Source organism: Ambystoma mexicanum, chromosome 2q (assembly GCF_040938575.1).
Source record: "Ambystoma mexicanum isolate Mex_15411 chromosome 2q, UKY_AmexF1_1, whole genome shotgun sequence".
NCBI lineage: Eukaryota > Metazoa > Chordata > Amphibia > Caudata > Ambystomatidae > Ambystoma > Ambystoma mexicanum.
In genome coordinates this window covers 132419441-132491529 of record NC_090924.1, presented here as the reverse complement: position 1 = coordinate 132491529, position 72089 = coordinate 132419441, and the positions used below count along the sequence as shown (strand labels likewise).

Sequence of the window (72089 nt, the reverse complement as noted above, 5' to 3'; positions counted from 1 at the left end):
TCCAGTCCAATATGATGCAACCAGATTTTGACTTCTCATAATCAGTTAATTATGCGTTAATGTGCAATATAATGCAACAATATATACAAAAGAGAATAGAGTTGAGTCTCGTGAAATACGGGACAATCCAACATATTTCAGGTGAGTCATAGAAACAGAAAACAGGCAGAGGAAAAAGCAGCTACTGCAGTTTCATTTGATCATATTTGGTCTGCCAGCACAGGTGCACAAAGTATAACATAATTAGCAGATCCATATCCAGATAAAATATAATGGCACACGTGTGCAAACAACAGTAATATCAACAATTATATATCCACAGCAGTACAAAGGAGTAACTAGTTGTTATACAATTTCCGATGCGCACAACAGAAATTATAGCAGCAGGTACATATTGTAAAGTAATGTGATGGCACAAGTGTGCAAAGAGCAATATTGGCAACAGATGCATGACGACAGTAAAATAAATTGATTGTCATAAAGAATTGCCAATGTGCAAGATAGCAAATTTAAGCAGAACCCTTATCCTAAAGCACAAATGTGCAAAAGCAAAGAAAAGCAGCACTTTTTAATGAAAAGTTTGCATGTTAACCTACCAAGTATATACAAACTTGCAAAATAGCAATCTTAGCAGTAAGTTTTAAACGGTAAGTACCATCATGTGCAAATATGCAATGCAGAAGCTCAATGAGGGTTATTATTGAAATATAAACCTGAAACGAGAATAAAAACGTCACCTTTCTAATTATGCAAGAATGTGCAAAGTAGCAATCCAAGCATGGAATATTAATGGTAAGTACCGTAATGTGCAAATACACAATATAGCAGCTTAATGGAGATAAAATACCAAATATATGTGGACAAAGTTCTCAAAATAAAGTACCACTCAAAGAGATGTACCTTGGGGGTGCTGTTGCGCACACGGACTGATGGAGCATCCCGTTTGAGCTCTGCTGGCGAGCTGAGGTCCGGAGGCAAAAGCTAGTTAATTACAGCCCGGTTCTCTACCATATTAACACATGTGATAGGTGACATTGTCACCCGCCTGCCCACCAAGTTTGAAGAAATTTGGCGCAGCAAAACCCGAGAAACACTGTGTTCTGAACGGCCCCGTGGGCCCTCCTGAGGCACCTTGTGAAGCCACGTGAATCCGAGGCAGTGCTGCTTGGTGTGGCGGATTGGGAGATCAGCCGGCTTTCTCCCGGATTTAGCAAGCATGCAGAAGAGAAGCCTGGGGGACAACTGTGAGTAGCTGCCAGCGCCTGGGACACGTACAACCCATGGGGCATGCGGGCGCTCCAGTAGGAGCTCCGTCAAGTGCCCGCACATGCTCTAATGCTGAGAGGGGCCCGGCGGCCGAGTACGCGACCTGCAACAAACGCCTGGCTGAGGCTGGCCCCCTTCCCACTAACCCGCTCCTTACCCAGACTGACACGCCGGTCCCATAGTGCGGATGGCAGGTGGAGCATGGGATCTGATGGCACCAGGTCCCCTTACAGAGTAGACAACCCAGAATAGCGCTGCCGGAGGGGTACGTGGGACGCGGGCAGCCTCCTCACTCAACAACCAAAAGGCAAGCCTTTAATTCACAGCAGCCCAATCCATTTGCGGACTCACGAACGAACTATAAACCCAATGGGGTGCCACGACCTGCCTCCCCCATGTTCGAGCAGACTTGGGGAGGGTGCGTGCTACCTCACCCACACGGATCACCCTGCATGGCCCAACTTAACCCGGCAGTACGTAGCAGACAGATCCTCCACCAGGGCACGGCACGATTGTTCTAGACACCGGCCCCCGCCGGCCGCTGTGGGATTAGATATCCCCACAGCCAATTCAATCCAGAGACATATCCTCAGCTGCATCTAACCGGGGGGATTGAGACAAAGGTATTGGAGGCCTAAATCGACCACGGCTCCCACCCTATACAGTGGTCATCGCAGCCTGTTAAATATACAATATTACATGAATGCAGTAACTGCCTACAGCCTGCATGCACCCGGGTTACAGAGTGCCAGCGGCAGATCCACATGGAACCCCTCCTGTACTGTTAAAAACAAGGAGAGGAAGCCTGAGCTGAGTGCTGCAGCCTGACTCAGCTTGTGACACGCTGTGGCCAGAGCCTGCTGTGGTACCCAAGCTAGGAGGAGGCTGAGGGATAAGATCTTCAAAGAACTGTGGTGTGTGCACGTTAATACCGCAGATCTTAAAGAGCGCCGTTCAGACAAGGACACAGACACCTTGGCCACGAGGCACAACACAAGGGTGCAGCGGTTTGCTCCCATGTGAGGGAGCCCAGCACACAAAAGAAGACTGTACTTAAAATTGTGAAACTGCTGCGAGACAAGGCAAACGCCATTCAGAGGAGGCGATAGTTACACTTTTGGGACAGACCACAGAAACTTGTTGCACGACTCTAGAGACATATTGTTCAATACTAATCATGCCAATATTTCAGACTCCTAGCCCTGAGTGAAGTGCCGCGACCAAAGCCACCACCGGGACCACCCTCCTGTCTATATCGCAGTTAGACCACAGTGAAACAGAGAATACAGCTACACAATTCCACATCACCGCATTATGATATGATATGATAGGTTATTTATAATGCACTTAATACCCAGAGGTTTCTAAGCGCAGACCTGGGGATCGAACCTGAGTTGCTCCGTGTCATCTTGCTTCCAAGGTGAGCACGTTGCTGCTGAGCTATCCTCCCGAGACAATTGCCTACCACTCATGCCCTGCAGTGCAGTGGGAGGATAAACAATGCCAAGGGGGCACAGCCCAAAAAAGGGAAAGGCACTATTGAGAAGTGCACAACACCAATGCCCAAAGATAGTGACGGACGAACTTCTGGCCTCGGATTAACCATGCAGAATGCAACAGGGGCCATGCCTGCTACTATGGACCCTCAGGCAGTCTTTGCCTCGATGCAGCAGGGCATTGCGGCCTTGAACGCTAGGCTAGACGATATTAATGAAAATGTGACCACAATAAGGAACCAGCTTGAGAAAGCCACATGTCGCATCACAGAGGCGGAGACCCGGATCAGCACTATGGAGGACACCCTTCAAGCACTACAAAACACCATGACAGAAAAGGCTAAAGATCTGGGAACAGTGAAACTCAAGTTCAAGGACTTGGAAGCTAGATCTCAAAGCAATAACCTGCGCATAGTGGGTGTGCCAGAGGATGCACTGAAAGGCCAGATGGAAATAGTGGTGGAGGAACTCCTCAAGGATTTGCTAGGTGACCCTGGCTGGACCTCAATGTTTGTTACCGAAAGAGGGCACAGATCTGTCGCACCTTGTCCCAAACCGGGCGTCTACCCTAGACCCATTATAGCCAGACTGATGAATTATAGGGACAGGGACCTGGTGCTTCGAGCAGCAAGAGACAAGCAGGAACTGAGGCTGGGCCCCGGCATCATTCGGATATTCCGAGACTATACACTTGCAGTACACCAGGAGCGACGCTCATTCACAGGGGTTAAGAAGATGCTTCGCGAAAGAGGAGTGCCCTATGCAATGTTATACCCTGCCAGGCTCTGCCTACAACATAACAACAAGACATATTTCTTCACTTTTCCTGAGGAAGCTGTCTCTTTTGTCGAAGCTAGCATCCTGATGCCATCCACCACAGCCGAGACGAGATGACTCAAACACCTGATTCAATAATGCATTTAAGAATGTTATATATATGGCTGCAGTGACAGATATCCATGATCTGTATAATATACATATATATTTGTTGCCTGCGATGCATCGTCACAATACAGAATGCCACTGTTCATAATATGTACAGGAAACAAATATGTGGGAAACCCATGGGCAGTTAAGTTACTCTCCTAGGCCTCGGCAACCGTGGAAGCACCCCCTAATGCGGTTGCATGGCTTTATTAAGTGGGAAAGGGTTTGGGTGGTCAGGAAATGCATAGTCAGAGTTCGGGGGTCTATGAGGGAGGGGGTGGGGAACACAGAGTGGGTTGGGTGTTAAAGTTAAAAATGCACATACAAGCACAAGATGGTCACATGGAAATAACACAGGACGCTTGATCACTATGGGTTCCATTAAAAACTGCACAGAGTATGACTGAGGGAGACCCGAAGGAACTTAAATAATAAGTTGGAATGTAAGGGGCCTTGGACAGCCAGTGAAAACACAGAAAATAATGGCGTACATTAAGAGATCAGGTGCAAAGATTACATTCATCCAAGAGACGCATCTACTGGGTCACCAGGCAGACAGGATAGCACCCGGCTTGGGCAGTCACCGCTTTTACATGTCCTACTCAAGCAGAACATGGGGGGTACTCACGTTACTACATAAAACATTACCGCACCTAACAGCAGAGTGTGATTCAGAATGGAGATACGTGATCGTGCACGGGAAATTGTCTGAGATGGAGGTACTCCTCATTAATCTCTGCGGCCCAAACACAGATGAGCCCCAGTACTACACCGAGATCTTTCAGAAGTACACCCAATATCCCCCTGCTCACATAATTATGGATGGGGACTTCAACACGATACTAAATACCCAACTGGATCGCACATCTAACAGCCCCAGAACACTCACCCAAGCTGCACGCATGATACATACCCACATGACAGACCTGGCTATGCGTGCAGTCTGGCGATCCCTACACGGTGAGAAGCAGTCGTATACTTTCTACTCATTGGTGCACGATATGCATTCCTGGATCGATATGTGGCTGGCATCTGAAGGAGTCCCGGGTGGGCATCGAGGCGATGATACTGCCTAGAGCATTGTCAGACCACTCTCCGGTGGTGTTGGCCCTACACATTCCCAAGATCAGTCCAAGAAGACCCCTTGGAGATTTTAAACCGAGGCTCTACTGGACCATGTTTATAAGACCAACCTAACCCAGCACATCGACGAATATTTCAAAAAGAACAAGGGCACGGTAGAGAGCTAACCGATTCTATGGCAGGCCTTTAAGGCATACATTAGGGGAGTCGCCATGTCAATGGAGATGGGGGTGCTCAAAGACATTCGCAGAGAGCTGGGGAGGCTTGAGGGAAAAATAGCTCAACTATAAGAACAATACGCCACGGACCCAATGGCCCAGACATAACTAAATATTAGGACACAATTGGAGAAGTACGAAGAAGCAGCAGAACGGGAAATCTGTTACTTTGACCGGCCGACGGCCGCTAGATGATATGGAGAGTTAGAACGCCGGGCAACCTCCTAGCTAGGATGGTGAGAGGGGAATGGGGTAACTCTAACATCCCATATATAACACATCCAGATGGGGTGGTAGTCACTGACCAGGAAGAAATAAGGAAAGTCTTTTATGATTTTTACACATCCTTATACTCCCCTCAAAGCGTTGCCACAGAAGAGGAAACAGACAGATACCTGGCACGAATATCCACCACTCTACTGTGGCCAGAGATGAGGGAGGCAATAGAAAATACATTGACCCAGCTATAGATAGCCAAAGCCATCAAATCCCTACCAAACGGAAAGGCACCTGGGTCTGACAGACTTGGGTCCGAATTTTATTAAGAATTTGCTACGATCCTCATACCCCGACTCCTAGCGGTTTGAACTGAGGCCCAGGAAACCGGTGCACTGCCCGAAACAACGCGAGAAGCAATTATCACCATACTGTCAATACCCGGGAAAAAACCTGAGGAATGTGGCTCCTATGGGCCTCTTTCACTGAAAAATACGGATGCAAAGATATTCGCCAAGATCTTAGCCACACGATTGAACCCTCTAATGCCACACATGATCCATCAGGACCAGGCCGGCTTAGTACTAGGCAGATCCACGGCGACTAAGATCCATCGCTGTTTTAATATTCTTGCGACGATACCTCAAGATGCTCAGGGGGTGGCACTGGCACTAGACATAAAGAAAGGCCTTTGACACGGTCTACTGGCCTTTTCTTTTTAGGGCTGAGATGGGTCGGTATACTGTACATGAAACCTTATGCCAGAATCTGTGTTAACAGGATTCTATCGACAATTATGGAGCTGGCGGGTGGCACCAGACAGGGCTGCCCGCTGGACCCTTTACTATTTGCACTGGTCATAGAGCCCCTCACAGATCACCTGAGAGCTCAAAGTGGTATGATGGGAATCCCGATAGCTGGCAGGATTGAGATCATTACGCCAAACGCGGACGACATAATGTTGTATTTAAAAAAAACACATCGACCCTTGGCAGGGCGCTGCGACTGGTCAGGGAATTTGGGGAATATTCTGGGCTGAAGCTGAACGCGACTAAATCTGAAATCTTCCCACTCACAGATGCCATTCATAAACCTGCAGAGTTACACGGGCTACTGTGTGCCCCCACACAGGTGAAATACCTGGGCGTAGAAATAGCGCGTATCACGTTTGTTCCCTAAACTATGCAACAATTATAGATGCAGTATGTGCTAAACTTGAACGGTGGAGGTCACTCCCTATCTTGCTCATGGGAAGACTAGCCCTGATCAAGATGATCATTTTGCCCAAATTGTTTTATTTGTTCACCACTGTTCCCGTATGGCTAAGTAGAAAATGTTTCAACAGAATTCAAGGGGTATGCACAGCATTTGTCTGGAATGGGCAACCCAGAGTGAGTTGGCGTAGGCTTACTCGAACATACCCCCTGGGTGACCTTTCCGTTCCAGATTTTGAATTATATTATCTTGCAGCACAGGCATACTACACCATATACTGGATAGAAGGGAACCCCCAGGCACCACATTCGGCAATTGAAACACATACATTGGGCCCATTGAACCTTCCATATAGAGTGGCTGCAGCCAATGTCAGACACAATAACACGATTGACCCGACTTTGGTAACATGCTCTGCCTGGACCAGAATGATCAGTATCCCCGGACATGAGGTCTTATATCATCCAAACATCCCCCTATGGGAATCTTACTACCTCCCCTTCACCCAAGATAAGATCCTTGCCACACATTGGAGAGACAAGGGAGTGCTCCAGTTTGGGGATCTATTCCTCAATAAACTGTTCATCAGCTGGGAGGGGATAGCCGAGGTCATAGGGGGCAACCCTCTACAGAAGCTACAGTACCTAAGGCTGTGGTCAGCCATGGCAGAAGTATGGGATAGGTTCTTCGCTGAACCACAAATACATCTGGGCTTGGGATATATGTTCACTGCTAACATAACCAAAACCTCTATTTCCACACTATAAAAAATTGCAAAATCTACCAAAGTGACAATGCCCCTAGACGATAAAGGGAAGTGGGAGGTTGACCTGGGCTATGCTACCGCCGACCAGCAATGGGAGAAACTTTGTGCACTGACAAGAAATGTCTCATATAACTTGCGCTATCGCCTAATACACTATAAAGTCCTGCACAGAGCTTATTACACCTGGGCTAGGATAGAGGCCATATACCCCACAGCTGAAGGGAAATGTCCTAGATGCGGAAGTGAGGACGCTGGCATGTTCCACATGTTGTGGTCTTGCACCCGGTTGTACAAATATTGGGCAGACGTGTGCGGAGCACTTGACGCAATGGCAGATCAGCCCATGGGTGGGATCCTGGTATATGCATGCTGGGAACAGTGAGTAAAATGAACGCTACTTGGCGCAAGCTGCTCAATCTCAGTTTGATAGTAGCCAAACGGGCAATTTGATGTGGTGGAAATGCTCAGAACCACCCACTGTAAAGGATTGGGAAAGGGACAGGACATGGGCTAATGACTGTGAAGAGGTATATGCTGGCTTATTATCCGGCTATAACCGTACTAGAGACATATGGGGCAGATACAAACAATATCTGGCTGGCAGATGTGTAGGAAATGTTGACTCAGAAATACTGCAATAATGCATCTAAGTGTTCCTGCTTGCTGTGTAGCAAACGATAATGACATAGCTAATTGATTGTCAAGTTATAGGGCCTCATTACACGGACGGCGGTAAGGATTAACGGTCACCGTTAATGGCAACGGTGACCGTTAACCCTTACCGCCGTACTACAAGGTCCCTTAGCGGGTTGGTGCTTTAACGCCTGCTTTTTGCAGGCGTTAAAAACCAACCCGCTAAGGGACCTCAGAGCTAATTACGGCACCGTAGGTGAAAGCGGAGCTCTCCATCCTGCGTCTGTGCAGGGGCGCCGAAGCCAGTTACTTCACTGGTTAATTGTCCAGCCTCTTGGTTGCAGAGGATGAAGATTTGGAGCTAGGCCATCGTTAGCAGCACGAACGGCGGTTGCTTGAATATGGAGGTCCGGAGAGCGATGGAATGGCGAAGGTATTGCAGGCAAGTAAGTAGAAAATGTCAATTCGAAGTTAAAAGCACTTCTTAATGTCTCTTCTCTTTTTTCAGGTTGCAGAAGCAGCTGGGTAGAAAAATAGATGTCGAGGAATGCGCCGAGGAGTGAGAAAGATGAGAGCTGCCCAAAACACGTGCGTATAGATGGAGTTTTGTATTTCTTAATGATGTCCTTTTGTTTTGCAGATGCGAGTAGCAGCGTCGGCGGAGGCGAGAAGAATGCAGCGCAGGTAAGGAAAGTTTCACGGTGGTTTACTAACCAATGTCCTTGCTTCCACAGGGTGCCGAAAAATGGAAAGCTGCAGCCCGTGGCTTGAGATGCACCGATGGACTGGGTAAGTGCTGCGCTGGTTTTTATCTCGTGCTAACCTGGTGTTCTTTTCCCTTCTCAGATGCTGCAGAAGACGAAGATGGTATTTCAGAAGGTAAGATTACGGATTTCTCTTCCCTGGATGCAGAAGTTGAAGATTCTCTGGAGCTGACACGGTGAGCGTCCTGCTGCTATTGCAGAATAACGCGAAGCACGTTGCTCTGATCGGGCGTGGTTTAAATAGTCCTACTGGAGTGCTTAGGTGTCTCCTTCCACAGCAGCCTCGCCCAGGTAAGAAGTCCCAGCTTCCAGAATAGTTGCAGTATCCAGTCCCAGGGAGTGGTGCTGGCCACACCCAGAAGGTAAAGTAGTTCCAGCCATGGATGGATGAGGATTTCATCCTGCAGGTGAGTGAGCAGCATGGTCTGCAGCCGGTAGGTCCACCCAAGCACCATTCCTTACATCATGAGCCCGGCACGTCCTGTGTCGGGACTGGGTCCCCTTATGAGCCTGGCGCCACTGGCGCCAGGACAAGGTCCATAAGTACCCTATGGGAGCCGATGGGTGCCTGGAAATGAAGTTGTGACCCAGCTTCCGAGGCAGTTGGGCTAAACCTGACTCCTTGGAGGCTGCGGTCATGACAGGAACCACCTTTCAGTTACAAAAATATAACAAAAAAAATCTTATAGACTCCATGTAGTTTACATTTCTCAGTAAAGTAAATAGACTCAATAAGATGTTCCAACAATTTCACTAGCATTTTGTGTTACGCTAATGGGAATAATGTGGCGTCTATCCCCTGTTCAAGCGATGCGAGGGCAGATAACGAGGGCTCCGGACCATTATCCCCCGTTCCAGCCCATGCAATGGGGAATGAAGGTCATTCCTCCACGATTTGCGAAAGCGGTAACACGTGGTGGAATAAAAAAAAAGATTTTTCTTCCTACACCAGGATGCACAGTCACCAAAGGTTTATCACTATTTTTTGTACCTACATTATGACACAAAATAAAACACAGACTAATTTGCAAAACCATGCTTTCAGGTCCCTGCTAATGCTCCTTACACGAATTTGCAGGAAATCCGCCTATGTTTTGTTTTCTCAAAAGTGTCAAAATATACGAACATGCAATAGTCATATAACTTAGCCCTCCCTTTACAAAATACATTCAGACTTTCCACAAACATTCAAAGTTGGGTCTCTAATCTTTCTGAAAAGGTTTGTCTACATTCCTCAAACAGCAACAAAGTTATAAGCCATCTAAAGATGTTGAGACCCCCTTCTAATTTAGCCCCCTCTTGACAAAACGTCCTGCTGTAGGAAGGAAAATCTTTTTCCAAGATGGCCACCATGGAAATAGAAGGTGGGGCTCCATACAGAGCCCCCCTTCCCTTTCCATGACAGCCTGCAGAAGACAAAGAGAGAACCCTATCACCATATTGCCACATTTTTCCCCCTTTCAAATCTATCCCAATTTTAAAAAAAACTGTACCACATAGCCCGTCCCTAGTGGACATGGCCACTTTATCACCATTGGTCATCCCTCGTGGGGATGGCCAGAAGCCAAATTGCCCGGGTCATGACCTTATGACATGACCCGGAAAATCTGGCACTACCCATGGCCACAGGCTATACCTCATTCGTCAAAGGTATATCGCTATTTTTGGTACCTGCATTATGACACTTGTAAAACAATAAAACACTGACAGATTTGAAAAATCACACTTTCGGGTCCTTGCCAATGCTCCTTACATGAATTTGCTTGAAATCCGCCCATGTTTTATTTTTTTCAAAAGTGTGAAAATGTAAGTGCCTAAAATAAGCATATAATTTACCACCCACCTGAGAAAATCCATTCACACTTTGCACAAACATTCAAGGTTGGGTCTCTAATCTTTCTGAAAATGTGTGCCTACCTTTATCAAATGGCAACAAAGTTAAAAAGTTAAAAGCATCTAAAAATGTTGAGCCCACCCCTCTAATTTAGCCCTGTCTTGACAAAACTCTACCAAACCTTGCAAAAACATTTAAATGTAGATCTAAAATCTCTTTGTGCATATTCGTCAAATGGCACCACATTTATAACCCTTTACAATATTTTGAGACCCCCTCTAATTTTGCCCCCTCCTCACAAAATCCCACCAAACTTTGCAAAAAAATGCATATCTAGATCTAAAAACTGTTTGCTAACTTTTGTGCACATTTGTCAAATGTCACCGCATTTATAAGCCTTTACAATATTTTGGGATCACCCCTCTAATTTTGTTCCCTCTTGACAAAAAAGAACCACACTTTCCAAACCCAATCAGAATCATGTCTAGAATGAAGTTTCATAATTTCATGCAGTTTCATTGAGTGGCGCCAAAGTTATAAGCCATCCAAAAACTGCTGTTCACCAACCCTGTAATACACAAATAAGCATAGATGCCTCCAAAGATCTAAGATGTACGCGGACATCGGGGAAGAAAATGCCAATTTTTTGGGGTCTTTTTAAGGCCGTATCTCATTCCTTCCTTCTCACCCCTTACCACCCAAGAGATTATTTGGACAAGTGCAATGTTGTGTTTTTAATATATTTTTACTGCGAGGTTTGCGGACAACGGCATGTGTCCGCGAATCCAACAAGGTCGACGTGTCAAAAAAATATAACAATCCTCAGATTTTGTATTGACCAAGCAGCCGGTGTGCCGGTGTCCGCGGACCCCACATCAGCTTCAAAACCAATCGGAAGCCCGTCCGCGGATCGAACAGGGAACTGAGTTCACAGACTGAACCCAAATAGCACACATTTTTGTTTACCTACTTTTCGGTCATTTTAAAAAAGAACTACTGGACGGATTCACAACAAATTTACAAAGCATGCTTTGGGACTAAGCCGCCACTCCTGCCGCACATTTGTTGAAAACCGTCCAGTGGTTTGCACTGCAGACGTGAGCACATTTATTTTTCCATTGCATCTATGGGAAAACCCACACATTTTGGGACACCCCACTGTAACTTTGCCCCCCCCTTGATGAAACCTCACTGAATTTGGAGTATCAATCTGTCAGGGCCATCTATTTTTGGTTAAGTTGCTCAACCTCACAAAGCTTTGCAAAAATAGTATATGGCCCTGTCAAATTGATTCTGCAAAGTTTGGTAAGGTTTCGTGCAGTTATAGGGAACGTTCCAAAATGTGTCGATTTTTCCATAGACGATATGGAAAAAATGTTTGATCACACCTACAGCCCAAACCGCTGGATGAATTTTCACCAAATTTGTGGTAGAAGTGGTGGCTTGGTACTAAAAACGTAAATTTGGTGTAAATCCGTCCAGTATTTATTGTTAAAACGACCAAAAAGTAGTAAAAAAAGAATTGCGATATTTGGTTTTCGGTCCGCAAACTCACTTCCCTGTTTGCTCCGCGAACGGGCATCCGATTGGTCCAGGGTGTTGCGTGAGGTCTGCGGACATTGGACGCGCCTGCTGATTGAATGGTGAAAAGCGTGAGGTGCCTCATATTTTTGGAAACGCCCACCATGTTGGATCCAGATAGCGCAGTTGGGGAAAACTCTGAAAAGCAGATTTTGGGTTATTTGGTCATGTAAAGAGGGGCTTGGAAGGGTGTGTGAGTGGAGAAAAGATAATATGGGGATATTTTTGTAGGTGGGAAAAGGTTGGGCAGATGTTGTAGCTGTCCGCGGAAAACACAGTAGTTTACCGACAGTGCCGTAAAGGGGCAGCTTGGGAAAGACATGTGGGGTTATTTGTTGGCTGAAAGAGGGCGTATAGAAATGGTAGGGAGGTGGAATGAAGCTAATGTGGTGCAGTTTTTCTAGATGAAAAAAAGGGGTTGGAAATGCCGCCAAGTATGCAGTCAATTTCGATGTCCATGGGCATCATTTCGATTGCTGGGGTTCAGGGTGAGTTTTATTACTTGATGGTGTAGGGTACGACTTCTTGCATAGTTAATTGCATTGTGGTGGTTGAGGTCAGTGGTCATTTTTGGGGGTGCATGGCCACAGGCCATGGCCTCAAGAATATGCCAACTGGCCACAACCACCACAGTAGTAATATGTGCTTAGTAATAATAGGTATGATACCACTTTCTTCTGGATATACCAAGTTGTCAAGGCTGTTGGAAAAAATGGAGGCACTATAGTGATCTTGGAAAAGATATATTTTAATTCATTCTTGACATCATAAGTCATATAACCATGACAGGAGTGTAAGAACTCCTGAAAACAAAACGTCATGCATTCCACCCTTGCCTGGGCTTCATCAGGCTGATATCGATTAAGAATTCACAAGCATTTCATCTTTAAAAAACATTGTGATGTCTGGGTGCATCATAGAAAATCAAACATAGCAAGAAGACTGTTTCCACTTACTGGTATAGACTCTAACAGATGTACACGGTGAGTGCCATTATGAACTAGTTTTGCTAACTCAGTTGTGCTACCAAGTACAAAAACTAGCAATCCATATAAGAAGAAATCCAGTCCAATATGATGCAACCAGATTTTGACTTCTCATAATCAGTTAATTATGCGTTAATGTGCAATATAATGCAACAATATATACAAAAGAGAATAGAGTTGAGTCTCGTGAAATACGGGACAATCCAACATATTTCAGGTGAGTCTTAGAAACAGAAAACAGGCAGAGGAAAAAGCAGCTACTGCAGTTTCATTTGATCATATTTGGTCTGCCAGCACAGGTGCACAAAGTATAACATAATTAGCAGATCCATATCCAGATAAAATATAATGGCACACGTGTGCAAACAACAGTAATATCAACAATTATATATCCACAGCAGTACAAAGGAGTAACTAGTTGTTATACAATTTCCGATGCGCACAACAGAAATTATAGCAGCAGGTACATATTGTAAAGTAATGTGATGGCACAAGTGTGCAAAGAGCAATATTGGCAACAGATGCATGACGACAGTAAAATAAATTGATTGTCATAAAGAATTGCCAATGTGCAAGATAGCAAATTTAAGCAGAACCCTTATCCTAAAGCACAAATGTGCAAAAGCAAAGAAAAGCAGCACTTTTTAATGAAAAGTTTGCATGTTAACCTACCAAGTATATACAAACTTGCAAAATAGCAATCTTAGCAGTAAGTTTTAAACGGTAAGTACCATCATGTGCAAATATGCAATGCAGAAGCTCAATGAGGGTTATTATTGAAATATAAACCTGAAACGAGAATAAAAACGTCACCTTTCTAATTATGCAAGAATGTGCAAAGTAGCAATCCAAGCATGGAATATTAATGGTAAGTACCGTAATGTGCAAATACACAATATAGCAGCTTAATGGAGATAAAATACCAAATATATGTGGACAAAGTTCTCAAAATAAAGTACCACTCAAAGAGATGTACCTTGGGGGTGCTGTTGCGCACACGGACTGATGGAGCATCCCGTTTGAGCTCTGCTGGCGAGCTGAGGTCCGGAGGCAAAAGCTAGTTAATTACAGCCCGGTTCTCTACCATATTAACACATGTGATAGGTGACATTGTCACCCGCCTGCCCACCAAGTTTGAAGAAATTTGGCGCAGCAAAACCCGAGAAACACTGTGTTCTGAACGGCCCCGTGGGCCCTCCTGAGGCACCTTGTGAAGCCACGTGAATCCGAGGCAGTGCTGCTTGGTGTGGCGGATTGGGAGATCAGCCGGCTTTCTCCCGGATTTAGCAAGCATGCAGAAGAGAAGCCTGGGGGACAACTGTGAGTAGCTGCCAGCGCCTGGGACACGTACAACCCATGGGGCATGCGGGCGCTCCAGTAGGAGCTCCGTCAAGTGCCCGCACATGCTCTAATGCTGAGAGGGGCCCGGCGGCCGAGTACGCGACCTGCAACAAACGCCTGGCTGAGGCTGGCCCCCTTCCCACTAACCCGCTCCTTACCCAGACTGACACGCCGGTCCCATAGTGCGGATGGCAGGTGGAGCATGGGATCTGATGGCACCAGGTCCCCTTACAGAGTAGACAACCCAGAATAGCGCTGCCGGAGGGGTACGTGGGACGCGGGCAGCCTCCTCACTCAACAACCAAAAGGCAAGCCTTTAATTCACAGCAGCCCAATCCATTTGCGGACTCACGAACGAACTATAAACCCAATGGGGTGCCACGACCTGCCTCCCCCATGTTCGAGCAGACTTGGGGAGGGTGCGTGCTACCTCACCCACACGGATCACCCTGCATGGCCCAACTTAACCCGGCAGTACGTAGCAGACAGATCCTCCACCAGGGCACGGCACGATTGTTCTAGACACCGGCCCCCGCCGGCCGCTGTGGGATTAGATATCCCCACAGCCAATTCAATCCAGAGACATATCCTCAGCTGCATCTAACCGGGGGGATTGAGACAAAGGTATTGGAGGCCTAAATCGACCACGGCTCCCACCCTATACAGTGGTCATCGCAGCCTGTTAAATATACAATATTACATGAATGCAGTAACTGCCTACAGCCTGCATGCACCCGGGTTACAGAGTGCCAGCGGCAGATCCACATGGAACCCCTCCTGTACTGTTAAAAACAAGGAGAGGAAGCCTGAGCTGAGTGCTGCAGCCTGACTCAGCTTGTGACACGCTGTGGCCAGAGCCTGCTGTGGTACCCAAGCTAGGAGGAGGCTGAGGGATAAGATCTTCAAAGAACTGTGGTGTGTGCACGTTAATACCGCAGATCTTAAAGAGCGCCGTTCAGACAAGGACACAGACACCTTGGCCACGAGGCACAACACAAGGGTGCAGCGGTTTGCTCCCATGTGAGGGAGCCCAGCACACAAAAGAAGACTGTACTTAAAATTGTGAAACTGCTGCGAGACAAGGCAAACGCCATTCAGAGGAGGCGATAGTTACACTTTTGGGACAGACCACAGAAACTTGTTGCACGACTCTAGAGACATATTGTTCAATACTAATCATGCCAATATTTCAGACTCCTAGCCCTGAGTGAAGTGCCGCGACCAAAGCCACCACCGGGACCACCCTCCTGTCTATATCGCAGTTAGACCACAGTGAAACAGAGAATACAGCTACACAATTCCACATCACCGCATTATGATATGATATGATAGGTTATTTATAATGCACTTAATACCCAGAGGTTTCTAAGCGCAGACCTGGGGATCGAACCTGAGTTGCTCCGTGTCATCTTGCTTCCAAGGTGAGCACGTTGCTGCTGAGCTATCCTCCCGAGACAATTGCCTACCACTCATGCCCTGCAGTGCAGTGGGAGGATAAACAATGCCAAGGGGGCACAGCCCAAAAAAGGGAAAGGCACTATTGAGAAGTGCACAACACCAATGCCCAAAGATAGTGACGGACGAACCTCTGGCCTCGGATTAACCATGCAGAATGCAACAGGGGCCATGCCTGCTACTATGGACCCTCAGGCAGTCTTTGCCTCGATGCAGCAGGGCATTGCGGCCTTGAACGCTAGGCTAGACGATATTAATGAAAATGTGACCACAATAAGGAACCAGCTTGAGAAAGCCACATGTCGCATCACAGAGGCGGAGACCCGGATCAGCACTATGGAGGACACCCTTCAAGCACTACAAAACACCATGACAGAAAAGGCTAAAGATCTGGGAACAGTGAAACTCAAGTTCAAGGACTTGGAAGCTAGATCTCAAAGCAATAACCTGCGCATAGTGGGTGTGCCAGAGGATGCACTGAAAGGCCAGATGGAAATAGTGGTGGAGGAACTCCTCAAGGATTTGCTAGGTGACCCTGGCTGGACCTCAATGTTTGTTACCGAAAGAGGGCACAGATCTGTCGCACCTTGTCCCAAACCGGGCGTCTACCCTAGACCCATTATAGCCAGACTGATGAATTATAGGGACAGGGACCTGGTGCTTCGAGCAGCAAGAGACAAGCAGGAACTGAGGCTGGGCCCCGGCATCATTCGGATATTCCGAGACTATACACTTGCAGTACACCAGGAGCGACGCTCATTCACAGGGGTTAAGAAGATGCTTCGCGAAAGAGGAGTGCCCTATGCAATGTTATACCCTGCCAGGCTCTGCCTACAACATAACAACAAGACATATTTCTTCACTTTTCCTGAGGAAGCTGTCTCTTTTGTCGAAGCTAGCATCCTGATGCCATCCACCACAGCCGAGACGAGATGACTCAAACACCTGATTCAATAATGCATTTAAGAATGTTATATATATGGCTGCAGTGACAGATATCCATGATCTGTATAATATACATATATATTTGTTGCCTGCGATGCATCGTCACAATACAGAATGCCACTGTTCATAATATGTACAGGAAACAAATATGTGGGAAACCCATGGGCAGTTAAGTTACTCTCCTAGGCCTCGGCAACCGTGGAAGCACCCCCTAATGCGGTTGCATGGCTTTATTAAGTGGGAAAGGGTTTGGGTGGTCAGGAAATGCATAGTCAGAGTTCGGGGGTCTATGAGGGAGGGGGTGGGGAACACAGAGTGGGTTGGGTGTTAAAGTTAAAAATGCACATACAAGCACAAGATGGTCACATGGAAATAACACAGGACGCTTGATCACTATGGGTTCCATTAAAAACTGCACAGAGTATGACTGAGGGAGACCCGAAGGAACTTAAATAATAAGTTGGAATGTAAGGGGCCTTGGACAGCCAGTGAAAACACAGAAAATAATGGCGTACATTAAGAGATCAGGTGCAAAGATTACATTCATCCAAGAGACGCATCTACTGGGTCACCAGGCAGACAGGATAGCACCCGGCTTGGGCAGTCACCGCTTTTACATGTCCTACTCAAGCAGAACATGGGGGGTACTCACGTTACTACATAAAACATTACCGCACCTAACAGCAGAGTGTGATTCAGAATGGAGATACGTGATCGTGCACGGGAAATTGTCTGAGATGGAGGTACTCCTCATTAATCTCTGCGGCCCAAACACAGATGAGCCCCAGTACTACACCGAGATCTTTCAGAAGTACACCCAATATCCCCCTGCTCACATAATTATGGATGGGGACTTCAACACGATACTAAATACCCAACTGGATCGCACATCTAACAGCCCCAGAACACTCACCCAAGCTGCACGCATGATACATACCCACATGACAGACCTGGCTATGCGTGCAGTCTGGCGATCCCTACACGGTGAGAAGCAGTCGTATACTTTCTACTCATTGGTGCACGATATGCATTCCTGGATCGATATGTGGCTGGCATCTGAAGGAGTCCCGGGTGGGCATCGAGGCGATGATACTGCCTAGAGCATTGTCAGACCACTCTCCGGTGGTGTTGGCCCTACACATTCCCAAGATCAGTCCAAGAAGACCCCTTGGAGATTTTAAACCGAGGCTCTACTGGACCATGTTTATAAGACCAACCTAACCCAGCACATCGACGAATATTTCAAAAAGAACAAGGGCACGGTAGAGAGCTAACCGATTCTATGGCAGGCCTTTAAGGCATACATTAGGGGAGTCGCCATGTCAATGGAGATGGGGGTGCTCAAAGACATTCGCAGAGAGCTGGGGAGGCTTGAGGGAAAAATAGCTCAACTATAAGAACAATACGCCACGGACCCAATGGCCCAGACATAACTAAATATTAGGACACAATTGGAGAAGTACGAAGAAGCAGCAGAACGGGAAATCTGTTACTTTGACCGGCCGACGGCCGCTAGATGATATGGAGAGTTAGAACGCCGGGCAACCTCCTAGCTAGGATGGTGAGAGGGGAATGGGGTAACTCTAACATCCCATATATAACACATCCAGATGGGGTGGTAGTCACTGACCAGGAAGAAATAAGGAAAGTCTTTTATGATTTTTACACATCCTTATACTCCCCTCAAAGCGTTGCCACAGAAGAGGAAACAGACAGATACCTGGCACGAATATCCACCACTCTACTGTGGCCAGAGATGAGGGAGGCAATAGAAAATACATTGACCCAGCTATAGATAGCCAAAGCCATCAAATCCCTACCAAACGGAAAGGCACCTGGGTCTGACAGACTTGGGTCCGAATTTTATTAAGAATTTGCTACGATCCTCATACCCCGACTCCTAGCGGTTTGAACTGAGGCCCAGGAAACCGGTGCACTGCCCGAAACAACGCGAGAAGCAATTATCACCATACTGTCAATACCCGGGAAAAAACCTGAGGAATGTGGCTCCTATGGGCCTCTTTCACTGAAAAATACGGATGCAAAGATATTCGCCAAGATCTTAGCCACACGATTGAACCCTCTAATGCCACACATGATCCATCAGGACCAGGCCGGCTTAGTACTAGGCAGATCCACGGCGACTAAGATCCATCGCTGTTTTAATATTCTTGCGACGATACCTCAAGATGCTCAGGGGGTGGCACTGGCACTAGACATAAAGAAAGGCCTTTGACACGGTCTACTGGCCTTTTCTTTTTAGGGCTGAGATGGGTCGGTATACTGTACATGAAACCTTATGCCAGAATCTGTGTTAACAGGATTCTATCGACAATTATGGAGCTGGCGGGTGGCACCAGACAGGGCTGCCCGCTGGACCCTTTACTATTTGCACTGGTCATAGAGCCCCTCACAGATCACCTGAGAGCTCAAAGTGGTATGATGGGAATCCCGATAGCTGGCAGGATTGAGATCATTACGCCAAACGCGGACGACATAATGTTGTATTTAAAAAAAACACATCGACCCTTGGCAGGGCGCTGCGACTGGTCAGGGAATTTGGGGAATATTCTGGGCTGAAGCTGAACGCGACTAAATCTGAAATCTTCCCACTCACAGATGCCATTCATAAACCTGCAGAGTTACACGGGCTACTGTGTGCCCCCACACAGGTGAAATACCTGGGCGTAGAAATAGCGCGTATCACGTTTGTTCCCTAAACTATGCAACAATTATAGATGCAGTATGTGCTAAACTTGAACGGTGGAGGTCACTCCCTATCTTGCTCATGGGAAGACTAGCCCTGATCAAGATGATCATTTTGCCCAAATTGTTTTATTTGTTCACCACTGTTCCCGTATGGCTAAGTAGAAAATGTTTCAACAGAATTCAAGGGGTATGCACAGCATTTGTCTGGAATGGGCAACCCAGAGTGAGTTGGCGTAGGCTTACTCGAACATACCCCCTGGGTGACCTTTCCGTTCCAGATTTTGAATTATATTATCTTGCAGCACAGGCATACTACACCATATACTGGATAGAAGGGAACCCCCAGGCACCACATTCGGCAATTGAAACACATACATTGGGCCCATTGAACCTTCCATATAGAGTGGCTGCAGCCAATGTCAGACACAATAACACGATTGACCCGACTTTGGTAACATGCTCTGCCTGGACCAGAATGATCAGTATCCCCGGACATGAGGTCTTATATCATCCAAACATCCCCCTATGGGAATCTTACTACCTCCCCTTCACCCAAGATAAGATCCTTGCCACACATTGGAGAGACAAGGGAGTGCTCCAGTTTGGGGATCTATTCCTCAATAAACTGTTCATCAGCTGGGAGGGGATAGCCGAGGTCATAGGGGGCAACCCTCTACAGAAGCTACAGTACCTAAGGCTGTGGTCAGCCATGGCAGAAGTATGGGATAGGTTCTTCGCTGAACCACAAATACATCTGGGCTTGGGATATATGTTCACTGCTAACATAACCAAAACCTCTATTTCCACACTATAAAAAATTGCAAAATCTACCAAAGTGACAATGCCCCTAGACGATAAAGGGAAGTGGGAGGTTGACCTGGGCTATGCTACCGCCGACCAGCAATGGGAGAAACTTTGTGCACTGACAAGAAATGTCTCATATAACTTGCGCTATCGCCTAATACACTATAAAGTCCTGCACAGAGCTTATTACACCTGGGCTAGGATAGAGGCCATATACCCCACAGCTGAAGGGAAATGTCCTAGATGCGGAAGTGAGGACGCTGGCATGTTCCACATGTTGTGGTCTTGCACCCGGTTGTACAAATATTGGGCAGACGTGTGCGGAGCACTTGACGCAATGGCAGATCAGCCCATGGGTGGGATCCTGGTATATGCATGCTGGGAACAGTGAGTAAAATGAACGCTACTTGGCGCAAGCTGCTCAATCTCAGTTTGATAGTAGCCAAACGGGCAATTTGATGTGGTGGAAATGCTCAGAACCACCCACTGTAAAGGATTGGGAAAGGGACAGGACATGGGCTAATGACTGTGAAGAGGTATATGCTGGCTTATTATCCGGCTATAACCGTACTAGAGACATATGGGGCAGATACAAACAATATCTGGCTGGCAGATGTGTAGGAAATGTTGACTCAGAAATACTGCAATAATGCATCTAAGTGTTCCTGCTTGCTGTGTAGCAAACGATAATGACATAGCTAATTGATTGTCAAGTTATAGGGCCTCATTACACGGACGGCGGTAAGGATTAACGGTCACCGTTAATGGCAACGGTGACCGTTAACCCTTACCGCCGTACTACAAGGTCCCTTAGCGGGTTGGTGCTTTAACGCCTGCTTTTTGCAGGCGTTAAAAACCAACCCGCTAAGGGACCTCAGAGCTAATTACGGCACCGCAAAATTGCGGTGCCGTAATTAGCGCCTTCCCCATTCCCATAGAGCCCTATGGGGCAGAAATGGGAATGGGGAAGGGCAATGGCGGAAGGGGGATTTACCGCCCCACCGACCTTGGAATGGGGCGGTAAATCCCCTTACCGCCAAGGCGGTGCCGGTAATTTACCGGCATGGTCCAGGGTGCTAATAGCACCCTGGATCACCGCCTTCCGTGTAATGAGGCCCATAATGTTATATCTGTTTAAGTTAAAATAAAGGTTTAAAAAAAAGAGATGTACTTTGATGCTTCCAATCACATAAGGGAGCTTGTTGGAGATATAAGCTATTAGAAGATTATAACCCTGCCCTATTTGAATCTTAGGAGACCATGGGCCTCATTACGACCCTGGCGGATGGACCATGGTGCTAATAGCACCATGGTCCATGTCGGTAACTCTCCGACTCCGCCATGGCGGAATGGGGAATTACCACCCCATTCCGAGGTTGGCGGAGTGGTAATTCCCCCTTCCGCCATGGCCCTTCCCCATTCCCATTTTTGCCCCATAGGGCATAATGGGAATGGGGAAGGTGCTAAGTACGGTGCCGCAAATTGCGGCACCATACTTAGCACCAAGGTCCCTTTGCGGCATGGTTTTTAACGCCTGCAAAAAGTAGGCGTTAAAATCACCATCCCGCAAAGGGACCTTGTAATCAGGCGTTAAGGGTCGGCGCCGTTTACGGCGCCGTAAAACCCTTAACGCCTGACTCGTAATGAGGTCCCATCTATTGTTGAAGTGCTAATGCTCTTGAATTGTACAAAATAAAAAAACTAATTAGACACAATAATCCAACTCATAGTATAGACATTTCAGCAAAGGATGCAACAATTTAAATACACACAATAGTCCTGATGATAATGGAAACATTGTGGAAACATTAACATTGAATAGTTCATAAAAATACATGTTGTTCATTGTCCACATTATAACCATTGGGCTGCAATGTATCGAAGAGAATAATGAGTTTACATTCTAGCTGAGGTAACTTCAACTCTCTATTGCCTTTTCTCATATCTTCCGATACATGAGCCAATCTAAAATATGTCATTTTGGGTCACTGTTGTGTTTCTCTAGAAAACCTTTGACTAAAGCATAAGCTTTGTCCTTGTTCTTTATAGCCCAATACTGTTTTAATATCCTAATTTTCAAGCTAGAAATGGTTGATTCGATGTATGCCTGTTTACAGGGACAGAATATTAGATATACAACACATTTGGTCAAACATGTGATTTCATGCTTAATTTTCCATTCAATTTTTTCATTATATTCCAATTCAGAAGTGCAAATAGATCATTTGCATTTGCCACACCTATAAAAGCCATGTGGTCCATATTGTCGTGCAAGCCAATTAGGTTAATTCTGCTGTGGATCTTGAGCATACTAGAATTATGAATTTTGAATTATTTATAATGCGCACACAACAAACTTAATCGAATCCTGGTGCAGATGAAACAATAGACTGATTGGAGTAGAAAATTCAGCCAAGCTGTTAGTGCCAATGAAATTCACTGCGGAAGCAGATGAGAGCAACACTATATACAAATAAATAGGTCTTTAGACCTGCTCTCAAAGTTCATAGGGAATTTTCCCCCCTTCTTAGATTCAGTGGAAGGCTTTTCCACAGTCTTGGACGAGCCACTGAAAAACTGCAATCTCCTCTTGAGACGCAGTTTGTCCTGGGAATGGTAAGCAATAATGGGTCTTCTGACCTTAAAGCCTGAGTAGGGTGATAACGCTTCAATGTATTCATTAAGTAGATTGGTGCCAACCCGTTGATACATTTGAACACCAGACACCCTATCTTAAACTTTATGCAGTGCTCCACCGCTTGCCAATGTAGAGAACGAGAGAGGCCTGATGTTGAGGTGTTTTTTGGTGCACCAAATACCATTCTTACTTCAGCATTTTGAGCCTTGTGTAAGCGGTGAATCGGTTTGGCCGGGGCTCTAGCCAAAAGTCCATTACAAAAATCTTGTTTAGAATTGACCAGAGCTCCCACGAACAAAGCAAGCTCAGTGACTGGTACATAGGGCAATGCATTACATAAGAGGCAAATATTATAGAACACTGACTGTACCTTTGCTGAAACTTGACCACTGCAACCCAAATCACTCTGCCAAATGCAGCCGAGATTGGTAACCTTGGTAGAATAGCATAGTTGAAGCTGGACCCCAGGAACTGGGGTGACAGAGGGCTGCTTTTCCCTTCAAGCTGGTGTTTGGGTCCAAATAGGATAACCTCTGTTTTTTAGGGTTAAATTGCTAACAATTTCTTTTAATTGAAATTTCCTCTAGGCACTTGACCACCGTAGCAAGGGCATCTTCCACATCATCAAGCCTGATATGGAACTGTGTGTCATTAGCGTATGAGTGGAACCTGAGATGGTATTTCTCCAGAATATCCATAAGTGAACAGAGATAAATACTGAATAGGAGAGGGGAAAGTGCGGATCCCTGTGGGACGCCACAACACTGAAGGAGGATTTCAGACAAGAATCCTCCCACCTGTACACGTTGTTTGCGCCTGTGAGGAATAAGGTAAACCAGTCTAAGGCACAAGAAACTACATTCAGAAGGTTTTTTATATGGTCTAACAGAGTGGCATGGTCCACCGTTTCAAAAACGATGGACAGGTCAAGCATCACAGGCAGGGAGAGCTTAACTGCTTCCTCCGCCTGTAATCTCGTCCCATACCACCATCAGTGCCATCTCTCTCCCATGGTTGGGGCGAAATCCGGACTGCAGTGGGTAGAGAAGACCATTCTCTTCGATATTCTTCTGAAGCTGACTTGTAGCCACCTTTTCCAAAACTTTTCCCGGTCTGGGAAGGCCAGCAATTGGATGATAGTTATTGTAGTCCTCTGGGTCGAGGCTAGCCTTTTTCAATAACGGTGAGACAACTGACAGTTTCAGAGAGTCAGGAATTACACCCTGAATGAACTATGTGTTTAGAAACTTGGTCATCATAAATGGGATAACTTCTAAGGAGAGTCGCTTAGCAGCTAAGGCAGGGATTTGAAAAAGAGAGCCATTTGTAGGTTTTTATTGTGACAGGAGGCTGCAGATATCGTCCTATACTACCTGTTTAAAACTAAATTGAGCTATCTCAGTCGTTACACTTTCTGATGCTCTAATAATGTCTTTACTTACATTTACAGCATCCAAATGAGATATAGAGTTTGGTTCTCTGCAGAGCCTAATATAATTTTGGATATTCAGAATGTAATCTCTAAAAAAACATATTCAGCCCATTGGCATAGTTTGCAGATGACGTCTTTGCAGGAATGTTTATGTTGGGATTAACAAAGTTGGCAATGGTTTTAAATAACTCTTGTGGCCGATTTGCAGCTGCTGTAATTATTTTAGTCAGAAAATATATTTTATACAAATGCTACCCATTACTGTTGGAATAAGGCATCTCACTCAAGTGTCGAAACACATTTACTCAGTGCGTTACCCAATTCCAGTATGGGTATACTGTCCAAATCATTTTTTCGGGCAAGTTTAATCCCCCCAGATACTGGGGTAGTAGTTTCATGTTTAATTGCCTTAATAAGGAACAGCCTAAGATAGTGGTCTGACCACCCAATGGGGAATGAACCAATGATTCTAACCCCCTTCCCTCTGGCCAGAACTACATCAAGACAATGACCTGGTTATATGAAGGTGCTTGGGCAAGTGTTGACACCTCATGTTGAGACAACAATTCAAGTAATTTTTTAGAATATGCCTTGAAGGGATCCGCCAGCCAGATGTTTAGGTCGCCAATAAACAGTAGTTCCTTGTATTTAGTTCCTATTGTGATGAGGAAATCATCTAGCCCCTCTAGAAATAGCCCCGCCGGCCCAGGGGGCCTATAGATTAGTATAATCCTTACTGAATACTTTGGAGACACAGTAAAAGTCATTACACCTATCTCAGAGGTAATATCCCAATGTATGGGTTTAAAGTGGTCAAATCTTAACTGGGATCGATATATAACTGTTATTCCACCTCCTACTTTGCCCTGCCTGTTAATATATTGAATTGAGTAGCCTTCAGGGATTAGACAGTTAAACATAGAGTGAAAGGTGCCTGTTAGACAGGTCTCAGTCATAAACAGAACATCCAATTTATGGAACTCAATTAAGAGGCTAATCTCCATAGCATGGGCAACTGCTGACCTGGTGTTTAGCAACCCAGCAGTAATCGAAGTCTGGAAATTGGGGTGCAATTCAATATGATCACTACCCGATATAAATCTTTCGATTTCCAGGTCATTAATTTTTAGCAATGTATGGAGGGAGAAGGGCCCCTTATTAATATTTATACTCAGCATGGACTCCCTGCTATTTTGGATTTGTGTCATGTTCTTAAATGGTTTAATAATGATATTAACTAGCTAAATCACCACAGTATAAACTGACAAGGATTACCTTTGGGGTCAGAGCTGTGGAGGGATGAAAAAGGGCAGTGCGGTGCGCCGACCGCTGCAAACCAGCCGAACAGGCCAGACAGGATTCGTGTCAGCACTTTGTACTGGCATGGGCCAGTTATGGTCTGTGTCACGTGTGCCACGTGTTAGCAGAGGGTGCCGCGAATGGGGAGGATGATGGACAATGAAGTTCAAAACTTTGTTGTCGAGCACCACACAGTGCAGGGGTTTCAACAGTGAGTAATCAAGTGGTCTAATAGTGATCAATGTAAATCAATGCTAAAAAACGTATCAAACACAGTGACTTCAAGTCAATTAAAACAATTCAGTTTTAGTTAGAACAATAATACAAGCCATTCGGCATAGGAAAATATTCAATAACACTGAAATATGCTAAAACAGTAACTAAGCTATCTTCATATGAGTTACACTGGCAGTATCTCAGCGTATAACTGCTTAATAACAAAATAAAGCAGGACGCTGGAGCCGCCATATTCTTAATATTCATACCTTTGGAAAAGGTCACCAATGGGTGAGACCCCACCACATTCACAATATCTTTGTCGAACTGTAATATGGGCCAATGTTTCCGAAAGTATCGTTTTGACTTTGGCAGCTTGTGTGGTATATTTCGTAATGAACCTGATATGACCATGTTTATAATTTTTAGGTGGCTTATTGCTCTTTATATTTTAAAGCAGGTCAGCACGACTACATTGTAGTGCTTTATCAAAAGCCTAAGTAACTGCTAGTTTAGAATAGCCTTTGCTATTGGAACGTGTGCTAATTTTTCAAGATTCTTGAAGAAAATCCATTTCTCTAGAGCAATTTCATGTCTCTCTAATGAACTCTCTAAAGGGTATATATACTGTTTATGAGAGATTTGGGATAAAAGCTGTTCCAATGGAGTAAACTGTTCACAATGGTGGACTTTATGAATAGGCAACTTTCTAGTTGTCCTTCTAGAATTTCAATGCAAACATCAAGGAATTCTAATTTGTTTGAACTCATAGTGAAAGTCAATTCCAAATTCAGGTCATTGCAGTTCAAGATAGAAACATATTCGAGCATTTTCGCTGCAGCTCCTCACCAAATTAAAAACAGATCATCAATGTGTCTGAACCAAACAATAACATCATCCATATATACATCAAGTTTCAAGGACCAAGTTGTACATTCCTCCCACCAACCTAAATACAGATTTGCATAAGTTGGGGCCACACATGAGCCCATGGAGGTACATCTTTTCTGTCTGTACAGCTTATCCTCAAAAAGAAACATGTTGGTGTTTAAACAAAACATGAGAAGCTCAATAATTACTTCATTCTGTTGTTGCCTGAGTCCCCGCCGCGTAGTTAATACTAATGTAAAGTGAAACCACATCCAGGGACTCAACACTGTAATGGGATTCCCAATTGAAAACCTCCCAGTTTGTTTAGAAGGTCAGCGGTGTCTCAAGATATGAGTTCAAATCAAGAACAAACTGAAATATTATCTGAACAAGGTGCTTGGAAGCTGTATATTGCGGAGCAGATATAAAATAGCTGTCACTGGAAAGTCACATTTCAAAAAGGAGATTTCTTCATCATCAAAATATACCCAGTTCAGACCACTGTGTTAATTTGAGATTTAACTGATTGTGAGCATGTAATAATGTTTCATGAGTGATCACCTCATAACATTCAGTATCTCCTAAATATCTCTGTGCTTCTTTCAGATAGGAAGGCGTTTTCCACACCACAATGCCCCCTCCCTTGTCGGCCTGTCTAATAACTATGTTGGTGTCATTTTGTAAGCTGGCCAGGGACTGGGAATGGCTCAAATTGGATTTCTGGACAGTATTTTAAGACCAGCTATTCAATAGTATCTATGGCACTCAGTGCCAAAGCTGGACAAACATAATGGGCAGATAGTTTAACACCACTGAGCTGATCTCTCAAATTCGTACCACTTTGCACGGTTTCTCGGCAAACAAGGGAGGAAACATCATTTTCACCGAGAGGGATGATTTCTCTTTCATCCCTGTTTTCGTTATTTACCCTTGTTGTCACTTTGGTGTTATAAAAGTTGGCGAGTTTCAATGTATGTATACATTTGAACATATCAATACGTGTGTCCACATAATTAAAGGTACTCACCGGAAAGAAGGAAAGGACCAATTTTAACACTGATTCCTCATCCCCTGTGAGGACTCTGAAATGTTACGAAATGCTAAATTACATTGCTCAGCCTTCCCCTTCCTCTCCCTCTTTGCCGTCGTCCAGAGCGTTTGGCTCAAAAATTCACTACATTTGTTCCTTGATCTCTGACCCCTCCTTGTGCATTTCCTTCTCTTGTTCTTCCTCGACTTGGGTTCCATTGTTTTCCCCTTCTGTCCAATTTTCTCGCCAAATGTAACAGTCTGAAGTCCTCTAAAAAAATCCTCCTGGTGCTGGTGCTTGCTTCTTGATCCGAAGAATCAATTTCGCAACTCGAGGTCACCACCACTAATGTAGTAACATATGTATAGTAATTATAGGTAATGTAGTGGGAGTACAAAGTGTATGTAATATGGCAGAATGGTGTCATTGAACTGTATATGCTACTTATGATTGTAGTACAATTGAGGATAGTGCTTACAGAATATATATTTGATTATAATTGCTATGGTTACTTAGTTTTATAGTGTTATAAAGCTGCAATCACTGGTTTATTTTCTGTGGAAAAAACAGTACAGTTTGTTAAGCACGATAGTTTAAAAGCTGTTTTTGTATACAATTTTACATATACATTTTTTAGACCCTTATAAACAGTACATTTTAAGTACTGTATTTGGTACAACATTAGTGTAGGACACACTGCTGTTGTTTTGACATTAAATAATCATTGGGTCATTGGGAAACAAAATATGTACTGATTAAAAACATCTGATTACAGTTATGTGAGTATAGGGTGATAGTATGTTGTGATTAAGGGAATGCTTGAAGTAGTTAGATACCTGTTGGTGTATTCTAACTATATTAGAGGTTAGAAGATGTATCGTCATATACGAATTGAGATGGCATATTTGACATGTTTTGGAATCAAGGTGATTTTTCAAGTAGTTAGATACCTGTTGGCATATTCTAACTAGATTGACTTTCAAAAGTACTATTGTAGCATTATGGATGTAGTTAGATACCTGCTGGCGTATTCTAACAGTTTTTTGTGCTGTAGTTTAGTGACAAAATTTGGGGTGGAGGAAGATTACATAGGCATTTGTTAAATTTGCTGGTAACCTATACTTATGGAGTAATAGTGGTATTGTTACATTCAAACCAACCACTTCTTTTTTTTATATATGCATTGTAGTGCCCTGAAGTGGTTGTGGCACCAGTGTGGTATACTATACCTACAGTTGTGAAGGTTTGCTTTGCAAGAGATACTTGGCCAAGTGTGAAGCCAAGGAGCTTACATTTATTTTTGGTACCATCTGTATTTTACCTTAGAAGCATTAGTATCACATATTGGCTATGTTGGTTTATTTATATGTTGGAACAATTGTTGGAGTTGCAAAAAGGGCATAATATGCCATAATTTGCATTATGCAGAAGCTGGTGAAATAGAATGGATTCAGAATTTGGTATCGGTACATATACAAATCGGTCATTAGGGATGTGGTCTTGTGAAACATGGTTGCATAGAGTGGATGCAAGTTTGCACGATATTAAATCTGAAAGATTTCATTTATAGGGATTTTTTTACCTTTCAGTACTTGTAGTAAGTACATTAGGAATTCTTGTGGATTTTCCTGTGTGTGTATGGTAAATTCTACCATTCCTGCACAGCATTCCAATTGTTGTGTTGTACCTGAGGCACTGTAAATGTTGTCAGGATTATTTGTGGCATTTTTGTGAAGGGGCATTTGCAAACACAACTGGTCCGAGTCGTTTAAGTAAATGTTGTGAACAATTGGTGGCAATTGAAAGAGAAGATTCATTGTTACGTTAGCATAACAATTTACTCCATTTGTGTTACTGAATTTAAATGGAGCATGGAGTTCTATTTAAGGATCGCAAAACACAGATACTGTCAATACGTTGCATGAAAAGGTACTTTATAAATGAAAACAATGGCGTGCATTCTACAAGGTAGTGAACATTTAAAAAATGTTATTATTGCCTTCATTCCAGAAATGTATGTCTGTATCTGTTATACAGGTGGTGCAGGTTTGTGGCATATTTTGCGTTTACATGGTGGATTAATGGAAGACTGAGATTTTAAGTCCGAAGAGTAATACCTGCCTGTTTGGTTCGAGTCATTCGTGATTAATTCCCCAGTGACAGCAGAGCAGACAATACCATGGATTGATGTAGCCAGTACATCAACCGCAGCAGTATCATTTGTAGTGTCAGTGATATCCACCTTACCAAACTAAATATAAATATAAAAAATAATTCAAGGTAAACAGTTGTGAGAATGTTTTGTAAGTGCAGTACACGTCTAAACATCTAAGAGTAGTGTTACATATTCGTGTGCAATAACACATGCGTTGGGCTATGACGCTCGCCTTATCCTCATATACCCCCGTCCGGTATGAGTGGCAGTTGGCACCTGTGATCGTGTGCGCGCAAGGGGGCTGAGTGGATGGGGAAGCGCGAGGTGCAGAGCACCATGTGCACCTCAAAGACATCTCACGCACTGTGACTTTTGTCAACATGGCCACCGCCGTCCCAGTGTCTCCAGACTCCCCTTTGAAGACCATGTTCCTTCATTGAACATATGCATATGTCCCTTGAACATTGCTCCGGGCCTATCACGCTCCCCATCCTCATCCGCACCCCTTACTTTTACCTAGAATCTCAGTGTTTGTAGAACTCTGGTACTTTCTAGGCTGTACTATTGCAACAGCCTCTTCTTTAATCTACCCACTTTCTCTCTCATGCCCTCCAGCTAATTTGAAATAAGGCTGCAAGACTTATCCTTGGCCTCAAGACCAGGGGCCGTATATCTCACCGTGTCTCTTCAAACTTTACTTGGCACCTCTAGCGCACCTAATCTCTACATTCTTTTCTAACTTTCAGTGTTATGCGGATGACAGTGAGCTGTACTTCAAACTCTGTGCTGCCTCCTCTCCTCTCTCGCTTATTCCTGACTATGTATCTGCGATTCAGGAATGGTGTGCCTCCAACAATGTCTGCCTTAATGCCAGTAAGACTGAGATCATTCTTCTTGGACCCCTGCTACCGCGTTCCCTCTTTCACTCTGGCTACTCTCCTTGTGTCCTGTATCTGCTCCTTCCAAGGGAGAAAAAAAACTTGGTGTCATTTTAGACTCCACCGTCTCCTTCTGCCCTCACATTATGGACGTCTCTGAGAAGTCCCACTACCAGCTGCACCTACTGACAGCTATTCTTCCTTTTGTCTCTTTCCCCCAGAAGCTCACTGTCTCAAGAGCCGTAGTTCTCTCTAGGCTGGACAATTGTAACAGCCTCTTTGTAAATCTTCCTGCCTCTACTCTTCGCCCTTTGCAAGTTATCCAGAACAGGACTGCAACACTTGTCCATGGCATTAAGGCAAGGGATCATATATCTCCAGTCATGAAATATCTACTCTGGCTCCAATTGGTAGCTGCAAGGATCAAGTTCAAGACCCTCTGCATTTTCCACAAGGTTTTCTGGGGCCAGGGACAACACTACATGCAACTTTATCTTCCTAAGCATTTTTCTTCTTTAGCCCTCTGCTCATCCACATCAAACTTTCTGAGGGTTAGCCGCTTATTCAGGTAGAGAGTGGGGGGTACATTTCTCTCCTCAGCTGGTGCCTCCCTCCGGAACAGCTTCCCTGCCTCCCTCAAACTTGAGCAGGAACACCTCAGGTTCCAGATGCAATTGAAGACTTTCCTTAATCCTTCTGCTTTCTCTCTCTCTCTCCCCTGCTGATGTTCTTGTTCTACTGCACTAACTGGTTACCTGTCCACCCTCTAAACTTTATGAGGACTAGTTTAACTCATGACCATTAGCCCCATGCAATGCCTCCAGGCCCACCGTACACTATGGACTTTATCTGCAACCCTTTTCTGCCATGCCTATTTGCATTTACTTAGAGCCGGCCACCCATCGTCACTTACTGGAGGTGGCTTATTGCACTCTCCCCTTAAATCCCCCTGGCACGTCTCCTCTCGTTTCCCTTTGCACTTACACAACCTGAATGCCAAAAGGTCTAGTAAGATTGTTTATTCTGTTTCCCTTTTTTTTCCCTTCCTTGTCTTGTTGGGCCTAGAAGCACCTGTGTAAAGGCACACTATAAATTACTTATCATATCATTGTTGTTCTGTTCCCTGTCCATTCCGCCCTTTTTTGGTGTTATGGCAACGTGGCATTTTTTATTTTGGTGTAGGCGCTTGACAAACAACCAAGAAATAAATGAATAAAGTAAATGAAGTCTGGACACCCTGGAAAGTAGGTATCATAATAAGTGGCTGCAGATTACAATAGACCAAAGCTTTATTTGCCACAGTGTTAGCCAACATTGAAATAATGGGAAAAGGAATTTGTATTGCGAATGTGCATTATGAACATGCGCCTGTGGCCTTTTCAAATTCACATCTTACTGTGGAGGGCAATGAGGGGTGCTTGCTTGAATGCAGAAACGTATATGATTGCGGGGATAGATGTACACAGATGCTAGTAAGCCTGTACTCCACTGATCGTGTCTCTACACTTTTTTTACGTGATCACTGTACCTCTGTTTCCGTCATTATTATCCCTTCAGGTCCCAGCAATTATGCCAGACAAACTCTAATGCCTTTGTGGTTGCTTCAAGGATCAAATTCAAAACTCTTGCATTATCCACCAGGCTGTCTGGGGTATGGGAACACACTACCTGCAGCTGTCTCTGACAAACTACTCTTCTTCACAATACTTTTGATCCCTTTGCTCCAACGCTCTGTTGGGAAAATGCCTCTCCTAGCAGAGAGCACAAGGCAGATCACTATTGATGTATAGGGAACTCTGTGCCTGTGTGGACCGCACTTGAGGTCATCTTTGAAAGAAAACGGAAATGTATTGGAAACAGGCGCATTGATACCATTAAAATTAAAGTAAATATTGTGATATGTGGTTTACTTCAAATATTTCTTTGTATTTCAGTACACTTATTGCCACTAATATTGTTCACTTTTGTGGCATGAGTTATCAAAAACAAAACCGACTCAGGCATGCTGTGAACACTAGATGAAGGTTCTTATTGTTTTGTGTCCTTGAAAACACCGCACTAAGAATTTGAAGGACTAAGTGTGTCCAAAATCCACAAAGAAATGATAAGATTCCCTGTGATAAAAGCTTACACCAGAAAGTTAAGTTTCTATTTCAGAAAACTGTGTTTTGAAGCTACATCGAAGAATGGATTCTCAAAACGCAATGTAAGTAAGACTTTAAATAATATTTATGTAATTGTGGATTGAATGTGTGTTCTGTGGCCAATGATAAACGTTCTGATGAATAAATGTTAAATTTGAGGCAAAGAATAGACATTGCAAGTGTTGATTGTAACTTAAATTTATAGCAAACGTAAGAATGTACTTTGTATATTGAATTATAAAGTGGTTACTGAAATATGTTTTTGCATTCCCGATTACATAGTTTATTTAAATTTTAAAGAACCTCTCCTCTGAGAAAGGCTTGGATTAATCGATCGATGACAGTTACACTAAAAATGTGAACGTTGCGAAGTTCAGTAGCTATGAACAGCGTTTGAAAAAGTTTATCAAGTTTTTGTGGATTTAATTAAAAGTTTTCATCGTTCAGTCAAAATAAAAACGACTTGTTATGGTCCCGACTATTGCTGTTTTCTTCAAAAGAAAAGATTTCTATAATTTTTGTAAAAAGAAACAAAGGTTTTGCGTTTGTTGTGGATGTGTTTGTTTAAGTTCCCGGTTCTGTGTTTGATAACATTATGACGTTGGTGATGACAGGGTATGTTTGGCTACGCTGCCCACTAATGTCATTGAAATAGGTGGAGCTCATCCGGAATGTATAGTGATGTTAGCGTTAGGGGCGGGCAAACCTAATCAGTGCTGCGAGGGCCTTGGAACATAGGGCGATAAAATCTTATTGAGTCTATCTACTGTATTGAGAAATGCAAAGTAGATGGAGTCTATAAGAATATTTTTGTAGTTATGTTTTTTTAACTGTGGAAGGTGGTTCATTGTTGTTTTTTTATTTTGTTTTTGTAGTAGAAGTCAGAAAGTAAGGTGGGGAGGGAAATGAGGCAAGAGGCACCAACCACAAATATGCAGAGGCTGTAGAACAGGTGAAGAGGTTGCCTGTGTGCTACATCTCAGATAGTGGGCAATATTTCTCATGCTCTTTGATTACAGCTTCAAAAGCAATTTGAAATTGTTCCCCCCTGCAGAGTGTTGTGATGCAGCATACACAGAGGAATTTTGTCTTCTGGAGATATGGATCAACAGCCTCTTTTACCACTTGCAGGGTAGCTGGTGGTATTTTGTGTCCCACACAATTAGGCTGTCTGGTTACAGTATTGGTTGAGGAATATGAGGTGGAGGAAGACAGCCTACTACTGGCTAAGAAAGGAACAACCTTTCTGAGAGCATTGCAGTGGTTGGATTTGGTGTGGCCGTGCATGGAGGTGGTCCTGTAGGAGTACTGTCCAGGTAGTCTGCGACTGAGTACAACGTTGCACTCAGTCAATTTTTTACATTGCTAACTTTAGCCTTTGGTACATTGCCAACAGTGGCAAAGAACTGCCACACCCATGATTATCTCTGGGTGGTAGAGGTAGGCACTTTGTGTACTTCATCTTCCTGGTCCTCTTCATTGTGTTTGGAAGTACTGAGCTTTTTTCGTTGTGTAGCTGGTTTTGGTGGTGGCTCTTGGGGAAGAGGGATGGTAATAGCTGATGCCATTTTTAAGATAAATAGCAGTTTTAATAATATGCTTCCAAGCATGTGCACTGTGCTAGAATGTTAATGGATAATGAGTAAGAATAGGTGTAGGAGCTGTGCAAGGGTACATTTTGAGCTTGAAAGTTCCTAGATCAGCAGGAATCACACTTTTGATCTGTCTGCAAAGCACGGACCTGCTCGCGGAGTGCGGTCCAGTTCGGGACATGTCATCATGCCACGCAGGGGTGGTCACGTGACACTGTTCAGAAAGTCTGAGATGGCATCAGACGTTCGCGAACATCGGACGAACACAGAAAAAGTAGCAAAAAGTGTATAGAAGTGTATATATATATTAGCCACCCTATAGTAAAGGCGAGACAGACTCCCATAGCAATCCCTGTAAATTCTATTGTTAATAACTTTGGATTCGAGTAACGGATTTGACCAAAGTTTTGAAATTTTCTACAACTTACTAATATGATACTTACCCCGATATAGCAACATTGTTGTCCAATTTACAAAGTTTCACCTTAAAACTCTGTCATTACCCACCTTCTAGCATCATTTTTAACTTTTCTATAAAAAGCAGTGTCTGTCCTGGCTACTGCATGGATGGAAGACAGTCCACAGTCCTGACTGCCATTTGTTTTCTTAGTTTTAAATATCTCATAATACACAGCACCCACATTATTTTTTTGAAACGGTGCTACTGTCAATCCTTGAAAGATTTGCACTCAGACACCATTTCTTTGCTTTTTGCTGAATTGCATTCTGGTATTTGTAGTCTCACCATCGAAATGAGGGGAATAATGCCCCAAGGTAACACCTTTTATCTAACATAGTTCTATAAATGATGAGAGGGCAAGTAAGTCATGAGTATTTGCCCACAATATGGCAAGAGAGTTTAGAATCCTGGACTCTGGTGCACTTATTTTCCCCTGATTGTGGATTGCTTTTCAGTGCACCAGTAAAGGACACATGTGGGTGCACAGAGTTACTTTTTTTCAGAGGCCATACGCAACCACATGGGTTTTTTTGAGATTGGCAAGCTTGCTAAAGTATTTGGATACTAGGATTTTACTCAGCTTGTCATGTTCCCAGTGCAGACGCTTACCCACAAGACTACAAGCACTTGTTTTGTATTGGGATTTTGTTTTCCATGGAATATTTCACTACAGATTGCTGGGTTTAAAAGGTGAGCACCTTGTATACCTTGCCAGCATATTTATTGGAAGATTTCTTCTCTCAGGTTATTTTTTTAAAAGTCCAACGCTATTTTGTCTTGCGCACTTTCTTCTAAGGAGGAGGTCGATTGAACTACATTTGTATATTTCACTTTTATATATGGTCACTTACTGTGCATATATTCATGAGTGCCAGGTTTTGATTTTCGCTATCTGGCAAAAGTACCTCGGCATATGTTATTCTTGCAGCTGATCTTTTTTATTACCCTTTTCTGTGCTGCTTAAATGCAGTTAGTTGGGGTTGTGCGATGTATCACAACAGTCACCAAGAGACAGTCCTAAACCAAAGGGTGTGATCAAATAATTTAATCTCATTGCGCATTGACTAAAAACATTGTGAGTTCTCAAAGCCTGCAATCTGTGCTTGATTTCCTTCTTCAATTAATCTTAAAGGGAAGCAGACCTGCTGGAGAATTGGGGTAAGTCTATACATAGCCACTATTTTGTAGCAGAAAATGTTCCCAGCCCCTACCCTGCAAACATCGAATGTGATGCTATCCAACAAGGTGTGATTGAATCCTTCCATAGCACCATTAGATTGGGGGTGGTACAGCACACATCTAGGCTGTCTCATCCCATTCTCCATCATTAAGTGTTCCATCTCCCTCAGAGCCAACTGTACCCCATTGTCAGTACTGAGTTTAGAGGGAAATGCCCCTGTCCAGAAGAATTTCTCCAAGAACTGTGAACCTCTGGCTATTCAAAAATCATGTCACCCAATGACAGGATGTACCAACAACCTTCAGCAGGCCAAACAAATTCAAATACTACGGCATCCCAAAGCTCACTGGGAAACTGTTGAATGCCCAAAGGCTCCTTCGTCATCTGTTTCACATAATCACTGTTACTACAAACCTCACTCCCCTTTGACAAAAGTTCCACATCATCATTCAGACATGTCCACCAGTTATCATGCCTCAACATTTGCTTGATCTTCTGCCTTCCAATGTCCTCTTCATGTACCAGTTCAACCAACTGGACACATGATGCCAAGGGTGGAACCAATCTGGACCTCAGAGAATAAGATTGCCCACTGCACACAACCTATCTGTAACCCTTCAGCCTGACATCTTCAGCCTTGCTCTGATCCCAACCACTAATCACACAGCGGTCAACCAACAAATATATCTTCTCTTCTTTGCAAGTAGCTTCTCAGGCCTCTCTTGACACACTCAGTCAAAACGGGAAACCTGTCCTTCTCCCATCTTCCTCCACCTTGGTCAACTCTTCCATTTGCTGCACAGTTCTAGATGTCAGCTACTGCATTGTGTTTCCCTGCTATACATTCTACCTACAGGTTAAGTCCTTATATGCATGTGAGCTATCTTACCTCTTTGTGGTAATTTATTTCCTGCTGGAAAATTCTCCCATGAAGGGTTATTATCCGACCTTAGAATGAACTTCCGCTAAGAATGTCTTAAACACCTGTGTTCCCCAGTAACACCACAGGTCACCCTTTTCGATTCCAGAGTACTTGGGTTCCACCCCCTGGAGGCACTATGAGCTTAAGTCAATCATTTATTCTTCACCAAACCTTACCTGGCACAACACATATGCTTAGCAAGTTTCACTGGCATTGCAATAAAATGGTCTCACAGTGGTCCTCAAACCATGTCAAGACAGGCACCTGCCCATTCTCTTCACATTAAGAAGTGCTCTCTCATGCTCATCAGTCCATGTTCTACACTTATTTCATGTTCCATGTTTTGTCTGCAAATTGTTTTAAAAACTTTGAAAAAGATTCCAATACCCGCATTACTCCCATGAAATATTGCCTTGATTTCTGGGTGCTTGATCAACAATCTCCTGCAACAAGTAATCTCGGTTCAAACTCCCTTTCCTGTAAGAATATGACTGGGGTATTAGATTGTATTTTTTTAACCTTTATTTCTCGAGCCTGCGCCTCAGGCCTGCCTCCTTTAGTTTCAGTAGCACAATCCACAATCTCTCATCATGCTTGCATTAATTCTCACCAAAGTATAGAATGTCCCTGTGATAGCAGATAACTCCCATCTCTTTCCCGAACAGGTGAGCATGGACTTTTGAAAAGGGGTGGCTTCACACACCAGAGCAAATGGTAACCTACTATACCTAGAAAAAAATTCTGATGATAAAAATCATCAGATCTGGAGACGCCCTTAAACAAAAAATGAGTTAGATATTACCAAATTGAAAGGTGAATCTAGAACCCGTGCCTCACTCCTAGTAAATAAGAATAGGTTGATTGTGTCTCAAGACACACCTTTAGTCTATGTGTACAGCACTTAATCTTACAAAATTGAGAAAATCTTTTTGAATCACTGGCCTATACTTTAATTCAATCATAAATTACACAACCTTTTCAGGGAGAAGCCTATTTTCCCATATCAACGAAGTAACAACCTTGGGGATTTGACAGTCTCTACCAAACCTAAAAGTACCAAGATAGACAGCCCTAAACAAACAGGGACTTTTCCATGCTTATCATGCGGCAACTGAAATAACATCATTAAGGATAATGTTATCATGCACCCTAAGACAGGAGAGAAAATCCAGCTCAGGCATTTTACCACTTGAAACAGCATTAATGTGATTTACACTATGAAATGTCCATGCAGCCTACTGTATGTAGGACAAACCAGCCTCAAGGCAAGGGTCTGGTGGAATGAGCATAAACCCAACACCAGACTACACAACCCCAACTCAGCAGTCACGAGACATTTTGACCAGCGCAACCACCAACTTTATCAAGTTCGACTCCATATTTTGGAAGTTGTTGATAGCACTAGCTTACATATGTATATCAGTAAGAAACTTAAGTAAAGGGAGTCCTATTGGATTGATAGGCTTGACACTGTGCTTCCCAGTGGAATAAACAAAGAGTTGATTTTTAGCCGCTTCTTGTGAATTCATGCCACTGTCTAGAAGATCAGTACATCTGTAATTTTTGTTAATTTAAAAACATTGTTTTCCCAAATGTGCAAAGCCATTTTAATGTAGTGTTCTGCTCATATAGCACATGAAGAGGTTCCATTTCATATTTCTGTAGATTCTATAAATTTGTTACCATTGCTAAAACATTTTTTCTAGTCAGGTATATTTAGTGGGCCACCTCTTTACTATGTATATATGACACTTGGAAGATAAAACAGCACATACAACTAACTATATAATATATGAGTAGTCACATTTGCTTTAACAAGATACACTGAGTGTTCAAGGTGATTTAATTTGTCAGCAACAACTTGCATCAATGTGTGCTGCTATTGTACTCCAACATATGTAAAGATTGCTATGTATCTGCATACAGACAACATCATTTGGTTAATGTAGATTCCTCTTAGAGTGTACATATTTGGAAATTAGTGCTTGAACATTTTTTAAGTAGTTTGCATAAACCTCAACACATTTTCTAAGTTGTTCTGTATTAAGAAGCGTAAACATATATATGTTGTTTATGCATGCTTCTTTATATGCGTTTCCACAATATGTTTGTATTTAGATTAGTGTACGTAGCTTTCTGTTACCATGAGATATATATTTTTTTTATATTTACATACATTTTACTTGCCTTAGTTACAGAAACAGTTTTGCACCATACCGAGTTATCCATGTAGTTGCCTGAAGGACCAGTTCCATTCATTTGTATCGCTTACACCCATTGGTTAGTTTCTTTAAATTATTATCATGATGGTTATTTCCTCCCATCGCTAAATTACATAACAAGGAGTGTATATAGCGTTTGCATTTGAGCTAGTTTAATTTTACAGTGCGAGTAGGTTTGTTTACATTATTACCACAGCACTGTAAGCTCCATTTTCACAATCAATCTCTATATGTAGGTACGCTTAGATATGGCGGTTTCTCCTTCTCAGAGAAGAACTCATATCAGTATGAACTTGGAGTGTTAGTAAGTAGCTCTAACAGATATTTTGTATATTCTGTACCTCGTTACAAATGGATATGATTCTGAAAATATGGATTTATTTTATTTCTACATGCCCTGCAATAGACTCATGTTTTCTTACATAGAAGACAGGTATAGAGAGTTTGGTTTCCTTTTGTCCTATAGTGTTATTCGTTTCCGGTTTGATGCTCATATATATTCCTCTATGTTTAGGTTACAAGTGGGTTTTGGTGCAACTCTTGACGTGCAGCACATATTCTTGAAGTTGAGTAAAATCGTAGTTCAGAGAACAAGTAGGGACATTGCAATCTTACTGGTAATTTTGTAAATTGCTTCTGCATAATTGTCTACACCTTTTTTAATTAATATATTGTAAATAGTTGTTGTGCAAATAACATTTGTTGTAGATTCAGCCCTGGTGATGGACCGTGTCTCTGAAATACATTGGCTGCTGCTTCTGTCGTTTCACAACTGAAATAACACGAGAATCACCAATAAAAGGCATCACAAACTTAAGATGCTTTGAATTTTTTAGAACATGTATTTACTAAAATCTGTAATGCAGTACTATTGACTGCATATATGGCGTCTACAGAGCTGATGATTTTTATCATCAGAATTGGTTTCCAGTTGTTTGTATTCCTGGAATAGTGTTTTTCAGGCTCTGGAAGATTCCTTGAGGTTGATTATATCTGTTTCAATCAGCAGTAGTTCATCTTACAGAATAGTGATGCTGGCACTTCTCTTCCTATCCTACTATACCTAAACATCCCAAACAGGGTTATGAAACAGGTTAGGTTCATACACTGGGGATGCAGTTTACCTAGTGGAATGCGGAGGTGAGATCTATATTTTTGCCTTAAAGAATACAACTCCTCTGCAATGTTGGAAAGAGGGAACTTTGCCTACACAACCTGCTTGTTGAGCGCTCTCAAATTGACACAGTAACACATGTCCACATTAGCTTTAAAGTTGACAGCAATGGGAGAGACCCGCTCTGAGCTATTTACACACTCAATTACTCCTTCCATTTGAAGTTATTCCAGTTCCTCCAACACTTCAGATCACAAGCACAAAGGTGCACTCCTCAGTCTGGTGGTCACAGGAACAACGTTGTTTTAAAGATGTATCCTGTGACAGAATGTCTTCAACTCATCTATCCCCTCTGGGAACACATCAGGGAACCACTTGGCAACATCTTCTGATGAGACGTGCATTTGTCCAGATTCACCCATACGTTCCACAAGTAACACCTGCGAGAGATAAATGGATCCAGAATAATACTCAATTCCCCTTGCTCATACCACCCAAGAAGGTTCTCCTCTTTAGAGGACAAATACATTTAGGCTAAACTAGTGAGGCCAAACTCAGCCTTTCATCCTTCCGAGGTCGATAAATGAGAACCACACACCATGGGTAAACATAAACAGTGCTCAGATGCCTGAGGGTTTGTAGCACTCTATAAATGCAAAATTATTATTATTAATATTATTATGTTAGCATTGACCCGTCTGCCAAACAATTGCAGCCAAAATAAAACTACAATTTCAATGGGCAATTCTTTATACACAGTGACACATATCTGGTTCCTGAAGCACACACTGGTGAAATTGTCCTTCCAGCAGCTTTTGAACACAATAATATAGTCTGCCCCAGAGTCAAGCAACAAAGGTGCAAAGACACTATTAATGCTCAAGTAAGAGCGATGCTTATTACTTCAGTGTCTATCCAGGACCACATTCAGGAAAAGAGCAATGTCCTGGTGAAATCTTTCTTTTCGGGGTGGTGACAGAGAAATAGACCCAGACACACACCTCAGATGCCACCCAAAATTATTAGTGTCTGGTGCTGGGCAACCTCTGAAATTGACAATGTGGGTGGGACTGTTGCACCAGTAGCATCTTCACTGCACATGTCTGCTTCCCCCTGGATGCCTTCTGGAAGGTGAACCTACCTTGACCTCAGTGTGAGAACTCAATGAAGCATTTTCTCTTGGAGAGCCATCCCTTTGAGGAAGTGCACTTTGTTGACTTTCCTGGACACCTTTTCATCTTTGCCTTCGTCTTTTGCAGTGGTGTGCTTGAATTTCCTTCAGTTGTCCACTCTTTAGGTAAAAGCAATTACCTCATCCAGTGAGCGATTGTCCTTCAACCATATTTCATCAGTGATGCAGTTATTCCTGAATTCTATCAAAATCGGTCCCACATCCTGTAGTCATGATCCATTTTGAAGTCTCATTACCCCACAAGGCGCCATACAGCTGTAATGAAGTCTCGCACACCAGTAACTAATGACACTCAAGAGCAGATTGACCTTGGGATTGTAGTGAATGTATAACATGGAAAGGTGTTTGTCATGCTCTCTCAGATTCTTCACATCACCATCCTCTGTGTACCCATCACTGAGGTCTGGGAGACATTGAGGGTCATTCCAAGATTGGAGCTAGCCATGGTGCTATTAGCACCACGGTCGCCTCCAATACCGGGTCCGGGTCCGGTCTGGCTGAATGGAGACTTACCGGGTCATTCCGACCCTGGAGGACCCGGTAAGTCCCCATTCAGTAAACCATTCCCCATTCCCATTGAGCCCCTATAGGGCTCAATGGGAATGGGGAAGGCGTTAATAACGGTACCGCAAATTGCGGTACCGTTATTAGCTCCAAGGTCCTTAACGGGAACCGCAGAGAACGTGTGGTCAGGCCACCTGTTCCTGCTGGGACCCGCTAAGGGACCTCGGAATAGGGCGGAAAGGGTTTACCGGCACCGGCATCCTTACCGGTGCCCGTAAACTCTTACCGCCCAATTCGGAATGACCCCTATTGAGTACCTCCCTCCCCTCAGCTCACAAGCAGTGATGCCACAAGGATTATTTCCGCTCCATAAACAGCACACACATAAGATTGGAAGCATCCTTCCAATCTGCCCACTTTTCTTGGAAGGAAAGGGCCTTGCTCTAGGAGGCTTTGAGAGTGCATGCTATTATGCCAAGTGCAGCACTGATGTTAATAATAAATGGCAGTCATGCGTGTAGCCCTTGCATTTGAACACAGGGCTCCCTCGTGTGGCTTCAATGATGTATGTATTTTCAGTAAAAACAAAATTAATGACACTTGTCTTTTTTTGCCACATGAAGCTTTCTATGCACAATGGTTATGCCTCCTCTCACCAGGAGGGTGTCAGGAACCATCTCTGGGAAAGGCAGGCTCAACCCAGGCATCCCCTCCGCCCCAAGCCCTGTATTCCGTGCCTCACCTCTTTGGCAGTCTTGAGCAGGCTGGAGTAAGGGACCATGCTCTACTAGACCATGCCGTACCACAAGTCAGGCATTCCTGCACCTCCTTCTGCGAGCAACTTCCCAGGCCTCCTGCGACACACAACAGTCAACAATGAAATCCCTCTTGTCCCCTTCCTCCTCAACCTCTGACAACACACTTCTAGACAAGGTAATAGGCACTACTTTATTTTTCCCTGCCACAAATCCCACCATTATGTTCAGACCTTGAATGCACGTGACCTACCCTAACACTCTCCTTGGAATGCAGTACAATCCCCTGCTGGCAAAGGACGCAGGCAAAGGTTTATGATCCATCCTTAGAATAAACGTCCTTCCTCCTTCAATGCAAAATATGCTGTTCCCTCAAGCGGGTTTTCCAAGAAGACTGTCTGCACAAAAGCAATGAACTGTTTACCTGCAGGAATGTAGTACAATACAGCCAAAGGCTAGTATAAACACACCAACTGTCACTGGCCCAACATCTCCCTGTTCCATAGCCACCTCATGCTGATGTTCCCCAACTGAATCGCATAACCTCAGCATGAGACCCCCTGGATGTGCAAAGAATGCTAACACAATGAGCAATGGATATTGGATGAATAAACATCTTTAGAAACAGGATAAAATCAGGGACAAAAATCATGAGAGCAGAATCAAATCTGTTTGTGTCATTCACGGCTGGAAGAGTGCGTGTTATCCTACTCGTTTGGGAATCACTTTAATGCATCCAGTCAGTGCCGAGAGGCCAACGCATGTATCCAAGGTGCCATGAAGGCTCTGCATACAGACCTCATAAAATACTGTAGCCCTCCTAACTTGTTATCCCAACGTGAGGATCTCCTGTGAATCAGGTACCCTGCCAGGCTTTATTTCACACCCTTACCTTTAATGCGCCTTTCTCTCCTACTGCACGTCGGTAAGTGCCCTGCAAAAAAGGACCAAGAACATAACATAACTTTACCATAGTAAATTGCCACATGATGCGAAGAAAACCATACACGTGCCCATTGTCACGCCCCAAGACAACCCCCAATCTGGCCTGCACTGCATGCAAAGTAGAAATGAGAATGCAGGACGTAGTGGCCAGCAACATGCATTCACTTACCACTTCATAGATACACTTCATGTATCCTGTGATCAAGATGTTCATCAAACATCCAACCAGTCTCCATTGGTCACCCAGCAACATGTGTGTAGCAAACCCCTCCATTCCTCTTAACGCTGTTGTCTCAACCCCCTGAACAAACAGGTCCATGCCACAGTGCAGGTGGAAAGAGGGACTGGGAAATTAAACGGTGGCACGCATGACTTCTGCATTGATGCCTATGGAAACTCATAGAATAGTAAAATGATATCAATGACATCAACAACCACAGTGTTCTTGCCCCACAATTGCGTGATGCAACATGCACAGAAACAAATATTTCTGATCAAGCAAGTGTCCGCCGCTCACATGTAAAATGCTAACCCTGACCCCATGCATACACACTCTGGTGATTTGTACATACACAATAGAGATCCAACACATGGCCACATGCTGACCTGTGATAGAAATCAAGCAGTTTAAATGTCCTTATGTGGTGCAGGATGCCACATCCGCCACCTTCACAGAGCAAATGTGACAGGAGATAGTAGGCATGATCGAGAATGTATGTGTTGCCAGGCCAGCCCTCCCATGGCTTGATCACACAGCATCCTGGTTGCTTGACTGCATGTTGCCAATAGTTGACAATAGACCTGTGGAGGTCCCATATAGCGGGAGACACTGAGGATAACATGTATGTGCTGTAATTGCAATCCACATGTGCACATGTAACTGCTGTAGCAGGCACTACTGGCCCAGAAGCAGGACACTGCTTATGCAGCTGCAAAGCCCTGTGGTCTGGCTAAGGTGGAGGCCCCACTAACCTGGGAGAAGGCTCCTGCTGATGCAGTGCAACTGCAGATGCAACAGTAGAGGCCTGTGCTCATGCTAAGGAAGCGAGCCGACTGGCACAGGAGCAGGCCGCTGCTGCCGAGGGCTGGGGTCAGGGTGCTGCTGCAGTGGCCAGTGCTCAGGCAAGAGAGTATGCCCAACTCACCCGGGATCAGGGAGCTGCAGCAGTGGCCAGTGCTCAGGCAAGAGAGTATGCCCAACTCACCCGGGATCAGGGTGCTGCAGCAGTGGCCAGTGCTCAGGCAAGAGAGTATGCCCAACTCACCCGGGATCAGGGTGCTGCAGCAGTGGCCAGTGCTCAGGCAAGAGAGTATGCCCAACTCACCCGGGATCAGGGTGCTGCCGCAGTGGCCAGTGCTCAGGCAAGAGAGTATGCCCAACTCACCCGGGATCAGGGAGCTGCCCCAGTGGCCACTGCACAGGCAAGAGAGTATGCCCAACTCACCCGGGATCAGGGTGCTGCAGCAGTGGGCAGTGCTCAGGCAAGAGAGTATGCCCAACTCACCTGGGATCAGGGTGCTGCAGCAGTGGCCAGTGCTCAGGCAAGAGAGTATGCCCAACTCACCCGGGATCAGGGTGCTGCAGCAGTGGCCAGTGCTCAGGCAAGAGAGCATGCCCAACTCACCCGGGATCAGGGTGCTGCAGCAGCGGCCAGTGCTCAGGCAAGAGAGCATGCCAACTCACCCGGGATCAGGGTGCTGCAGCAGTGGCCAGTGCTCATGCTAAGGAAGCGAGCCGAATGGCACAGGAGCAGGCCGCTGCTGCCGAGGGCTGGGATCAGGGTGCTGCAGCAGTGGCCAGTGCTCAGGCAAGAGAGTATGCCCAACTCACCTGGGATCAGGGTGCTGCAGCAGTGGCCAGTGCTCATGCTAAGGAAGCGAGCCGACTGGCACAGGAGCAGGCCGCTGCTGCCGAGGGCTGGGATCAGGGTGCTGCAGCAGTGGCCAGTGATCAGGCAAGAAAGTATGCCCAACTCACCCGGGATCAGGGTGCTGCAGCAGTGGCCAGTGCTCAGGCAAAAGAGTATGCCCAACTCACCCGGGATCAGGGTGCTGCCGCAGAGGCCAGTGCTCAGGCAAGAGAGTATGCCCAACTCACCCGGGATCAGGGTGCTGCAGCAGTGGCCAGTGCTCAGGCAAGAATGTATGCCCAACTCACCCGGGATCAGGGTGCTGCAGCAGTGGCCAGTGCTCAGGCAAGAGAGTATGCCCAACTCACCCGGGATCAGGGTGCTGCAGCAGTGGCCAGTGCTCAGGCAAGAGAGCATGCCCAACTCACCCGGGATCAGGGTGCTGCAGCAGTGGCCAGTGCTCAGGCAAGAGAGCATGCCCAACTCACCCGGGATCAGGGTGCTGCAGCAGTGGCCAGTGCTCATGCTAAGGAAGCGAGCCGAATGGCACAGGAGCAGGCCGCTGCTGCCGAGGGCTGGGATCAGGGTGCTGCAGCAGTGGCCAGTGCTCAGGCAAGAGAGTATGCCCAACTCACCTGGGATCAGGGTGCTGCAGCAGTGGCCAGTGCTCATGCTAAGGAAGCGAGCCGACTGGCACAGGAGCAGGCCGCTGCTGCCGAGGGCTGGGATCAGGGTGCTGCAGCAGTGGCCAGTGATCAGGCAAGAAAGTATGCCCAACTCACCCGGGATCAGGGTGCTGCAGCAGTGGCCAGTGCTCAGGCAAGAGAGTATGCCCAACTCACCCGGGATCAGGGTGCTGCCGCAGAGGCCAGTGCTCAGGCAAGAGAGTATGCCCAACTCACCCGGGATCAGGGTGCTGCAGCAGTGGCCAGTGCTCAGGCAAGAAAGTATGCCCAACTCACCCGGGATCAGGGTGCTGCAGCAGTGGCCAGTGCTCAGGCAAGAGAGTATGCCCAACTCACCCGGGATCAGGGTTCTGCAGCAGTGGCCAGTACTCATGCTAAGGAAGTGAGCCGACTGGCACAGGAGCAGGCCGCTGCTGCAGAGGGCTGGGGTCAGGGTGCTGCAGCAGTGGCCAGTGCTCAGGCAAGAGAGTATGCCCAACTCACCCGGGATCAGGGTGCTGCAGCAGTGGCCAGTGCTCATGCTAAGGAAGCGAGCCGACTGGCACAGGAGCAGGCCGCTGCTACAGAGGGCTGGGGTCAGGGTGCTGCAGCAGTGGTCAGTGCTCAGGCAAGAGAGTATGCCCAACTCACCCGGGATCAGGGTGCTGCAGCAGTGGCCAGTGCTCAGGCAAGAGAGCATGCCCAACTCACCCAGGATCAGGGTGCTGCAGCAGTGGCCAGTGCTCAGGCAAGAGAGTATGCCCAACTCACCCGGGATCAGGGAGCTGCCGCAGTGGTGAGTGCTCAGGCAAGAGAGTATGCCCAACTCACCCGGGATCAGGGTGCTGCAGCAGTGGCCAGTGCTCAGGCAAGAGAGCATGCACAACTCACCCGGGATCAGGGTGCTGCAGCAGTGGCCAGTGCTCAGGCAAGAGAGCATGCCCAACTCACCCGGGTTCAGGGTGCTGCAGCAGTGGCCGGTGCTCAGGCAAGAGAGTATGCCCAACTCACCCGGGATCAGGGTGCTGCAGCAGTGGCCCGTGCTCAGGCAAGAGAGCATGCCCAACTCACCCGGGATAAGGGTGCTGCAGCAGCGGCCGGTGCTCAGGCAAAAGAGCATGCCCAACTCACCCGGGATCAGGGTGCTGCAGCAGTGGCCAGTGCTCATGCTAAGGAAGCGAGCCGACTGGCACAGGAGCAGGCCGCTGCTGCCGAGGGCTGGGATCAGGGTGCTGCAGCAGTGGCCAGTGCTCAGGCAAGAGAGTATGCCCAACTCACCCGGGATCAGGGTGCTGCAGCAGTGGCCATTGCTCATGCTAACGAAGCGAGCCGACTGGCACAGGAGCAGGCCGCTGCTGCCGAGGGCTGGGATCAGGGTGCTGCAGCAGTGGCCAGTGCTCAGGTAAGAAAGTATGCCCAACTCACCCGGGATCAGGGTGCTGCAGCAGTGGCCAGTGCTCAGGCAAGAGAGTATGCCCAACTCACCCGGGATCAGGGTGCTACCGAAGTGGCCAGTGCTCAGGCAAGAGAGTATGCCCAACTCACCCCGGATCAGGGTGCTGCAGCAGTGGCCAGTGCTGAGGCAAGAAAGTATGCCCAACTCACCCGGGATCAGGGTGCTGCAGCAGTGGCCAGTGCTCAGGCAAGAGAGTATGCCCAACTCACCCGGGATCAGGGTGCTGCAGCAGTGGCCAGTGCTCATGCTAAGGAAGCGAGCCGACTGGCACAGGAGCAGGCCGCTGCTGCCGAGGGCTGGGATCAGGGTGCTGCAGCAGTGGCCAGTGCTCAGGCAAGAGAGTATGCCCAACTCACCCGGGATCAGGGTGCTGCAGCAGTGGCCAGTGCTCAGGCAAGAGAGTATGCCCAACACACCCGGGATCCGGGTGCTGCTGCAGTGGCCAGTGCTCAGGCAAGAGAGTATGCCCAACTCACCCAGGATCAGGGTTCTGCTACAGTGGCCAGTGCTCAGGCAAGAGAGTATGCCCAACTCATCCGGGATCAGGGTGCTGCAGCAGTGGCCAGTGCTCAGGCAAGAGAGCATGCCCAACTCACCCGGGATCAGGGTGCTGCAGCAGCGGCCAGTGCTCAGGCAAGAGAGTATGCCCAACTCACCCGGGATCAGGGTGCTGCAGCAGTGGCCAGTGCTCATGCTAAGGAAGCGAGCCGACTGGCACAGGAGCAGGCCGCTGCTGCCGAGGGCTGGGATCAGGGTGCTGCAGCAGTGGCCAGTGCTCAGGCAAGAGAGTATGCCCAACTCACCCGGGATCAGGGTGCTGCAGCAGTGGCCAGTGCTCATGCTAAGGAAGCGAGCTGACTGCACAGGAGCAGGCCGCTGCTGCCGAGGGCTGGGATCAGGGTGCTGCAGCAGTGGCCAGTGCTCAGGCAAGAGAGTATGCCCAACTCACCCGGGATCAGGGTGCTACAGCAGTGGCCAGTGCTCAGGCAAGAGAGTATGCCCAACTCACCCGGGATCAGGGAGCTGCCGCAGTGGCCAGTGCTCAGGCAAGAGAGTATGCCCAACTCACCCAGGATCAGGGTGCTGCAGCAGTGGCCAGTGCTCAGGCAAGAGAGTATGCCCAACTCACCCGGGATCAGGGTGCTGCAGCAGTGGCCAGTGCTCAGGCAAGAGAGCATGCCCAACTCACCCGGGATCAGGGTGCTGCAGCAGCGGCCAGTGCTCAGGCAAGAGAGTATGCCCAACTCACCCGGGATCAGGGTGCTGCAGCAGTGGCAAGTGCTCATGCTAAGGAAGCGAGCCGACTGGCACAGGAGCAGGCCGCTGCTGCCGAGGGCTGGGATCAGGGTGCTGCAGCAGTGACCAGTGATCAGGCAAGAAAGTATGCCCAACTCACCCGGGATCAGGGTGCTGCCGCAGAGGCCAGTGCTCAGGCAAGAGAGTATGCCCAACTCACCCGGGATCAGGGTGCTGCAGCAGAGGCCATTGCTCAGGCAAGAAAGTATGCCAAACTCACCCGGGATCAGGGTGCTGCAGCAGTGGCCAGTGCTCAGGCAAGAGAGTATGCCCAACTCACCCGGGATCAGGGTGCTGCACCAGTGGCCAGTGCTCATGCTAAGGAAGCGAGCCGACTGGCACAGGAGCAGGCCACTGCTGCAGAGGGCTGGGGTCAGGGTGCTGCAGCAGTGGCCAGTGCTCAGGCAAGAGAGTATCCCCAACTCACCCGGGATCAGGGTGAGGCAGCAGTGGCCAGTGCTCATGCTAAGGAAGCGAGCCGACTGGCACAGGAGCAGGCCGCTGCTGCAGAGGGCTGGGGTCAGGGTGCTGCAGCAGTGGCCAGTGCTCAGGCAAGAAAGAGAGTATGCCCAACTCACCCGGGATCAGGGTGCTGCAGCAGTGGCCAGTGCTCAGGCAAGAGAGCATGCCCAACTCACCCGGGATCAGGGTGCTGCAGCAGTGGCCAGTGCTCAGGCAAGAGAGCATGCCCAACTCACCCGGGATCAGGGTGCTGCAGCAGTGGCCAGTGCTCAGGCAAGAGAGTATGCCCAACTCACCCGGGATCAGGGAGCTGCCGCAGTGGCCAGTCCTCAGGCAAGAGAGTATGCCCAACTCTCCCGGGATCAGGGTGCTGCAGCAGTGGCCAGTGCTCAGGCAAGAGAGTATGCCCAACTCACCCGGGATCAGGGTGCTGCAGCAATGGCCAGTGCTCAGGCAAGAGAGCATGCCCAACTCACCTGGGATCAGGGTGCTGCAGCAGCGGCCAGTGCTCAGGCAAGAGAGCATTCCCAACTCACCCAGGATCAGGGTGCTGCAGCAGTGGCCAGTGCTCATGCTAAGGAAGCGAGCCGACTGGCACAGGAGCAGGCCGCTGCTGCCGAGGGCTGGGATCAGGGTGCTGCAGCAGTGGCCAGTGCTCAGGCAAGAGAGTATGCCCAACTCACCCGGGATCAGGGTGCTGCAGCAGTGGCCAGTGCTCATGCTAAGGAAGCGAGCCGACTGGCACAGGAGCAGGCCGCTGCTGCCGAGGGCTGGGATCAGGGTGCTGCAGCAGTGGCCAGTGCTCAGGCAAGAGAGTATGCCCAACTCACCCGGGATCAGGGTGCTGCCACAGTGGCCAGTGCTCAGGCAAGAGAGTATGCCCAACTCACCCCGGATCAGGGTGCTGCAGCAGTGGCCAGTGCTCAGGCAAGAAAGTATGCCCAACTCACCCGGGATCAGGGTGCTGCAGCAGTGGCCAGTGCTCAGGCAAGAAAGTATGCCCAACTCACCCGGGATCAGGGTGCTGCAGCAGTGGCCAGTGCTCAGGCAAGAGAGTATGCCCAACTCACCCGGGATCAGGGTGCTGCAGCAGTGGCCGGTGCTCAGGCAAGAGAGTATGCCCAACTCACCCGGGATCAGGGTGCTGCCATAGTGGCCAGTGCTTAGAGAGTATGCCCAACTCACCCGGGATCCGGGTGCTGCTGCAGTGGCCAGTGCTCAGGCAAGAGAGTATGCCCAACTCACCCGGGATCAGGGTGCTGCTACAGTGGGCAGTGCTCAGGAAAGAGAGTATGCCCAACTCACCCGGGATCAGGGTGCTGCAGCAGTGGGCAGTGCTCAGGCAAGAGAGTATGCCCAACTCACCCGGGATCAGGGTGCTGCAGCAGTGGCCCTGTGCTCAGGCAAGAGAGTATGCCCAACTCACCCGGGATCAGGGTGCTGCCGCAGTGGCCCTGTGCTCAGGCAAGAGAGTATGCCCAACTCACCCGGGATCAGGGTGCTGCCGCAGTGGCCAGTGCTCAGGCAAGAGAGTATGCCCAACTCACCCGGGATCAGGGTGCTGCAGCAGTGGCCAGTGCTCAGGCAAAAGAGTATGCCCAACTCACCCGGGATCAGGGTGCTGCCGCAGTGGCCAGTGCTCAGGCAAGAGAGTATGCCCAACTCACCCGGGATCAGGGTGCTGCCGCAGTGGCCAGTGCTCAGGCAAGAGAGTATGCCCAACTCACCCGGGATCAGGGTGCTGCAGCAGTGGCCAGTGCTCAGGAAAGAGAGTATGCCCAACTCACCCGGGATCAGGGTGCTGCAGCAGTGGCCAGTGCTCAGGCTAGGGGAGACGGTTGCTTTGGCAAAGAACAGGCCCTTCGCGCACAGCCCGACCCCTCGTCATGCTGCCCATAGCTTCTCTGACATAGTCCATCAATTGGCTCACAGCAATTGCCACGCCCTGCTGTCGGATGGTGGGGGCTAGCATACGCCATGCCCAGTCCCAGTCAGCTTTGACTGTGCTGTGAACACTCCAGGAACAGTCCCTTGCCCACACACAAGAGTGTGCGGGGATGAATTCAAACTCCATCTCTCCTGCAATCATTCCTTACTCGAATCCTACATCAGTACAACGCTCCTCTGGCAATCGCACACAACACTGCTGTCTCTGCTGTAAGTATACAGCGCACCACATGCACCAACCACGCAGGGGCCAAAGCCTAATCAGAAACAGCAGGAGAAGTGACCTTCCTGCTTACCTGTCTTCCCTGCAGTTCATCCCTCACAGGATTTCCACTGTACTTTGTTTATATGCCAAAACCCTGGATTTGTAATCACACCCACTGGATGCTCATCCTATTTAGACACACACAGGATTCATCCTTAATGGACATGGCCCATGCATCGAGTTTCGTTGGACTCTTACTGGTTTGGACATTGAACCATACTTTTATATTTTTTATTTTACATGTCCTCCTACTCGGATGGGGCAGCAGCATCCTTCCCTACTCTTCTCTGTGGAATAATTCCTGCATTGTTCACTTGTTGTTGTAACTTCCTTTGTGGCAGTCATACAGAGAAAGAGGGTTTGTGGGGGAGTGCCATGTTCATAGTCAGTGATACACTCACCTCTATTGGAAGATGTTTTTGATCCCCTCCTCCTTGAAGACCAGGCCATCAACTTTGACGCATCGCTGCTGAAGTGCTGATGACTCTCTGTCATGGCAATTGCCTTCATCATCGGAATCTGGGTCTTCATCATCCTCACTGGGCATGGGCAAATTGCACCAGATGCCAATTGTGTGTAACATGAAACCCATTGCAATGACGCGACACAGCTTGTCAGACAGGTACTTAAATGCACAACCTCTAGCGAGTAGGCAGAGAAAGAGGTTCTTCAGATTTTCAAATGCTCAGTCAGTGAGGTTGCGGGCGCGGTTGTCAACAGCACTGTAGCAGTGCTGGGGGTTAATGGTATTGCGAAGATGTGACCTCAGGCGTGGACTCATGGGGTATCTTGTGACCCATGTGTAGCAGAAATAATTGCAATAATGGCCATCCCATTTCTATACAGTGCAAATTGCCAGTATTACGCTATGTGGAAATGAGTATGGGTCAGGCATGTATGGATCAAGTGACTGCGAGGATCAAGTTCAAAACCCTCAGCATTGTCCACAAGGCCTTCTGGGGCCTTGGGCCAAAATACCTTCAACTCTCTCTTCCTTAATATCTCCCTTCTCGAGCTCGTCGCTCATCTGCCTCCAACTCCCTCAGGGTCAGCCACTTCTCCAAACAACGAGTTGGGGGCAGATCTCTCTCCACTGCAGGGGCCTCCCTCTGGAACAGCCTTCCTGCCTCCCTGAAACTTGAGGAGAACCATCTCCGGTTCCGGGAGCACCTCAAAACCTTCCTCTTTGCCTCCGCTTTCTCTCCCCGTCTCCCCTGCTAAAGTTACTGAAACTGCACTGAATCTGCAACTGGGCCACTCACCGTTCTCGGTCCTTGGCCCAGCCACTCTCCCCTGCACTGCCTCCCTGGCACCCCCTGCACTGCGGGACTCTGTCTGTATCTCTACAGCCCCCCTTCCCAGCACTTGTCTGCACTTACCTCGCACTTGCCATTAGCTGGCCCTTGTTATTTATCCTGTATGCTTTTAACCCTGTACTGCACTTTCCCCTCTCCCTTTCCCCCCTGCACTTTTCCCTTCCCTTCTACCCTTGCACTTGCGCGATCTGAATGACACCTGGCCTAGTAGGATCGTTGTCTGTCTCCCGTGTTCCCCCCCCCGTGCCTCGTCGCACCTCGAAACACTTGTGTATAGGCGCGTTACAAATGCCATATCATATCATATCATATGCTGTTATGAACAAGTAATGTGCATGTGGCCATGCTTTGCAGCAGTGGATGGAGGCCAGGTGAGACTCATGTCCATGTGTGCAACATGAGCCAGATTTAAATGTGTAGATTACAGAAACATGCTTAGAGGTGGCGTTGTGCAACCACTTCTGGCATGTGAAGAAATCCTGTCTCAGAACTGTTTCTTGAAAATCATTTCTTGCCAGTGGAATTCTTTGTTCGCTTTCCAATGTGTGAACTGTAGTGATCGTTTAGTGATGTATAAGGAAAACGCACTACTCTGAACAAGGTTACCTGGATTACATACCCCATACTCACATGCCATACGTTCTATACAATAGGAGTGACATCCATTGACCCTGCACCTCTCCAGGGCTCAGTAGGAGCACACACTCCCCATCATCTGGACATGACTTTCCCAGTCAACCCCCTTTCTTTGATGACTCAGACTTCATCACCTTCATGTTAATGTGATAGTAGGCAGCCCTTTAAAAAACATGCTGCATCATGATAGGTTTGCCAGGTCACATGTCAAGTATATTGTGTGTTCCTGCGGTGTCCAGTGTACTTTCATCACAGGGAATTGAAAATGAGGTCAGGTGAAGGTTTGTGTTCCTTTAGGGTCCTTGCTGGTTTTCAGAACTACCTTTCTGGGCATGGACTACGCCAAGGTGACCAGCTGCCCCTGCTGCCTTGTCCATTTCAGCAAGATGTCATGTGCTGTGTCTCATGGCCCTGTACTCGGCTCCCAACCAGGTTTTCCACCCATTACATATTATTTCCCTCCTTTGGCTAGCCTGTGGCCCTCCACTCCTATGCATCCTTTCATTGCCACTCCATTCCCGTGCACTCTGTCCTCGCTCATCTTGTGCTATATCTGTGCAGACCCATATTCGCCCACTGCAACAATGTGTCAATACCACTTGTGTTATGACTTGCCTTCTCCTTAGCTTTCACTAACTCCTTATGGACTTCCTCTGCATGCCTGCCCCCCTCACCTCTTCTTATAGTGACTCTGCCCTTTAGCCCACAGACAAATGGCCTTTAGGCTAGACTACTCTCTGTACTTGTAGTGTACACATCCTATGTCCCTGGCCTGTCTGGATCTACATGACCCATCCAATAGCCGTGACCAACACTTGAAGAGTAATCCTACCTCTTGTCCTCTCTACCAGTGCAGACGTGTGCATGTACCCTGATCCCTAACCTTACCCCACCCTCTAGTTAGAGTATGGAGGCCATGTGTGGCTGGTAATTAACAATGTCCACCCCTTCTACACAATTACAAGTTACTTCTCTTACCCTGTCACCTTTGAAATGTATGGTACCCTTCATCTCTGCAAAGCACTCTCTCCCTCCTCATAAAATGGTGCCTGCTGTTCCCCCTAATCTTTTTCTCTGATGCTGACCCCTTCCCTGACTCCTTTTGTTAGGGTGAATTTTCTGGGGTCTGTATGCCTTTCCACCCCTTGGACTAACCACAGCTAACCTCTCTGAGCAAGAATGGCTTCCACCTTTCTGTCCTTCCCGAAACTGCATTCCACTAATACACTTCTTGTGTACATGCTCAAAGAGCGGCATGTGTCTTCTGTGTTCAAAGTGAGGTGTGGTTCGGTTAAATGCTGGTAGGTCTGTGGTGGCATGCATTTTTGAAGACGTGGGGTTTCTTATATATATCCAGCTGCCATGCTTGTTTGTTTGTTTGTTTATTTATTTACAGCATGACATTGCTGTAATCCCTCCATGATACATGACAGATGGCAGTTTTCTTTGACCCAGGATCATGGAGACATGGGTGGAGATGGGAAATCCAGCATGCACATGGGTAAAGAGCAGGTCATCCTCACAGACCATCTGCAAATTGAGTGTTGCATTCATCTGTTTTGGTGGAGCTGCTCTATGTGGGAAAAGGGGCACATGTGTGCTGTCCACTTCTCTGACCACATTTGGGAAGCCTGCAATGGCACAGAACTGGGCTGTGATATAGTTTAGAGCCACTGGGTCCGTTGGGAAAGATATGACATGACTGATCCATCTCATCATGGCAGACAACACCTTTGGGAGGATGCAGGAGAAGCATGGATGGGTGATGCCACATGCTGGGCCACAATGTTCTGAAACTTGTGATGTTCTGAAAAGAACCTCTAGCACGGTAATGGATGACTTACAGGAATTTCAATGGGTGAGGGGTTATATAATACTGTGTGCCTGCTGGTCTCAATGCAGATCTTAATTGATTCCAGGAGGCAATAGACGATGGGAGGTCCGGGAAGTAGGTGGAAAGGACTTGCTGGTCTTTAAGGGCAGGGTGAGACAGCCTGGTTGTGTACACCCTTAGTGTGTAGGGCCTTCAAGCTCTCCTATCCCTTCCTCTGTCCTAACACTGCTGCAGGAGGGCAGGAGCTTGATGGGCTACCTGTGAATCGCGCTGGCGTGCAGCATGATGGGCTGGCTGCAGAAGAGCTCGGGGTTCAGCTTGATGGGCTGCCCCTCTGGCATGGGGTGAAAATAGGTGGCCTGCCTGTGGGCCTGTGCGGTGCCAATGCACTTAATTTGTGTTGTTGCTATGCCATCTGTGGCTGTAGCAAAATCCTTAGCTGGCTGTTTTGTTTCAAAAATGCCTCTCCTCTTTCCATGGTGGTGGGAAGATGTGGCTGGGGAGTGTCATATTATTATGTGTTGTTGCAAACCATTGATTGTTGGTTTTATTAATAGTTGTCCTGTTTGGAGTGGTTTGAGGGATGTATACTAATTGACCTTTTCACAATTGACCTCGCGAGAATTGACATTGGGAGAATTTACCTAATTTAAAAGGTCAATTAGGACATATATGCGGGTGGAACCCCCTGCAACCTCCCACACAATCCAAAATCCCCCACAACTCCCCACCCAATCCCCTAACAAACAGGTGCAAGTGGGCAATCAAGATGTGTTGCCTGCACGTTACACGCAGAACATGCATTATACTGTGGACCTATGTCCCCCCTCTGAGACCAGAAGGTTGCATATGTATTAATTCTTCCTTTGGCCCATTCAAGCCATGTAAAACCCCAATTCATAGGATAATTATTTTCACAAAGTTGCTAATCATCGAAAAAGCATAGCAGTGTCTTTCGCTTACTAATGAGGGTACATCAATATGGGCAAGCAGAGCAGGATTCTATCACATGACTTAAGGGCCTCATTACGATTTTGGCGGCACAGTAAACGTTTGGTGGTTATTCTGCCATTTTTACTGCACCGCCGAATTCTGAGTTTGGTGGAAAAGTGAAGGATTTACTTCCTGTGACGTGCGCCATCCGATTTGTGGATTCCAGCCCTCGCGCGGGTGTTTCTGCAGCATTTATGCACACAACATGGCACCTTCTGCGGTGTGCTGCTCTAGTGTTTTGCCGTCCTCTCCTCACCCGGCCACGAACCCTGCATCACGGTTCCAGGAAGTGGATGAGGCATATCAACGCGGACAGCCGGACCTGCTTTGCTTTGCTACTCTTCTCTTACTATCACGCTTCGAAAGTCATCGCTTTGCCTTGATATTCACTACTCCATACTATTTGCTTTCTGTCTTTCTGTGCACTAATCTCCCTCTCTACACTTACGTCGCAGCCTCTTTCATTCAGTGCCTCCGTGACCCAGCGGATCGCGGAGTTCATGAAACCTACTCTTCCAGTTTACTGCTCTTCGTGGAGTCCCCGGTAGGAATCACTTCTTTGGTTGTCTTTTTGCTGCAACCACTCTTTAACTTTTCATGCCTTCTAGTGATGATATTCATTTCCAAATCCTGCTTTCAGTAACACAGAACTATGGCATCAAGAGTTCCTCAGGCTGCCTTACACCTCTGCTTACCAGTATTGTTCCAGGTGGCACCAGACCTCTATGTTCAGTCCCATGTCCAATGTCCTCTGATTATACAGAAAAGGTACCCATAGAACATCTTCTATTTGTTCACTCCCCTTCCTCTGTCTTATTCCTTGTCCTTCCAGTACTGATTTTGTCACTTCTTACTTACTTTATCAGCATGATAGTGCAGCTGCTAGAAGTATTACCTGTGCACATCAACATCAACAACATCCAGTGATACCGACAACCTAGTATCTGGAACCTTCACACCCTAGCAGCTCAGGGTTTTATTCCCCAGGAGGGTTTCCCTGCTGGCCTATCCACGTTCTGACTTGCGTTCAGAGCTTGGATGGGTTAGTAGGTATTTCCTCATTCACATCCTACGGGTCAACTTCCCGCCTTCCACCTTACTGCAAGTGGTCCGGGTTCTGATCAGACTAATCAGGTAGGTGGCTTCTATTACTTAACGGTTGGTTAACCTTCTTTTGGGTGATTAAAAGGTGATTATCACACCTCCAGCAAAAGAGCTGGATTTAAATCATCCACTTTTCCTCCAAAAATCTGATTAATTACCACAGTGAAATAACTGCTCACTGTAATTCTGCCAAAATCCCCAATTGAGTCCTATAGACTCCGTAGATGGGGAGGTAAACCCATGCAACTAAGTGGCGGTAACAATTATTGTTTTCTGGCTGTATTTCAGCCAAATTACTGCCAAAATACCACCAAACTCGTCGTAGTGAGGTGCTTTGTCTTTTTTTTGCTGCTACTTGTTTATGATTGCTTTTAGGCGCATTTACAGAGTTTTGACTTGACAAAAACAGACACAATATAGGTGGGATCAATATTACAGCACATATTTCATGGCAGAACATTATTTTTAGCCCCAAATACAGAGTATGTAAGCTTATTAGTTTTGTTTTTGAATAGTTTACAAAATAGCTTACAAAATAAATGTAAAAAAAGCAACGTAGAATGGGTTCTTTGACACACTTGCTGGTAATTAGCAGGGGATGACTTTGGCGAAGTACATAAGGATAGTTCCACGTTACCCTGAAATGTTAACGGGACACGAGATAAAACAGAGCAGCCATTAGCCAGTCAAGGAGGATTCAATAATACGCAAGATATGTACCCACTACTATGATTTTTAAAAAGTGCTCTTTTTAGGCACAAGGATATAAGAAAATAAAAAATACAGATTTAAATTCATTACGAAAACGCTTGAGATTCTCTGTGCTACAGAGACACATCTGAAAATGGTTTTGGCGCATCAAATCGAGATGTATAGCCTTGGCTGAGGATTTTGTTAATATAGGTTAGATATGAATGTATACTATAGAAAATTACATAGCTGGTAGCCAAGTTGCTTTGTAAATACACGAGACCACGATTCTGTCATGGGGGTTCATTACGACCCTGGCGTTAAGGGTTTAACGGCACCGTAAAAGGTGTCGGCGCCGTTAAACCCTTAACGCCTGATTACGAGGTCCCTTTGCGGGACCTGACCTTAATGGCAGGTCTAGACCAGCCGTTAAAGTAGGGACCCACAAAGGGACCTTGGTGCTAAGTACGGTACCGCAATTTGCGGTACCGTACTTAGCGCCTTCCCCATTCCCATTGAGCCCTATGGGGAGAAAATGGGAATGGGGAAGGGCCATGGTTCAGTGGGGAATTACCGCCCGCCAACCTTGGAATGGGGTGGTAATTCCCCATTGAACCATGGCGGACCCATTACAACACCGGCACCAACCATGGTGCTAATAGCGCCATGGTTTAGCGCTGGTGTTGTAATGAGGGCCATGGTGTTTAATATTGCATGGCAGGACTTCTAGTTTGGGTTTTTACATTTCAAGAACTAGCCCGCAAGTCGCAAGATGCAATGGGGGGGAACACAGTGTCAATGTTGTCATATTAATACTACAGTTGCTAATGCATAGTTAGAAGGGATGTGTGTGATGTGGTAAGGGAGTGAGGCAAAGAGAGGTTATAGAAGTTGCATAATGCTCTTACGTTGTTGTCTTCTACAGCTACTTGTTGCAGACTTGCATTTACCACAGCCTGACGGTTCTGCTGGACGTGGTCTACAAGGAACCATGGGATGGTATTACTTCCAAATGGACCCATGGTGAGGGGCTTTCAATGGATGCTCAAATCCCTGTTTGCCCTCCTGTAGTCACTATTATTTCCAGAAACCCAAGAATACATAAACCGTGAAATGCAGATGGAGCTTTGGAGATTGTAAAAAGAAAAAAAGATAGAAAAAGATCACACCCACCCGTCAGAACAGTCTATCGAACAAATGAAAACTTGTTCTCTCCACTCAGATTTGCGGATAACAGAATGTTGGAGTTGCATCGGAATACAAGTGAGCATCTCACTGCGAGTAGCACGGCCAACATTAACTTTAAACTTATTCAAAGCCATTTGCATAAACACACCAAAGACTTTTTATTTTTTTTATTTCACATAGTTTATACAAACTTTTGAAATATAAACTTCGCCCCATTCTCACAAAAACCCTACACTAAATTACATTTAACGTATATTCATAAGAACAATAATAAAACAAAGAAAGGTCTCTGGGTGGAGGGTGGAGACCTTCGTCTCTTAGGCTTGTAGTCTCATACACTGAACGTATTAGGGGGCACCAGCTCCAACATCAACTGCAGTTGGTCTAAACATTTTGTTATTGCTAGCATCAGTGATTTGCTCTCGCAGTTGTGTAGTTGGCACCACCATTCCTCTTCACAGTAGGTCAAGTTTTTGTCCATCTCCTTCCTTAAGCATTTCTCCCGTTCACACAGTTTGCTCCAGGAAAGGATTAGATGTTTTAAATTTTCGTCTCCATTTGAACAGAATCTGCAGATTTTATTGCTTGGTGAGATCATCCTCCCGTTTTTCAAGATTTCTTTAGTTTCGAATATATTAAGACGGAATTTTAGATACAGTCTTCTTAAACGTTTGCATGGAGCTATGGTCAGATATTTTGATAGTGTAATAACACTTCTGGCTTCCGTTGGTGACTTTCTCATAAATTTATGAGCAGATCTTCGCTTGCCAGTTTCGATCCAGTCATGCTCCAGCAGCTTCTTCTTGACTGCATCTGGGTTATTCCATAATATATATTCGTCAGTATTTAACTGATTTAGAATGGCCTTACTTTGTTGTCTCCATTCCGACAGAGTGGTTTTTCCTGCTAGTTTTTTGTCAATTAATATGTTGAAAGGCGCCAGCTCTGCATCTTCGTTAGTCTTTCGGAATAAAGCTAGTCTATTCCAAGTTATTCTGGCATTTAGTGTGGATATCCCGATTTCATACAAGACACAGGCAGTTGGAGTGCGTTGTGGAATCTGCAAAACTTTCTTCCAAAAATAGCCTTCGCATCTTGACCAGATCTTAAAGTTACACCCAAACATGTTTTCGGCTCCGTAAGTTAGTATTGAGATTACTTTACTTTGATAGAATTTTCTAACTGGGACAAAAGAAAACTTTCTGTATTTTTTATGTATTATGATGCCCTGTGATGTTAATTGGTTACAGTTGCTTATAAGTTTCTTCTTCATGGGATCGTCGTTTATACTGGAATTAATCACCGTTCCTAAGTATCTTGTATAAGGAACCTTGATTAGTTTCTTTAACCCAAGTTCCCAGCTAGACTTAGACTGGCTGGATTTCCGTCCTCTTTTATCTTCAAGAACTAGGATTTCAGATTTTGTTACGTTGATTTCGAGACCTAGTTCATCTGTGAAGGTTTTTAAAGCTGTTCGTTTTTGTTGTAATCCTATAGGAGTCTGGTCTAAAATGACCATATCATCAGCGTAGAGAATATGATTGAGTTGCTGACCATTTACCTTTGGTGGAAATGACTTCACACTTTTTAATGCTTCTCCAGCTTCTGATATATAAAAGTTAAAGAGTGTAGCACCAAGTGGACAGCCTTGCTTCACACCTCTTTCCGGGGGAATCGCGTTTGTTAGATTTCCTAAGTTGTCCAGCCGGACTTTGATGTAGGTTCCCGAATATAATTCTCTGATAGCTGCGATTAGACTGCTATTACAGCCTTTTTCTTTTAATTTCACCCACAAAAAATCAAGGTCTACCCAATCAAATGCGTTTGCCATGTCTATGAAGGCTAGATAAACTTTTTGACCTGACCTTATTGCTTCCACCTTCAGTAGATTCAAGATGAGGAGATTAAGACTGCAACCCACTGCTTTTACGAATCCCGATTGGCGTTTGTCATATACCTCCGATTTCTGTATCCATGTCGTTAGTTGAGATAACAGTAAGCTTGCGAAGATCTTACCTACCACGTCGAGTAGGTCTATTGGCCGATAGTTCGCAGGATTCGTGCGGATACCCTTCTTAAAGATAGGTACTATAATTCCTGATTTCCAGGTTGATTGAATCCGTCTTTCTTTGATTATTTGTTGAAAAAGAATATCACAGAAATCGGTCCACTCCTCAATGTTGGCCTTCAGATCGGCGTTGGAAAGGCCGTCTGGACCTGCTGCTCGTGAGGCACTGCTTTTTTTAATGCATGATCGGATATCCTCTCTGTCGATCTTAAGATCCCATGTCTGACCTAATTGGTGATTCTCATATTGTGTAGTTTTCACTTTTTTAATAGCTCTGTGGAGTGGCGTTCCCACTCTCTTTCTGTAACCATATTCATTAAGACTGCTTTTTCAGGATGTGTGGACTCGTTAATTATTGTCCAGAAACCTCTCGAATTTTTCTGATTTAGCGCTGACAGCATCATCTCTGCGTCTCTTTGTTCCATTAATGCACTACGCACTTTGCACCAATTGTTGTATCTGTTCTTCACTTTCTTTATCAAAATCTTGCCACCAGGGTCTTTCGAGGTGCAGAATCCTCTTAAAGTTTTTCTTAGTTCTCTTTTTTTTTGGACGACCTCAGGATCATATTGATGTTTATGATAACTAGGTTTATTTTGAGCGTTCTTATTTTTGGTTTTATAGATTTTGAACAAGTGATGGTATTCTATTGGGTCCTTTTGTGAGACATTGTGATTCGATTGTAAAATATCTGTTATTGCCAGGATATCATCATTTCTCAGCCGTACTCTGTTATGACCAGGTTCTACTGCTATTTGTTGGTTCCATTGTTGGCGTTGTGTTAGATGTTGCTTGTGCCATTCCACTAGCAGTATGTTATGGTCACTTTGCTTAGTCTTTGAGACTTTAAAAGCTCTTATTCCCTGCAGTATGTTTTCTGAAACAAAGATGTAGTCTAGGATTGACTTTTGAGACCCCCTTTCCCAGGTTGGATTCAGTGGAATGTCTCCCCTTATCGTGCCGTTCAGCATTACAAGGTTTCTGAGTTCCATTTCTTCGAGCCAACTATCACTTTTGTTCTTCTAGCTGTGGCTTACTGAAATTCTTGAATGTTCCGCTTCGATCAACATTCATATTGAAGTCTCCACATATTATGATGTGGGCATTCTGATCGGTTGTTAGGATGTTATCAATAGTCTCAAGTATTTTGTCCACAAATTTCTGTTGAAGTCATGTGGGTGTGTTCCAGTATAAGTTCACTAAGTGAAGGATGCTCGACGACAACACTGACTTTTCGACTTTTTCCAGACAGGCTATCTGTAAGTGTGGTGAAATTATTTCAGCTGACTTAATTCTTAGCCCGCAATTTCTTTTCACGAGAATCAATTGGCCAGACATCAGACGTCCTTTTTTTCCTTGTATTGCTGGGTTTACAGAAACATCAAAGCCCTCGACACATGGGGTTTTAGTCATCCATGTTTCTTGTAAACATATCACGTCTGTTGTCGCTAGGACTTCTGGGATCAACCTCAATAAATGTGAGAAACCTTGTGTGTTCCAAGGATCGAACACAATATTGGATTTTTGTTTTTGGCATTAACTTGTACTTGGCGTATTTAGTGATTTTGCAATCCATGACCAATCATTTCTCACATCTTTTGTATTTTTGTTTTCGTCAGTTGTATCTACACTTTTCCCCTTAGTTGAGACGTTCTCCACTGTTATTTTAATTTTTTTTTGTTTTATTTCTTCCATTGAGAGTAGTGAGATGGAATCAGTCTCCTCTATCGGGGTTTTAATGATGTCTTGTGCATCTCGGCACATTTCCTTCAGTGGAACTTTTTTTGGCTTGATGGCGCTTTTCTTTTTTAGTGGAAAATTTTGTTCTTTGTTTGTGGATTTTTCCGTATTCGCCAAGGCATTATCCACCTCGTATACTTGGAACCCTGCCTCAATCAGCTGACGTTCACACATCATTATTGTTTGAACATCTTTCTTTTCTTCGATATGTAACAAGACAAACTTTTGATTCATATCGGCAGTGATTTCTACTTGTTCGATCAGCAAACTTTTAAGCATTCTCAGAGCCGGAATCGTTTGGAAGAGCTGCAGTATAGAGTGTCTATTAAGTAGAGCGTCTTTTTTCCTGTGTTCAATTTTTTCAACTAAGATTCTGTAGGACTGAGATAGAACTGGAGCTTTTGAGTTTGAAGGAGAAGTTTGACACTCCTGGTTATCTGACCTTTTTTAGCTTTCCGCAATTTGGCTCATTTGTGCGTCATTTGTCGCATTTTGGACTCCTTCTTGGGTGATTCTTTTTGAGGCTACACTTTTAGGAGTTCCTTTACTGGTACTCAACTTGTGTTCCGTTTGTTGTGCAACTTTCACCCGTTTCTCTTCAAGGGTTAAAAATCTTCACGTTTCTGTCACAATTGTATTTTTATCAGGCTTTTTGGACTGCGCTTTTGGTGGCGAAGTAGGCCAAGAAATAACTCTTTTTTCAGATCTGATCTCTTCTTTTTCAGGGACACACTTTTGTGGGCGGCATTGCGAAGAATCCAGGACATCTGGACACTTCGAATGACTCAATTTGTCGTTGCACAGGCTCTTTCCAACGCCATAGTTCTCGACGTCTGCTTCATCATCTATTGGACTGCTATAAATTGATAGATTTACTAGTTCCTCAGATGCAACTTCATCGTCTTCGACCACTATTAGGTCACTGTTCTCCTTTGACACGTTATTTTGGTTTACAGTTGATTCATTTTGATCCATTACATCAGACTCCGCTGTACTTTTGTTTTTTTTCTTTTTCGTTTGCTCCGTGTTGTTTACTGTGATTTTCAGAGCTTTGATGTTTCTAAAAAAATTTGCAGTATTTCTGAAATTTTTGTTCTTTTGTGGCTGTAGATTTTTAGACTTTTTTTACATTTACCTTGTTTTATCTCTAAAGCAGGATCTTTATTAGCTTTTGGTTGTTCTGCATGTCCTTTTGGTTTTTCAAATATGTCAAACCACTCACTGTCTTTATTCTTCGGCACTTGGTGATTGGCTGGTTCTCTTGAACCCCGTTTTGGGTGCCACTCATCTTTTGTTCAGAAGACACTTCTTCTGTCGTATGTTGGTTTGTTGTCTTATCTTCTATTACCATCAGGTCATCGGTAGACTCCTCAATTACTGGTCGTTGGGACAGAGAACAATGTTCATTTGAATTCTGTATCGAAAATACCACTGTTTTCTCAACCACTTTTGCTGAACTAATTTTATCGTCCATACTGATTATCAGCTTGTTGTCGTATCGACAATTCTGGAGTATGACTTTCTTGTGTAGCTCTATCGTTTCAACGAGCTGTGTATTGTTGTTTTTTTGGCTATAGGTCTGACTAATTGTGACCGGATTCGTCACAGTTTCCCTGGATGGACAATTTTTGGGACACCCTACTTTTGGGACAGAATTCCGGGAGGGTTCTCGTTCTTTTTGTAACATGAGGAGTGCTTGTTTCGCCACTTCCGCAACGAGTCTCTTGTCTTCTGAGTTGTTTCTTAAGGATTCCTTTAATGTTGTTAACGAAATACCGTTACCTCTTCTCGACGTAGCAATCTGCAATGTCATTTCCATCAGATCCACCTCTAATTTTAAAATTTTTGAGTTAAGGAGTGCGACCAAAGTTGTTTGATCTCTGACTTTCTCATTTAAATTTTCATATAGCTTTAGAAGTGGAGCAACAGCTATAGTTGTGGACGACATCAAAATTGGACTTAGTTTTGCAATAACGTTCTCAACAAAGGCTGATGTGATTTGAGCGGAGCTTGATTCTCTCCGTCGACAAGCATTTGACCCCTGTGCGATCCTATTTCTTCTCTCAGGAGAGCTATCACTTTCGTCTGACTCTGATGACGACAGGCGGACCGTCTCTTCTTGTATTTTTTTGGGTGCGGGTTCATCATCATCCAACATACTTTCGTTTATACTCATTATATTTCTGCTTTTAAAGCATTTGTTTAATCCACACGCATCTCTTTCCGAGCTTTCTGCACATCTGGATCTCTTTTGTGATGCCAAGATCTCATTGTTTCGGGCCTCAGAAGATGGAGTTTTTGTTTCTAGGGACAACATATTGCGGATATTCTTTTCCTTGTATTGTGAACAGTCTGAGAATGATGTTGTTCTTCCACAGGTGCTTGATGGTTGGACTCTCTTTGGTTGGCTCAATTTGGAGTTTAACTCTGTGAGGTCTTTTAGCACTTGGTCAGCAATCCCAAGAGAGTCTCTACGACGAGGGAGCTGTGTCTGGTTTTGCACCTCTATTCGCTTTTTCCATGACTCTGCGTGGGCCCAAATACCTTCCAGTTCCTCATTAGTTGACTCTGCTCTTAGGGGGACTCTTGGCGACAGTCGGTCCATATTGTTAACATACGCCAGTCTCTCTTTTAAGGGCTGTTCATCTTTTCTCATATTCGAGTCCCTATGATTTCCGGGGGTCGGTTTGTGCATCTCTGCAACTTTTAATCATGCCAGCAGTTTTAAAGAGGAACCAGGTCGTGGCAACTTTTCAAGATTTCGTGAGTGAAGTGAATCAGCTGCCGTTGGAAGAGCGTTTTTGCTGTTAGAGTTTTCAGTCATCCGTGCCTCTGCATGTTGCTTGATACCCTCTAGACAGCTGCTCATGCTATGCTCATTAATTAGAGTGTTGGTGTTCCTATCTTTGCTAGTTGAGATCGACAATTGTACATCCACCTCTTTATTGCAGCATTGAAATGGCTTCTCAGTTTGCATGGTTTGTGTTTCTGAAAGAGCATGAATTTTTCAGATGTCCAACACCAAGTCCAGCGTATTGTTGATGGGAGATGCTAGGATCCCTGTCATTTTTGTAAGTCTAGTAGATGCTAAGGAAGATGGGAGACTTCCGTGCGTCGATGGATGGTGTATCATTGCTGAGCAGGTAGGCTCTGCAAGTTTTGCTACACCCCCAAAGCGACGCTGAACGTTGGCTTCCCCTTCAGATACTTCAGACACCCTGGCGGGTTCTCGAAAAAGCTTCTGACTCTCTTAACTTGCGTCTCTGTGAATCGATTAAATTGGTACATTCGCCAATTTCCGCACAGTCCACATCATATTCTCCTTCCTTTTCACTCTCACGCACGATCAACTCTTCCCTGTCATCATCGACTTTGTCGTTGTTCGGCGTACTCATCCGCTGTGCACCATGCAGTATGGCGCCAGTGCCGGTCCTCGATTTCCTTGAGACCTGATGTATCCAGGGGGAGACTAGAGCTGCTCGCTGCGTCGAGGAAAGGTTAGCGCCAGGAGGTGTAATTGTTTGTGTATGGACGGCACTCTGATCCAGAACACTCGTTCGCCCGCTTGACGTTATTAATATTGGTAGCAGTAGTACTTCGTCTATCGCTGCTTTAGCGAGCCCACGCTTTACTTGGGCGCGGGTCTTTGTCAATGACCCAGTCCTCATTTTAGCAACTAGGAGCAGCTATGCACGATTATGTCATGCTGTGGGGTATCTACCCTGTGGGTCTCGCGCAATCACCCAAGGTCTCCCTGGGTGTGTTTGTTGAACGTTTGTGCTCACCGCAGTCACAGGGCCCACAGAGCCCACAAAGAGCGTACACAGAAGAAAAGTATCTCAAGGTAAATTTCCTTACCGCTCTTTTCCAATGATTGGCCGGCAAAGAGGTTCGGTCTGACCAGAATGTCTTTCCTTTCAGAGGACAAGGGGGGGTCACCAACCCACCTTATCCCACCAGTGACCACCAAGGACCACTTCACTCCACTTTCGTCCGCGCGCGCTCTGCACTGTTTCCAAATAGTTATAGGTACTGTGCAGGTTCGTGTACCAGAGCTCCGCCTCCTGGCTTGCTATGGTAGAAAGACTGCCAAACACGTAGAGTGACCACCAAGGACCACTTCACTCCACTTTCGTCCGCCAAAGACTTTTTTAAATTTTCATTTAACTTTTCGGAACATTATGGTTTCATAATGGAAAGCATGCTAACAAATAATGTCATGTTTCTTTATTCTGCTTAATTAACACTGCCCAGAAGGCTTTTTTTTTTATCACAATGGTGCATTTAACAATGACATGTTTACACAAATCCTTATATTACATTACTGTGTTGACGGTTTTAATTATTTTAGAAATGATATTATTGAACAATAGGTTTTGGGGATGAGTGCAGAAAGGCAGTGCTGGTATGCATTCCCAGGCAGAGTGTCTTTTGCATCTGCGTCATGGCCTGCATATGTTCAGAGGACGTTCTTCTCCACATAGCCAGAGCAGACGATGTTGGCACTTCAGTGTGTGACTGTCTGTTACCAGAAGATCGCTGTGGCAAACACTGTTGTGTCACAGTGATAGTTGCATCGAAATGTGAGGCTCTGTAGAAAACACTTATTGCTATGAGGTGTGGAGCAGGTGTTAATGAAGATTCATGGAGAGTATGGGGTTTGACCATTCCATCAACATTTCCACCAATCTGTAAACCTTCTCTTCCTTGCCCAGCTACCACCCTCTATGTTCAGACAAGACATGCCTCATGACTCATCCAAAAGCTTAAAATATTGACCAAGGAAAACCTCTTTGAGCGTGTAGGCAGCCAACCATTGCATAAACTACAAGCTGGCCTGCAATTGCCAGAGCGCATTATCAAACACACCCTTACACCCACCAGTTCACAGGCAGATCACCTACACTTTCAAGAAACCTGCCTCTGCTAATGCAGCCAGATGTTATTTGCTTTACTTGTATTTTTGCAATAGTTCTTTGACAATGAACTTAGACCTTTAAACCTTCAGTGGCATTTGCCTAGTGAAGTGCTTGGTGAAAAGACATTCGTTGACAAAAATGTACTCACAGTAATATTATTGTGTAGCAACGATTCCCATTAACCTCTTGCACCCTGAAGTTGACCATACTTTCACATTGCATACCTAGTTCGTGTACATTTTCGCACAAAAGATTTCTTTTATTTTTAGTTTCTCTCTGTATTTTGACCAGCAGGTTCCAATACGTGTGGAGAGGTTTGTAATGTGTTGTATCACTTCTTTCTGTACAGAACTTTTCCAACCACTTCACATTTTTGAAGAGCATTTCTACTTATCAGCCACAGGACAGAATAAGGCATACTAGCTTTTTCAAATATTAAAACATTTTATTTATTTTACATCTATACTGTTCCTTCGGAAATGCACCGTCCCCAAGGGTATATTTATTTCTTCGTGGCTGTAATAAATAGTGTCACAATGTTTCCTAACTATATGATATGATAGGTTATGTATAACGCTCTTAATACCCAGAGGTTTCTAAGCAGGACCAGGAATCGAATCTGTGATGCTCCATATCATCTTACTTCAAAGGTGAACACGTTGCCCCTGAGCTATCCTCCCGAAACTATATAGCTCATTTGCAAATGTGTGCTTTCTTTCAGTACCAAAACCACTTATGTGGGATGGATTTATGGAAGGGCAGGGTTATCGTTTGGTGCTTAAACTGTTTTTGTCTTGGCATCCTGTGTAGTTTCTTTGCTAATAATGACAGAAATTGCATAAATACACCTGTGATTGATCAGCTTGCACCCCAAAGCAAGCTACATACGCCTTGAAGCTTTGTGCAAAAATGCCTGTTGACTCACATAATGGATGGCTTGGTTAAACAATTGCATTTTAATATGATCAAGGTAAACAAGTGTCTGGAAAATCCAACATCTTGAAAATCTGGCAGCATGAAAGGAAAAATTGCTTAGTCACGAATGACAGCCAAACAAAGCAGACTTTAATTGGCAGCAATTATAATGACCAGGGTGTATGCAGCATAATCCGAAATTTGAAATATGAACATTTTGCAAATCCCATGTTTGTTTGCAGGCTAGACCCTTGAGTTTAGGTCCAACTGATCAAGAACAGTTGAAAGCAGACAGAAATGGAACAATAATGTCCTTACGAGGCATTTCCAAGATGGACGATATTGGAAATGTAAACATTTTGCAAACCTACAGTTATTTCAAAAAGGCACAGACCTCGCAATGGGGTCCAGCTGATTGAAACTAGTTACAAGTGAATGAGACCTATTAGTGGGGCTTAGCCACCAAGGACAAAAGGGGGGCTCAGATGAGCATGAATGGGTTGGCATGCATCCTATATAACCAGCTGCTCAGAGAAGCATAGGGACACCGACTACAGAAGCAGCCAGATTCCAGCTTCCTGAAGAAGTCAGATGGGGCAGCGTTTAGGGACCCAACTTATTCACCAGCAAGACTGCCCAGTTAAGAGAAAGCAAGTAGCTAATTCAAAGCATGGACCAAGGACCATGTCAGTAGGTCTGTCTATGACTCTACTACTTGCCACTTTGCAAATGTTTCCAAATTCAAATGTGTAATGCTTACTTCAATAATCTGGCATGAAAACTAAATTACATAGCTAAACTGCTTTGGTAAGCAGAAGGGAACAGCTTTCAAATGTCTTCCCCACGATACAGTCAATTTGCTCATTGACCTAAAACCTGGCACTTTGCTGATTTTTCCCAATTCTAATTTATTGGCTGTTATAATATTGTGGGGGTGGAAATAAGCCATTTCTGACCCATTTTTGGACCATAAATATTTATTTTATTGTTTACACCAGTAAGCAAAACAGTTATGTATAGTTGTTACAGAAGCCTTTCAATTAGGTCAGTGCTGGTCAAACACTGAGTTTGTCATGATACCAAGTTTCGGTGCCCAGCGCATAACATCAGCCTGTGCTGCCAAATGAATTGATTAAAGTACAGTAGGCAGAAGAGAGGAGTCCTTTGATGGGAATTTAAAATGCGTTAATCTGGGCTTTAGATTGCTTTTGGGTTGTTTTCAGTTAAGTGCCTTTAGAAGCTATGAACCTTTAACATAGTTTTTAATCCTTTCAATTTAGAGAGTTATTCAGGAGCTGGTTTATATAACCTCACCTTTCCCCTGGATTGCTAATCTTGACAGCACAACAATTTTGAGTATGATTTTAAGTTTTATTGGGCAAAAACAAGGGGGGGTCCTGGGAGTCCTTCTGCAAGCCAATAAGTCCCGGTTACGCAAGTCTTACCCAGATTCTTTAGCTCAATATCTCTTCTCACAGGGAGAAATATCCATAACATATCAGTATTTGTCCTGCCCTGGGGCGTTAGAGCACCAGCGTCCCAGGTAATCCTCTGAACAACAGTACCACCTGCAACCCCAGACATATGTTCCGGACTCATTGGGCCTCATCAGTAGGGTGGAGCTGTGCCTCTCTAAGATGATTCTCCTCTCCAAGAACCTAAAGCCACTCACAAATCGATACTGGAACATAGTTGAATTCCCTAGCACACCCATTGTTTGTTCTTAGGTCAAGATGATCAACCAACACTCTCAGTTGTGCTGCAAAATAATATAGCAATACATCTGGAGAGGACAAGGGTCATATAAGCTATCCTGGGTTTAACTCCTCCACATAGAAATTTCAATAGCACTTTTTTTCAAATCTAAAATAATTGAAAGGGATAATATTAGGGCCCCATTCTGTGCAAGAAGAGGTGAGCAAGTTCAACATCTTTCTAAGGTTATCTGAGCCCTGTCTATTTTGCACAAACCTTGCCTGATCCGGATGAATCAGCTTCGGGAGTCCCAGCTCCAGTCTGGATGCCAGGATTCATGCAAACAAATTGGCATCAACATTGAGCAGCGATATTGGCCTGTAGAACGAGCAATGTGTCAGGTCTTTACCTGACTTGTGGATCACTGTTATCAAGGCAGCCAGGAAAGGGGGAGGGGCACCTCTTCCATGTTCCTGATGGCATGAAAAACCTTAGCCTAAAGGAAGGCTAAAATGTCATGAAACAGCTTATAAAAGCCCGAGGTAAAACCATGTTCACTCAGCACCCGCCCTGGTTTGATACGTCCAGACTATCGTCTTTTTCTTATTGTTTGCAAAATTTTCATTATTTAATTTTGTTCCATTTACCGATTGTTTTGAAAAGAAAATCTTGGTGTTTTCTATTTTTTGTAAAATAGTATTCAAGTTATTGCTACTTAGGGTATGATTTGTTCGCACATGAAATTGTTTCACTAAATAATATTTAATGAATTCCTGCTGGGAATTTATTTTTGTGTTAAGTATTTTCTTCAGTTCCCATCAGAGATGGAGAAACTCACTTAGTGTTAGGTTGTTGACAGCCATGCTGTCTCTAGGGATATGATGAATTGCAATCTTTTTTAATGCTGGATTTATTTTCCCCTTCTTGCTTGGCTCCCACAGTAGGATTTTCTCTGTTCTTTAGGTAGTAGGCTTTCTGATTGATCCCGATGTATCTATCAGGTAACTGCATTGATTTGCATCCATAAGGTCCAACTTGTGTTGGTCCTGATGAAGGCGGCTCAGCTCCACACTCCTCCGAAATGCCTATGTGAATTCTTCCCTTGGAGTTGACCTTGGATGTACATTTATGCATTTTCATTCCAAAAATGATGTTTCTTACGACCTAATTTATTTAGCAGTACAGACTAGATTTAGACTAGCTGATTTATTTCTTCTATGTTTGTTACATATCTGATTATTTGGGTTATATATGTATCCCTAC

The 72089-nt window shown here is 45.4% G+C and overlaps 1 protein-coding gene across 1 annotated transcript; it reads left to right on the top strand.

The window, feature by feature from the left end:
- The first annotated feature begins 45526 nt into the window (after nt 1-45526).
- Nucleotides 45527-50683, top strand: LOC138568672 (platelet binding protein GspB-like). Its single transcript, XM_069646456.1, has 3 exons — nt 45527-48538; nt 48625-49605; nt 49703-50683. The coding sequence occupies exons 1-3, from the start codon at nt 45527-45529 to the stop codon at nt 50681-50683; spliced, it is 4974 nt and encodes a 1657-aa protein (XP_069502557.1).
- The last annotated feature ends 21406 nt before the right edge of the window (nt 50684-72089 follow it).

What these genes read in the sequence shown, in the direction of transcription:
- LOC138568672 (XM_069646456.1), top strand. Translation starts at nt 45,527, where the DNA reads ATGGCACAGGAGCAGGCCGCTGCTGCCGAGGGCTGGGATCAGGGTGCT. An exon ending in CAGCAGTGGCCAGTGCTCAG is followed by an intron (nt 48,539 to 48,624) that starts GCAAGAGAGTAT and finishes CTGACTGCACAG; the next exon opens with GAGCAGGCCGCTGCTGCCGA. An exon ending in CAGCAGTGGCCAGTGCTCAG is followed by an intron (nt 49,606 to 49,702) that starts GCAAGAAAGAGA and finishes ACCCGGGATCAG; the next exon opens with GGTGCTGCAGCAGTGGCCAG.